The sequence below is a fragment of the Gossypium raimondii genome, chromosome 13 (genome assembly GCF_025698545.1).
Source record: "Gossypium raimondii isolate GPD5lz chromosome 13, ASM2569854v1, whole genome shotgun sequence".
Lineage (NCBI taxonomy): Eukaryota > Viridiplantae > Streptophyta > Magnoliopsida > Malvales > Malvaceae > Gossypium > Gossypium raimondii.
The window spans coordinates 39,275,208-39,347,296 of NC_068577.1; the positions used below are offsets into that span (position 1 = coordinate 39,275,208).

A 72,089-nucleotide genomic window follows, 5' to 3' on the forward strand; every position below is an offset into this window, starting at 1 on the left:
GAAGAGTTTAATTGAGGTGTAATTCAAGTACGGTGATATACACAACTGTGACAACTCTCTATATATTGAAGATTTATTTATTGATTTATATATGAGTTTTTGAGAGCATTTATTCGTTCAATAGAAGAACTTGTTTTGAGTGCATTTTAGATTGTAAACAAACTATTTTATAATTGTACTAATTTGTGGGAATATTTTGGTGCCGTAGTGTTAGCTGAGATCAATAGTGTAACTCCGGTGACAACTTTCATTTGTATGTGGTTTCCAAATCTGATGATTAAGTGTTTGATAAAATGTTTGTTTTGTGGAAGTTGTGGATGTGATTTCGGCTCTATTATTAATTTTAAAGCCTTTCTAATTCGTTGGTTTCCTAAAAAGCTTTTGTGAAGGTGATTAAGGTATAGCTAGCTTAGAAGATAAGAAATTTTTTGAAAGTCCTTCAAGCTTACATATATATGAAATATTTTAAAGCGATGCTTTGAGAAATGGTCATTTTCGTATTCAATTGGGAGTTACTAAATTCGTGTCAGTGGCTATTACGCCTTGCTCTAGTTCACATTCTATTCTACTTATTAACGTGTTTTTCAACAGTTAAATACTCATAATGTAACCTTGAATTTTCTTTATTGGTATTTCTTACCATCTTTGCTTTTCTCCTTGCTTCTCATTTTTCTTGCAATCCTACTGATTTTTAAATTAATTTTATTTTTTTCCTAACCTAACATATATTATATAAAATTACGTATTTGCACACGATAGTCAGCAATTAATTTAAGTACGATGATCTCATTATGTTGACTTAACATAATTGCATTTCTCATGCAAAACTAAGCAATCATTCAAACTTACTTCAGCAATATGTGCGCGCGAAACATGCATCCTTTTTCATCAATAATATTTCGCATATCACATAAAAATTTTGAAATTACCTCATAATTTTTATGCTTTCCATGCCAATATATATTATATATAATCAAATGATTTAGATATGTGTGACATTCATAAAAAAAAAAAAGTAAGTCTACTAACGAGTTTAAAGTAATATCCTATATGCATAATAATTTATTTAGCTTTCCAACTTTATAAAAGAAGTTATTTTATCTATTCACTTAATTTTTCGTCTCTTTTAACCTTTGAACTTACGTTTTTTTGTCAAATCACCCCAAAGTGAACGAAAAAGTTAACAAACTATACTTTGTTGATGTGGACACACACATGGATGTCACATCGATAATTACTTAAAATTTTAAAAATATAGAAAATTATTTAAATTATTTAAATATTTTGTAAAATATTAAAAATTAATTAATAGTTCATATGTCATCCACGTGATAGTCCACATGTATGTCCACGTTAACAAAGTTAACTTTTCTATTTACTTTGGGGTGATTTGACAAAAAAGCGCAAGTGTAAGGATTAAAAGAGGCTAAAAAATAATGGAGAGCTAAAATAACTTTAAAAAAAAGGGTTAAATGGCTAAATAAGTCATTATGCCTATCCTATATCATATTTTTTTAAAAATATATTCCTATATCGACTCATTTATAAAATCTTAAAATTCCGGTAGTGATAATGAAATTGTTTTTCAAATACATATTTCAAATTAAAACCACATGGTTATATTTTATGGATTTATATTTAATAGATTGATAATATATAATTTAATGCGAAAGAAATAATCACACATTATCAAAAATATTTAAAACTAAATTCTCTTAAATTTATGTTTAGTGATATATTATAATAGCAGATAATGTATTGGTTGGGATGTTATCCTCTAATTTTGGTAGCTTTGTGCATTGGGGTAGCGTGATGAAAATGGCACTCCATTAGTGAACAATGCCTATAAGGGCGAATGACAAAAATAGTTGTAATTAGTTTTAGGTGGTTGATTATCCACTTTAAATTATTAGTTGACAATGACCTACCAAAGTTGTTCACATTGTATTTCTTTGCTTGCGGCCTTATCCACTAATATTGTTTCTTCAAATGGTTATATATGATGATATACACGTATAATTGTTATATATATTCTAGTGCAACCAAAAAAAAAACTTAATTCAGTTAATGAGTATTTTCCTTACCAATTAAGATCAGTCGTTGAGAAGGAAAAAAACAAATTGAATCGTATGCATGAGCTTAATTTGAAGGAGTGTGTACATCATTGAAATAGGTTTAGCCCCAATAATTAACTTATCACCTTTCAAGAGTAGGATTTAAACTATTGAAAACTTTAGTAGATGACACTTTTCGCAACTTCAATTCTTGAATAATTCCTACATTTATCTTTACAAAATAAATTTAAAATATTTTGTTATAAGCTGTGACAAAAACATGAAATGTTTGTTAATTTATTTGTACAAGAAAATTTTGTTTACGAGTCAAATCATATCATTCTCTATTTCACTCTCCCAATATTATATTATATAACATATTTTGTCTTAACCAGTATGCATGGTTGATAATTAAACTTGTTTTATGCTTATTATAATTTATTTTATAGTGTTATCTTTAAAAACTATATGTTCAAGTGTTAAAAAACAAAGCTCTATGTGGAGGACTCTACAATGGCGACAGGAGAAGAGATATCTAGGGCAACCAAACAAGTTTGTATGAAAGATGATAATTCGATTAAGGATGCAATCATGAAAGGGTTGAGCTCTGGTAATCACAATGTTGTCAAAATTGTGAAAAATGATGGGATTAAAGTGATCGAAAATCAGTCGTTGTGAACAGTAACAAGTTGAGTTACAAGGAAGGAGAAAGAGTAGGGAATTAAATGGCTCTAGTCAATTCTTTTGAGTTGCAAGCCTCAATTAAAAATAAGGAACGACTCGACTTTAAGAATGCCAATGAGGGAGAAGATAAAATGATGTCAATAGAAGGTTATGAGAGAGATGTAATTTTTTGTATGTGCAAATAATGATGATGATCTTGAGGAGGAAAAGGGTCTTCCTTTTTTTATGTAGGATTAACTGGTTGCTATTTCCTCTAAGCTCTCTTGTTTTTTTTTTTTTAAATTATGAATTGTAATCTATTTATTTGGAACTGCCAAAAGCAATGGGTCTATGGTTTATTAGAGTGTTTTACTCTTTTATTAAAGAGAAAAAAGCACATATTGTTTTTTTTGCTTGATACGAGAATAAGTGGCACTAAGGAGAATAATGTTATTAAGAAAGTTGGTTTTAAATCCTCATTTAAAGTAGAAGCTTGCGGTTTTTCAGGGGAAATTTGGTTGCAATGGGATCAAAAAGTAATAATGACTATTCTTGATTATAACTATAGTTTATTCATGCAGAAGTTGATGTTGTTGATAATGCAAAAGAAAGTAACAATTCCACATTGGTCAGGAAATGGCTTATAAGAGGGTTTAAATATAGTCTTACTTCCTATCTTTATTGAGTAATTGAGGCTAAGTCCCAACACACGTATGTTGTTGCCACTCACCCAGCTTGATTAGTGTTAACATGTACCACATATATTTCTTTTTGGATATTTTTGTTGTTTTTCTTCTTTTACAAAAATTATATCATTTTTGTTTCTAAACTATTATAATTTTTGACTTCATCAACCAGACTTTGCGTTTTTTTAGGAAACTAGATTTTGGCCGTTGTGTTTTTTAGGAAACTGATTCTTCAAATTTATCATTTTGCCCTTCAAAAAATCTTATAAATAGCTAGGTCATTCTCCTCGTTAAACACACAACAATACAAAATTCACTTCTTTCTCAAAGCTTCTTTGTTCTCGTTTCTGAAAACTTTTCCGATCAATTTTTTCGACCAAGTTTTCAATCTTTTTTTGTCGAACTATTTTTCTAGATCCTTTTTCGAGAAGAGCAATACCAATTGTGTTCCACCTTCTTTATTTGAGTGTAAGAATATTGAGGTTTGGTGTTAATCGTGGGGGCGACATCCACTACACGATTACATCGATTAAGAAGGATTTGCTTCTAAGGAAATGGTTCTTCCATGACACAGTAATTATTTCGTTTATTTACGCACAATTTATTCTTTCCTGTCAGTGCTAACGGTTTGTTTTGCCGTAGTATATTTCCAGCAATATAGAAGCAAAACTCATACTACTATTTAAACATGCCTGTCATGATGAACAAGTTAATTCCTGATCTATCAAAGCTCGAGCCTCTTAACTTAAAAAACTATCATCGCTAGTCTCAAAGGATGGTCATATTTTTCAAACAACTTGGAGTTGACTACGTCCTCTTCAATCCACCTGTCACCGAGAAAGTTGAAGATTCTACCACTGTTATTGGAGACTTGTATGTTGATACCACAACAAAAGCCAAGTATGACAAGAACAACAAAATAGTAAGAGGTTACATGTTAAGCCACATAGCTAACAACCTCTTTAACCTGTTTGTCAAATATAAGTCAGCTAAGTCCATTTGAGATGCCTTAGAGATGAAGTATGGAGCTGATGATGCTAGAATCATGAATTACGTTATTGGAGAGTGGCTCAAATTCCAAATGACCGATGATAAGTCGATAATGGATCAAGTGCATGCCTACGAAAAAATAGTTTCTAACATCCTAGATGAAAGGATGAAGATGTGTGAAATACTCTAACCAAATGTTTCAATTGAAAAATTGGCAAAATCCTGGTCTGACTATTGCAATCTCTTAAAGCATAAGAAGCAGGATATTTCTTTAAAGGAACTGATTTCCTAAATAAAGATTGAGGAAGCCAATTGTCTTAAAGATAAGACTTTAGGTACTTTAAATGAATTTCATTTAAAAGCTAACATTGTGTAATCTAGTTCTGGTCTCAAGTTTAACAAGTTAAAAGGCACTAAAAATTTAAAGAATGCAAAACTCCAAAATAAAAAAGCTGGCAACAGTTCAGAAGTACTCGGTAAAGGAATGGTCTTACTCAAACTTACTTCTTGCAAAACATTATCATTAATAATATTCTTTATGTACCTACCCTACATAGAAATTTGATCAGTGGTGGATTACTAAATAATGAAGGCATTCAATTAGTCTTTGAATTCAATAAACTTGTACTTTATCATAATGAAAATTATGTTGGGAAAGGTTATCTGAGCGAAGGTTTATTTGTGATTGAGACTATGCTTAATAATAACAATAAAGCCACCATTTCTGCATATATTGTTGAATCCCTTGATATGTGATATGCTAGATTAGGTCATATGAATATTCATTCTCTAAATAAAGCTCAGAAAAATGAATTTACTCCCTAATCTAGATGATAGTAGCTTTAATAAATGCAAAATTTATGTTGAATCCAAGCATGCTAGACCTTCATTAAAAACTCTTATTAATAGGAAGATTGAACTTTTAGAGTTAGTTCATACTGATCTAGCAGACTTTAAAAACACAGAGAGTAATGGTGGAAAACGCTACAATAACGCATTTGTAGATAACTACTCTAGATATACAAAGGTTTATCTTCTAAGATCAAAAGATGACGCTGATAAAACGTTTCTTCTTTATAAAGTAGAAGAAAAAAACCAATTTGATAAGAGAATAAAACTTCTTAGATATGATAGAGGTGGTGAATATGACACTAATTTTCTTAAACAGGTCTGTGAGAAAAACGACATAATACATGAGTTTTATTATCCTTATTTCCCACAACAGAATGGCATAGTTGAAAGGAAAAACAAAACTCTAAAAGAAATTATGAATGCTTTACTACTAAGTTCTGGTTTACCTGATAGTATGTAGGGAGCATACTTTTTGCAAACTATATTCTTAATAAAGTGCCTCAAAAAATTAGATTGTACCCTACATGAATTATGGAAAGGTTATGAATGTAATATGCAACACTTGAAGGTGTTAGAGTGCTTAGAAAAATTAGGCTTGCTTGCTTTTAAAAATAGCATTATCGGATCTAAAATTGTTGATGTTGTATTTATTGGGTGTGCTCTAAATAGTGTTTCATATAGATTAATGTATTTGCATGATTATTCCATATGCGAATCTAAAGATGTTATTTTCTTTGAAAATATTTTTCCTTTAAAACAATCTAGTATAAGTACTAATATACAATTAGACGAGCATGTTTCTTCTAATGGTACATATAATAGAGATGTTTTTAACAATGATGTTGAACTTAGGAGGAGTAAAAGATGAAGGACTATCACTAGTTTCAAACCTAATTTCCTCACTTCCTTTGTAATTGAGACTAGTGATTTAGGCCTGATAATTGATTCTATTACTCATGCATTTTGATAGATGGGGATCCAAAAACCTGTGATTAAGCTATAAAAGCAATAGATACTAGTTTTTAGAGAGATGTCATTAATGATAAGTTAGAGTCTATTATGCTTAATCACACTTGGGAACTAGTAGACTTGCCAAAAGGTTTTAGACCTATTAGAAATAACTGGGTCTTTAGAAAGAAACTTAAGACCAGATGGGTCAATAGATAGGTATAAGGCAAGACTAGTTGTAAGAGGGTTCACTCAGAAATTTGGAGTAGATTATTTTGATACATATTCTCCTATAACTAAGGTCTCAATCATTCGTGTTTTGTTTGTTTTAGCTTCTATTCATAATTTATTGGTTCATCAGATGGATATGAAGACAACTTTCTTGAATGGTGATTTAGGTAAGAAGATCTACATGGAGCAACCTCCAGGATTTGTGGCAGCTGGTATGGAAGATAAAGTTTACAAACTTAAAAAATCTCTATACGGTTTCGAACAAGCTCCAAAATAATGCTATGAGAAATTTCATAAGACTACTCTCACTTTTGATTTTATAATTAATGGTTCAGATGCATGTGTATATTCTAAAATGCTTGGTTCTGATTGTATCATCATAAGTTTGTATATAGATGACATGTTAATTTTCACTTTAATATAGAAGCCATTAATAAAACCAATAATTTCTTATTTAATAGAATTGAAAACTGATTTGGGAAAGTTATATGTAATATTAGGAGTTAAGGTTACAAAATAAAAAGAGATTTTCATTAAACCAATCTCACTATATAGAGAAAGTATTAAAAAGGTTTAAAAGTTTGGACGTGATCCCTGCGAGAACTCCTTATTATTCAAGCATACAACTATTAAAGAACAGGGGAAATATTATTTTTCAATTAGGGTATGCTAAGATTATTAGAAGTCTTATGTTCTTGATGAACTACACTCAGCCTAATATTGCTTATGTGGTTAGTAAACTAAGTAGATATACCCATAATCCAAGCAATAAGCATTGGAATGCTCTAAAGTATTTGTTTAAATACCTTAAAGGTACTATAACTTGGGAGTTAGAATTTTTCAGGTACCTTGTAGTCTTTGAAGGCTATTGTGATGACAACTGGGTAATTGACAATGAAGAGGTAAGCTATACAAGTGGGTATGTCTTTACTTTGTGTGGAGCAGCCATTACGTGAAAGTTTGTTAAACATACTTATATTGCTCGCTCCATGATGGAGTCAGAGTTTATAGCTCTTGACTTAGTTTGGCAAGAGGCTCAGTGGCATAGGAATCTATTTGCAGATATTCCTATATAGGGAAAACTAGTTTGTAGACTCAAAAAATCTTTATATGGTCTCAAACAAGCTTCAAAATAATGGTGTGAGAAATTTTATAAAACTATTCTCAATTTTGGTTTTATTGTTAATGGTGCAGATGCATGAGTGTATTCTAAGATGTTTGGTATTGATTATGTCATATAAGTCTGTATGTAGATGACATGTTAATTTTCAACACTAATATAGAAGCCATTAACAAAACCAAAATTTTCTTATGTACCAAGTTTGATATGACTAATTTGGGAGAGGTATATGTAATATTAGTGGTTAAGGTTACTAAATCAAAAAAGGGATTTGCTTTAAACCAATCTCACTATATGTAAAAAGTGTTAAAGAAGTTTAATAGCTTTGATGTAATCCCTATGAAAATCCTTTTGACTCTAGCATACAACTAATAAAGAATAAATGAAATAGTGTTTCTCAATTAGAGTGTGCTAAAATTATTGGAAGCCTTATGTTCTTGATGAACTATACTCAGTCTAATATTACTTATGCAATCAGCAGACTAAGTAGATATACCCACAATCCTAACAATAAGCATTTGAATGCTCTAAAGCATTTGCTTAAATACCTTAAAGGTATTATAACTTGGAAGTTAGAATTTTTCAGATAGTCCTAGAGAGATATTATGATGCAAACTGGATAACTGATAATGATGAAGTTAGCTCTACAAGTAGGTATGTCTTTACTTTGGGTGGAGCAGTTATTTCTTAGAAGTTTGCTAAACAGGCGTGTATTGCTCGCTCCACAATGGAATCAAAGTTTATAGTTCTGGACTTAATCGGGAAAGAGGCCGAGTAGCTTAGGAATCTACTTGCAGAGATTCCTTTATGGGGAAAACCGACAACTTCCTTATCTCTATTATGTGACTTACAAGCTACAATATGCGTTGTTAAGAGCCAAGCTTACAATGGTAAGAATATGCATATTCGAATAAGACATGAATCTGTGAGACATTTAATAAAGAATAGAGTACTTGCTTTAAAGTACGTGAGGTTTGAAAGGAACCTAGCTGATCCACTAACCAAAGGGTAAGTAGAAAAATGGCTCTCGATTCATCGAGGGGGATGGGTTTTAAGCCTAGTAGTTGAGGAGTTCATGGTGGATATCCAACTTAGTTTTCTAAGTTTAATGTGGTCAAATGAAACCATGGAAAGACGCATAGTGTACATTTTACCTATCTCTATGGCAAATGATATACATGCATAAGGTTAAGTTCTTACTCTTAATGAATTCATATCCCAGGTTTTGGGTGGTCCTATTGAGATGGATATAATGAATTCACCGACATGTGAGGTTGAGTTTCTTACTCTTAATGAGTTCATGTGGTCCTATTGAGACGGACTTGATAAATTCACTGAATTTAAATTCGAGAGGTTGAGTTTAATAAATGTTCTTAATAATTTCATAGTCCTGATTCAGGCAATCTATATATTCAGGTAGTCTATATTGAGATAGGCTTGATGAAATCACCTATGAAAGACATTGGACAGTCTTTGTATAACACTTACCAGCACCCTGAAGTGTATTGGCTAAAACTTGTTGATCTATCACGGAACATCAACTGGATCTAAGATTAGTCGTGTGTCATGAGTTAACCCACTATACCAAAATAGTCTTTTAGCGGCATTTTTTGTGGCGTTTGATTAACAAACGCTGCTAAAAATCGATCCTTAGCGGCGCTAAACCTAAAACGCCGCTAAAACCTGAAGAACTAGTGGCGTTTCTAAAAAAACGCCGTAAAAGAACATAATTAGTGGCGTTTATTGTAAGCGCCGCAAAATACCTTAACCAAAACGCAGCGTTTGGTTCAATTGTATATTAGAATTCATGGCGTTTTTTATAAAAAAACACCGCTAAAGAATAGTATTAGCGGCGTTTAACAAAAAGCGCCGCAAATATCTTAAGGAAAACGCACCGTTTTGTCTTAAGGTAGATTAATATTAGTGGCGTTTTTAAAAAAACACCGTAAAAGAACATAATTAGTGGCGTTTATCTGGAGGCGCCGCAAAATACCTTAACCAAAACGCAGCGTTTGGTTCAATTGTATATTAGACTTTGTGGCGTTTTCTATAAAACGCCGCAAAAGAATAGTATTAGCGGTGTTTTCGTTAAAGCGCCGCAAATATCTTAATGAAAACACACCGTTTCATCTTGAGGTAGATTAGTATTAGTGGCATTTTTAGAAAAACGCCGTAAAAGAACATAATTAGTGGCGTTTATTTTTATGCGCCGCAAAATACCTTAACCAAAACGCAGCGTTTGGTTTTGAGGTATATTAGAATTAGTGGCGTTTACGATAAAACGCCGCAAATATCTTAAAGAAAACGCACCGTTTGGTCTTGAGGTAGATTAATATTAGTGGCGTTTTTAAAAAAACGCCGTAAAAGAACATAATTAGTGACGTTTATTTGGAAGCGCCGCAAAATGCCTTAACCAAAATGCAGCGTTTGGTTTTGATGTATATTAGAATTAGTGGCGTTTATGGTAAAACGGCGCTAAAGAATAGTATTAGCGGCGTTTTCGGTAAAGTGTCATAAAACTACTTCAAATTTCAACGACGCTGCTTTTTGGCTTTTGGGGATTTAGTGGCGTTTTATGAAGCGCCACTAATACTCGAGATTTAAAATAATTTAAAATAATTGTTAAAATGGATAAATTAAAATACTATTGATTTTTAATTTATGTGGTAAATTATTTCAAATAGAATTGTAAGAGATAAGATAGTATTGATTTTAAAATATTTAATTTAATTATCATTATAGTTTAGGGTTTAATAAATATGGTTAGGGTATATATATGGTTAATTAATTTAGGATTTAAGACCGGTTTGGGAGTTACAATTTTAAGTTTTATAGATTATGGAATTAGAGATTATCGATTAGGGATTCTGGTTTAAGGGTTAATGTGATTTAAGGTTTATGGATTAGGGGTTAGGGGTGTTGGGTTAGGGGTTAGGGGTTAGGGGTTAGGTTAGGGGTTAGATGTTAAGAGTTAGGGTTTAGGGTTTATAAAATCGGTGTTAGGTTAGAGTTTCGGGTTTAGATTAATTAGTGTGTTTTAAGTATATATTAAATAAGTTTTAGGGGTTAAGGGTTAGAGGACATGGGTTAAGGGTTTAAGGTTAAGGGTTAAGGGTTAAGGGTTAAGGGTTAGGGGATAAGGGTTAGGGGTTAGGGGTTAGGGATTGGGTTATGGTTTAAGGTTTAGATTAATTAGTGTTTTTTAATTTATATATTAAATAAAGTTTAGGGGTTAGGGGTTAGGGTTATGGATTTGGAGTCAGGTTAGGGATTAAGATTTGGATTAATTAGTACTTATTTAATTAACATATTAAATAAGTTCTTTATATAAATGTAAAGGAGATAATAATAAATTGTAAAGATTATTAATTTAAAATTGATATGCAATATATAATAATTTGAATATAATAATTTGGAATTGTAAAATTGTAAAAAATTGTCAAAATTACAAAAATAAAATGAAAATAAAAATAAAAGAAATAAAAAACTAAAATTTTATTTTACCTAATTTTATAAATATTACTTAAAAAGCTGAGATTGATAATTTTATCTAATTTTTTTTAATATTACCGAAATTAACAAAACTATTCATTAAAATCGCAAAAAGCACTGTTTCAATAGAAAATTTAATGTAGTAGTGGAGTTTTTATTACAAACGCCGCTATAAAATAGACATTAGCGGCGTTTTATAACAAACGCCGCGAAATATTCTTAATATTGGAGATAAAACGGTGCAGTTTTTGGCTAAGATTCATACCATTTGATAAAAAACTGCGCCATTTTATTATTTGCTTTTAGTGGCGCTTTAAAAAAATGCCGCAAATTAATTTAACTATGTTTTAAGATTTACTCAAACGCTGCCGTTTTATGTATATTATTAGTGGCGATTGGGTTAAAACGCCAGGAGTTCGAGTTAATCGACTGCATTTGGCCTAATATTTAGTGGCGTTTATGTATAAACGCCGTAATTTACAGAAATTGTTTACGAAAACGGCTCCGTTTTCTTATTTATCTTTAGTGGCGCTTTTAGTAAACGCCGCAAAATTGTTTTAATTTTTATGGAGACGATGCCGTTTTGTCTAAAACGCCATGAGTTTTAGTTTACTAATCGAGAAACGGCGTTTGATCATATTACTAGTGGCGCTAGTATATAAACGCCATAAAGTCTGAAATTGTTTAGGAAAACGGCTTCGTTTTCTTATTTACTTTTGGTGGCGCTTTTAGTAAACGCCGCAAAAATGTTTTAATTTTTATGGAGACGATGCCGTTTTCTCTAAAACGCAATGACTTTGAGTTAACTGATCGGGAAACGACAGCGTTTGATCATATTACTAGTGGCGCTGGTGTGTAAACGCCGCAAATGGGTTAATTATTTTGATGAAAACGACGTCGTTTTTTTCCCATCGTTTTGACTGAAGCTAAAACCCGATTCTCCCCATCCCCAACCTCTCATTCTCCCAAACCCCTAAAATTTCCCTAATCCCTTACTGCATCACAACCTCTCATTCTCTTAACCCGTCTGCTTCACTGCATCAACGCCTCCATCCGTGTCTGGTGCCGCAACCGTTCGGTAAGTTCAACTACTTCCTTCATCTTCTTCATGCGCGAATGTTTCTGGATAATCTTTGCTATTTGAACAAATATGGGTCTTTCGAATATATCTGGAATTTGGGGCTTTGAACAAATATTTACTAGCTAATTGCGTACAGTAAAATGGGTCTTTCGAATATATATGGAATTTGGGGCTTTTGAGCATTTCGATTTTCTCATTTCAAATTGAATCATTTACTGCTGTTCTGTCGAAAATTAGTTTCCATTGCTACCATGTTGAATCATTTACTGCTGTTCTGTCGAAAATTGCAAAATTGTTCAAAATTGTTCAAAACCATGTCGAAAATTCCATTGCTACCATGTTGAATCATTTGCTATGGCAGGGCTACTATACTAATATTAGGAAAAATCCAATAGTGGCAAGGAATTGAACACTACAGCACTGTTCAAAACTTGTAAGTTCAAATTTATCCGGAGCAAAGTAATATTTTTGTTTGAAATCTGAGATTCAATCTTATTTTTTTATTTTTTTCTTTGATAATATATTTAAAATTTATATACATGTTTAATATATAATATATATAGTTTTAATTGCTACCATGTTGAATCATTTACTGCATGTTGTTCTGTCGAAAATTGCAAACTAGTGTTCAAAACCTATTGAATGATATCTATTATTATTTGCTATGGCAGGGCTACTATACTACTATTAGAAAAAATCCAATAGTGGCAAGGAACTGAACACTACAGCACTGTTCAAAACTTGTAAGTTCAAACTTCTAAACAGCAAAGTAATATTTTTGGTTATCGAAATGGGAGATTCAATCTTATTTATTTTTTGATTTTTTTATTTTATAATATACTAATATACATTTTTTGATTCATTCTCTTTATTATATATAGTTTTCTTTTTCTTTATTTAGGAGCGAAACTATAAAGCGATGAGGATTATAATTTAGACTTTGCTTAAATCATCAAATGTATTTATTTGTTCGGATTTCTTTCATGAAAATCAATTCTTTTACTTGGTAACAAATCTTATAGCTTTGAAAGGAATATGGTCACGAAATTTCATTTCTCTAGCATGTTATGTTTCGTACCATTTTATGTTTCTTTATTTTCATTTTCATTTTCATTTTTCGCATTACATTTTCATTTTTCTATTTTTGTTTTCTGTTTTGCTATTTTCATTGAATGAAGTGTTTATCAAGTGGAAACAAAACCGAGTGGTTCCCCACTGCTCCATCTTGAGGAGGTTGTCCATTTAGATTAATTTGTATCGTAGATTTGCTAAACATTGAGAAAAATATTATTTGTCAAAATCATCAATTACAAGTTTTTCTTTTGATGTGGTTATGAGTTTTGTGATGACAAAAGGATGTTAGAGAGGATTGGTTCAATTTGATGATTCTATCGATCAAGTAACAACATTATCCACTTCTCTACTTGTATAGTTCGTGTGTTGTGTGAAATAGCAAAGATAATACATAGGCAACAATGATTTTGACACATTTTAGTTTTATTTAACTTATTAATATTAAAAAGTATATATTCATATATTTTATCATAACTTATTAATATTAAATATATATATATATATGTTAATATTTTTACAATTTAATTTAACTTATTACTAATACATATATTGTTCGAATATAATTTTTAAAATTTATATATTACATTACTTAAATATATATATGTTAATATTTTTACAATTTAATTTAACTTATTACTAATACATATATTGTTCGAATATAATTTTTAAAATTATATATTACATTACTTAAATATATATTTTAAGTATATTTTAGATGTCTTACAATATTAATAAATAAAACATATTTTTACTAAATTTTACTCTTAATATATTACATGAATATATTACTTAAATAAATTACTTAAATACATTACTTACTAAAATTTAGTTAAATTTTTACTTAAATATGTTACTCAGATACATTAATTACTAAAATTTGGTTAAATTTTTACTTAAATATGTTACTTGAATACATTACCCACTATAAATTTAAGTATATATTACATTACTTACGAACTTGTTAAAATATATTATAGTTTTAAATCGGTTATAAATCGATACGTAATCTTGATATACTTACATCATACATATCTTACATAACCAAAATTTGTATGTACAAGAACTTACATAATTTACACAACTTACATAACCTACATAACTTACATAATACAAAGCTTACATAACTAAAATAGCTTACACAACTTACATAACTTACATAACTTATGAAGTTATATAATACATAATAACTTACAACTTACATAACATACATTACTTTGATAACTTACATAAGTTACATAATACAAAACTTACATAGTTTACTTAATACAAAACTTACATAACTTATACACGTACATAACTTACATAATTTACTTAATACATAAATATATATTATATGATATACTTACATAACTCATTTATACTTACCACTGAACAACTTACCCTTGTAATTTCTGGTGACAATCAGACTTCAAGAAATAAGAAATGGACCGTTCTTGGATGAATTTGTCAAGGGTAAGCGACGGTTATCGAAATGGAGTACAGACTTTTCTAAATTTTGCATTTCAATATGCAAGCCAGGAGAACATGATTCTTTGCCCGTGTAAGAAGTGTGTCAACATAAACTGGCATTATCGTGAAGTTGTATATGAGCATCTAATTGTTGATGGGTTTGTTCGGGGTTATAAACAATGGTTTTTCATGGAGAATGCCCGCCTAGTACTTCCTCTTCAAGGATGGATGTGTCTTATGATGATACTACTTACCACCAGTCTAATAGAGGGGATGACATGGAAGGTATGTTGCGGGATGCATTTAATATGCACAATCATGGTGTCCAGTCGTTCCAAGCGGACTTTGTGGCTTCGATGATTGTAATATTGGGAGAAATGCTTTACCGACCGGAAGTAGTGTACGTCATGAAGAGCCGAACGAAGAAGCGGCGAAGTTTTCTGCGCTACTTAATGACATGAACGACGAACCGTATGAGGGATCAAAATTTTCAAAAATGTCTTTCGTGTTTGTCTTTTCAATTAAAATGTTTGGGAGGGTGGACCGGAAACTCTTTGACAATCTTGTTAGAGTTCTTGAGAGAAATGTTTCCTTTGCAAAATCCTCGGTCATGCAAAGATATGAAGAAATTGATAAAAGATTTAGGCCTTGGGTACAACAAAATCCATAGTTGCCCAAATGATCGCATGTTGTATTAGGGCGATAGGAGAAATCAACAGTGCTGTCATGTATGCGGCCACTCCCGTTGGATAAGTAAAAACGCAGAAGGTGGGAACGACGATGAAAATGATGCACAATCAAGAAAGAAGCCAGTCAAGGTTTTACGGTATTTTCCGCTGATACCGAGGCTTCAAAGGCTTTTCATGTCGTCGAAGACTGCGGAGTCTATGACGTGGCACCATGATGGACGAACCGATGATGGATTATTAAGGCATCCGGCAGATTCTTTAGCTTGGAAATCATTTGACAATAAATTTCCAGGCTTTGCAAGCGATCCTAGGAGTGTGAGGCTTGGGCTAGCATCTGACGGATTTAATCCTTTCAAGATCATGAGCACTGCGTAAAGGTACTTGGCCATTAGTGCTTGTTCCTTACAATCTGCCTCCGTGGATTTGCATGAAACAATCTTCCTTATCTTATCTATGATTATCCACGGAAAGAAAGGGCCCGGAATGATATCGACATTTATTTACAGCCACTTATTGAAGAGTTAAAACAATTGTGGGCTGGTGTCGAGACATAGGTTGGAGTACCAAGGGTCGTTATGCGTGTCCTTGTTGTGCTGCAGAAACATGTTCGCAATGGTTGTACAATGGGAAGAAGCTCTCTTACATGGGGCATCGTCGGTGGTTACCAGAAAATCATAGATTTAGATTTGAGTTCGTATTTGATGGTCTTGAAGAGTTTAGAAGCTCCGCAGACCGGTGGCTCAAATCTTATTCATGTTGGAAGATATGAATTTCATTTATGGGAAGATGAACCAACCGCCAAACACGCAAAGAAATAGAAGATCAAATGATGAAGCTGATGATGACTCTGATGTAGATGACGATCCTAATGAGGCGGACTTGTGGAAAAAAAGAAGTATTTTTTTGAGTTGCCTTATTGGGAGCATCACCTGTTACGACACAATCTTGATGTTATGCACGTTGAGAAAAATGTCCGTGAGAACATTGTGGATACAATTTTGAATGTCGAGGGAAAATCAAAAGACAATCTTCAGAGTCGACTTGATTTACTCCAAATGGGAATCCGACCTGATCTTCATCCCAATCCACTTCCAAATAGGAAATATCGGTTGCTGCCTTCTATTTTTTCAATGTCGAAGACGGAAAAAGAAGTGTTCTGCACAGTGTTGAAGGATATAAAGGTTCCAGATACGTATGCATCAAATATATCTCGATGTATTAGTGTTAAAGATCGAAGATTATATTCGCTAAAATCACATGACTATCCATCTTGATGCAAGATTTATTGCCAGTGGCTCTACGATGTTGTATGTCTAGGAAGGTGACGTCTTGTATAATTGAACTATCCAACATAATGAAAGCCATTTGTGGCAAAGTTTTGGATGTTCAGGAACTTCAGAAGGTACAGGATCGAACCGCTTTGACTTTATGCAACATGGAGAAAATCTTCCCACCTTCCTTCTTCACCATTATGGTTCACTTGATAATCCATTTCCCGCGCGAAGTAATTCTTGGCGGACCCGTTTTCTATCGATGGATGTATCCCATAGAAAGGTGTTAATTAAAATTTTTAAAATTTTCCTTCATTCACCTATATGCCTTTAGTTTCAATAATTAAGAAATGTTGTTATTGTGTTTAGGTTCCTATCCAAATTAAAGTCTTACTGCCGCAACAAGCGATATCCAGAAGGATCAATTGCTGAAGGCTACTTGGCAGAGGAACGTATGACCTTCTGCTCAAGATATTTGGAAGATGTTGAAACAAGGTTAAACAGACCAAATAGGAATGCTGGACTCACAGACCATAACTTAACCGATACTTATTTGTTCCAAAGTTTTGGAGAACCAATCGGCAAAGTTGAAATTGTAGAATTAGATCATTTATCGTGGGTACAAGCACATCGATATGTTCTGTTTCACCACGAATCATTGGAACCTTTACGGAAGTAAGTTCTACAAATTTGATAAAATTTATCAAACTAATAACTATTTATCTTCTAACAAGGTGAACATTTTTTTAACATAGTGAGTACAAACAAATATTGAGATCTCGTTCGCGCTCCCGAAGAACACAACATCGAGATATCAATAAGATGTTTCTGAATCTTTTATGAATGGTTAAGCCAAGCGGTATGCGTTGGAGCTTAACTTACAAATAATAATGTTTTCTCATAACATTTTAATTACTTAGTTTACTTTCCGTTCAATAGGTTTGGAGTGGGAAAACGTAAGCAGCGAAGTTAAATGGCTCTCCCAAGGTCCAAATCGAGTGGTTAAAAGATATAGTGCGTTCCTCATCAACGGATTGATTTCATACAAAATATCGCGAGAGGTTGAGGAGAAGCAAAATTGTGGAATAGTTGTCAATTCGCAATCACAAGTTATGCTAGTGCTAGGGACAATAATCCTGTCGAGGGAAATGTGGAATATTTCGGACATCTTACTGACATAATTGAGTTGGATTACTACGGCAAATGGAAAGTTGTCTTATTTCGAGGTGATTGGGCCGATGTTAATACAGCTCGTGGAATTAAGCAAGATCAATTTGGTTTTACAATGGTGAATTTTGACCGATTGATTCACACAGGACAACAACTGATAGATGAGCCGTATGTATTCTCATCTCAAGTCAAACAAGTTTTTTACTCAAAAGATCCAACTGATGAGGGTTGGTACGTTGTACTCCGTAACATCCCTAGAGACTTGTTTAACATGGGCAGTGGAAGTAGATATAACATCGATGACAGATCAGAAACTTTGCCCTTTCCAGAACAAAACTTAAACGACAATATCCCTAGTACTAGTGCACAATTTCAATGGGTTCGTCAGGATACCGATGAAGATATTTACGAATAATGATGTAGTAAGATTTTACGATTCTTTATTTATATATAATATATTATAATTTAAATATTGGTCTTATTATATATTTCAACTGTTTTATATGTGCTGATATTGTTGTAATTAGTTATTAAGTTGTCAACTATTTTATGTGTATTGCAGATAAAATGCCTAGAAGAAAAGTTCTAAGGGGAAGCATTACGAGGAATGATCCTAACTCGACAGAGACAAATAGTACTGAACAGCAGACAACAATTGGATCTTCGAATGTTCCGATTACAGCTGAGGATCCTACAGAAGTTCAAAGTAATTTTACGTTTAATTTACATGCGTGTTTCTGTTATAGTTGATTTATTTTTCAAATTCTTATATTATAATATACCATTTGTAGCTGAAAATGGTGGGACGCGCAGAGGTCGAGGACGTACGCTACTTAGAGAGTTATACGAGTTAGATCTAGTCGAGCGTGTCAAAGTTGGACGAAACAGTTTTGGTCAGCCTGTTGGATCAGAAGCTCGACTTTTAGCAGGATACATGGGCATTTTAGCACGAAATGTGAATATGTTGCCTATCAACTACGAGTCATGGCATCAAATGCCCGAAAGCAACAAAAACCAAGCCCTCGATAATATTAAGGTAACAAAATGTTAATGCCATCTGTAATGCTTGGGAAATAGTTTCATTTATATTTACTTTATTAACTTGTGTTTTTTGTTTTTTGTAGGCGAGGTTTGCTTTAGAGGTCTCGGATGCTTACGTAAAGAAAGCATTGGGAAAAAGATGGAGAGACAATAAAAGTACTTTGAAGAAAAATTATTATAAAACAAAAACAACCCTAGATGAGAAATTGCAAAATGTCCCGCCGAGTATGTTGAGGTACCAATGGGAAGATGTGGTTAGATTTTGGCATTCGAAGAAAGGCGAGGTATGATGTACTTCCAAACTATTGTAATTATTTTGGTTTATAGTATTTTCTATTTACGTACTAAAAATTTCATAACGTAGGATCGTGAACAAGTTGGAAAAAAAGCAGTGTGAAACAAAATTCACCCACACAGTAAGTCGAGAAGTTTTGCATGTGTACCTGAGGCGGAGGTATTTTTCATTTTTTAATATTGTCAAATATGTATAACTTTCTGTTAAATAATATTTATACTACCATACTGTAGGAACTGTCGTCCGGTCAAAAAATTGGATGCCTTCAACTTTTTGAAATTACACATAGGAAGAAAGATGGATCTCCCATGACTCCTGAAGCTGGTGAAATAATGGTACGTTTACTTAATAAGATTTGACTTATTTTAGTTATTTTTAGTGTTTATTTTCTAATGGTATAATTCATTGCTTGTAATGCAACTATTGTTATGTTGCATATGTTTTTTAATATATAATATTGCGTTCCTAACTATGTGATTTATTTATTAGGAAAAACTAAATGATAAAAAGGCGGAGTACGAAGCGATTGCTTCTAGTGATAGTTTTGTTCATCTTGAAGACATTGATAATAACCGGATTATTACTGAAGTTTTGGGTCCTGAAAGGTATGGTCGGGTTCGATTTCAAGGATCTTTTGTTAGCCCAACCCAATATTTTGGATCCAGCTCCCACCAATACATGGCTTCGGGGAGTCAGGCTCAAGCTGAAGTTCAGAGGTTGAAAGACCAAATGGCTGAGATGCAAGCGACCACAGTTGAGGTTCAAAGGAAATATGAAGAACTCCAGCTACAACTTAAAGCAGAGGCGGCAGTGAGGGAAGCAAAAGCTGCAGCGAGAGAAGCAGAGCAGGCCAAAAAGTACGACGAACTCCAGCAACAGCTTCAGGCTGTGATAAAGATGTTTCAGTCGCAACTTCCGCCCTCATAGTGTATGACATAAATATTTTTATCATTTTAACATTTAACATTTTTGCAAAAATATTATGAATTCACTTCTATTTATTGATATTAATATTTTTTTATTCGTTTAATTTGAAATACTATATAAATTTATTGCTTTTGGCTGGTTTAAATCTAGTTCCTTTTGATTTGTTGCTACAGGAGGCTGAAAAAATGAAAAATTTAATATAAAAAATCCCAAAAATAGTGGCGTTTTTGTATAAAAACGCCGCTAAAGATCATGTTCTTTAGCGACGTTTTTTTCTTAGCGCCGCTAAAGAACATGGTCTTCAGAGGCTTTTTTTCTAAGCGCCGCTAAAGAACATGGTCTTCAGAGGCTTTTTTTCTAAGCGCCGCTAAAGAACATGGTCTTTAGCGGCGTTTTTTTCTAAGCGCCGCTAAAGAACATGTTCTTTAGCGGCGTTTTTTTCAAAGCGCCGCAAAAGAACATGTTCTTTAGTGGCGTTTTTTTCTAAGCGCCGCTAAAGAACATGGTCTTTAGCGACCTTTTTTTTTGTAAACGCTGCAAACGTTTGCGATGTTTTCGTTAGCGGCCTTTTTTGCAGCGCTTCTGGAAGCGCCGCAAATACCTTTAGTGGCATTAAAAAGTGCCGCTAAAGGCCTAAAAAAACGCCGCTAAAGACCTATTTTGGTGTAGTGACCCCTATCTTAACAGGTTCAAGATTTATTCACTTGTTAAAGAGAATGATCACTCATTTCACTATGTACTAGTTCAAATCCACAAGATACTAGTACTTAAGCGACTAATTTTGTTATTACACTTCTCACGTTTTACCTTTTCTCCTGTTTACAAAAAAAAATTTTCTAATTCTTTTGCATTAATAGGGGAATGTTGGTAATACAAAAGAAAATGGAAATCCCATATTGGTTGGGAAAAAGCTTCTAAGAGGGTTTAAATATAGTCTTACTTCCTACTTTCATTGAGTAATTGAGGCTATCTATGTCCGTGTTAACACGTACTTCGCATGTTTCTTTTTAGATAATTTTTTTATTTTTATTTTGCAAAAATTATATCATTTACGTTTCTAAATTGTTGCAATTTTGACTCATCAGCCAGACTATTGCATTTTTTAAGAAACTAGATTCTAACTGTTGTGTTTTTTTAGGAAATTGAATCTTTGAATTTATTGTTTTACCCCTTCAAAAAATCTTATAAATAGTTGGGCCATTGTCCTCATTAAACATACAACAATACATAATTCACTTCCTTCTCAAAGCTTCTCTGTTCTCATTTCTGAAAACTTTTTCGGTAAATTTTTTCAACCAAGTTTTTAATCTTGTTTTCTGAGCCTATTTTTCTAGATCCTTTTTTGAGAAGAGCAATACCAATTGTGTTCCACCTTCTTTATTTAGGTGTACAGATATTGAAGTTTTGTGTTAATCCTAGGTAGCGACGTCCACTACATGATTACACCGATTAGGGCAAATTTGTTTCTATGGCAGTGATATTTCCACGTCAAAGTAACTATTTAATTTATTTACGCACAATTTATTCTTTCCTGCCATTGCTAACAATTTGTTTTGCAGTAGTATATTTTCAACAGATATTTACTAATTCGAGAAGTTCTTATTTTCATCTATATATGATAGTCCTGATAGTATGAATAAAAAGCATTTAAGGGATGGTCTTCTTAGTATAAAGTGCCTAGTTGATGGCCCTTATCTCTTGGAGGGATACTTTAGCCCTACTATGGAAGAAAAAGAAAGGAAAGATAGTTTATAGGGTAGAAAAGGGAGTAGTCTTTTGTTTCATGATTTCTTTTTAGTGTTGGATTGCTACATTTAGGTTACTCAGGTCCCATATATATTTTCTTTTTAAAAGAGAAGGTCCGAAAAAGTAAAAAAGCTATATTATTAAAAAAAAAGAAATATCATTCAACACCTATCAGTGGATGGGATCTAGATAATCCAAATTGAACTCAAAAGCATCATTCTCATCCATAAACCAATGTGTCAAACAATGAGTGACACAATTGGCTTACCTATGGGCATAAGAAAAACTAACAACATCACAAGAGTCACAAACATGTAAGGGCTCACTAAAAATACTGTCATAAAAAGATAAATCTAGAGTCTAACTATTAAACTTATTAACAAAAAAAGCATAATATGATTTTAGAAAAACCCTTCTCAAGGGCCTTTTGAACAGCACAAGATAAAACAAGAGCTTCGACAGAAGGAAAGTACTTAACATATGCGTGGGGATAACTTGCAGAACAAACTTGGTTTTGGAGAAAACTTATCCTCAAAGCATGGAATCTAGGTTTTGGTCACTAAGTTTTGATGTTTAATTTAAACAAAATATGGAGCAGAATATTGTGGTGCATAATTTGGCTTGGAGTTCTGTTTTAAATATACTTCTTTTGTACATTTGGAAGAAGCGTGATACTTTTATTTTGAAGGATCAATAATACATTGTTGACCAAGTTGTTTTGAAAAGTCTAAACACAAAAAATGGTATTTCTAGTGCAACCAGAATTGGTAGATGTCACAAGATTTAGCCTAGACATATGGTGGAGATCTCCTAAGAAAAGTCATCATTTAGGTGGATTAAGGTGAATACAAACAAGTCCATGAATCATAGCACTACATGTCATTTACTGGTGGTTTAATTTATGATAGTAATGGAAGATGGATCTAAGGTTTTTTTTAGGAACATGAGTTGCACGTCAATCATTCAAGTGAGACTATGGAGAGCTTATGAAGGTTTAGATATGGCTTAGGAGGCTGGTTTTCACAATGTTATCTTAGAAATGGACAACCAAGCAACTGTTAAAATGCCTAAGAACAATAAAGTGATGGGTTATCATATGTATAGATCACCTTGTAAAGTTGGTTTCTAATATTCCATTTGGAGTTCATGATATTAATGTTACTCCACCTAGCTTGTACCAAAAATTGTTGGTTGGTATGGTAGGGATTCCATTGCCCCAATTTGTATCCTATTAGGACCTAGGCTTTGCCTACTTTTATCTACCAAATAAAGGCTTTGATTATACATACTCTATATGCTTTTTAGCAATGTATTTAAAATTTATTTACATATTGATATTTATATATTCTATAATGAACTTTTTAAAAAGTAATTTTATTAACAATGTGTTTGGACACCACAAAGTAACTGGATAAAAGCTGTAGTTTAAAATATAGTAATTACACCCTCTTGTAATTACAAGGAATTCTAGTTCTCTAGATGTATTTGGCTAATAGTGTAATTACATAGTAACTTTCTATATCATGTTTAGTAGTATAAATTATAATTACACAACTACATAATTTTAAATTCTAAAACAATATTAATTATTATAAAATGACTCATTCTCTACACAAATAATAGAACCTAGAATCAAATCATCATATGTAATATGTTAGTCTAAGAAAGTTTTCAACTATACAATTACTAATTAAGTTACCAAGAAACATAAACATCCTATACAATTTTATCTAATTATTTTAGCATTCCACATTTTTTGTTATCCGCTCACTTACATTAAACATATACTGTTAACTTCAGTTGTTCATTAGCCAATTATAAATAATTAATAATAAATACTATATAATTTAGTTAAAATTAGTATAAATAATTTATAGTAAATACTATGTAATTCAATTAAATATTTAGTAGAGCAAAATGTATGGAAAATTATATAATGTCAATACAATTTTAAATTATTTAAATGAGATTGATAAAATAGCATATAATTATATTTTAAAAATAAAATATTACTATATATAATAATTCCTTAAATTTAAACCATATATTATATTTGAAAAATCGGAGGTGAAATGACTTAAATGTAATTATTTGTAATTATTCATATAATTACTATAATTTTCACTTTTAATAAAGCTCAATTTAATAGTCGATTGAGTTTTAACTTGATTGGCATAAGTATTGTTATTAGTGTAGGAGAATATGAGTTTAAGTCTTTTGAAGTTCATTATCCTCCTATTTAAAGGTTGGGAGAGACTATAAGTAATTTTAAGTATTGTATAAAAAAAGACATGATAAGAATCTATAATGAAATTAATGTTTAAAACAAACTTAATTTAATAATTATAATAGTTATGAAAACATAATTATAAATAATTACAACAAAAGTAAATAATAGTAATTAGGGCCACATAAAGTTATCCTTGGTGACAAATCTTTGCGCACTAAGTTCATTTTCACATTTATAAGGAAAACTGTAGAATTTGATTTGACATAAAAATAAAGACATATGGATCTCATCGTCACCTTTTAAAGAAGATTAAAAAAAGTAAGGGTTACGACTCATATACTAACATAATCCACATCAAGGGTTACTTTTAATGATTATAGCAATTATAATTCATTTACATTTGATGGTTAGTTCATTACTATTACACCGTAAATAAATTTTAAAACTTTTGTTTTTAAGTTAATAAACTAAAAATATCATAATATCACGATATTTATATTTTTCAATTTAATTTTATTTTAAAAATAAATAAATAAATTATTTATATAAATAACATATATAATATATCAAGGTGTAAAACATAATCTTACACGCATCTCTATTTTTCATTTTAATTTTTATAATTTTCCTTTTAAAAGGGAATTATATAAATTAAATTCAATGAATAAATTAGTTTTATTAATTAAATATTTATCTTAAACATAAAATATTATAATATAAATGTGTATATCCATTTAATTTAACTATTAGTTAAGGTAATATTATAAACATTAAATCATATGTACATTATATCATAAATCATGTATATTTGCCACTTGTCACAATTTTAATGTGTACCTTGTTATATTATATATATATGTGATATATGATTTGTTAAATTAATATTTTAAAATTGTATATTCAAAATAAATAGTTAACTAGATAAATGTAAAGAAGTTAATTTATCTATTTAAATTGAAAAAGGATGTGTTTGAACGAGGGATTTTGTTTGTATTAAGGCTTTTAAAATTCTAAAAGTGAATTTACATGTTTGGAGAAATTCAAAATTCCAAAGTAATTTCAAGAGACGATTTTAATATCCAATTTTCCCTTCCAAATTCCACTTAAAGAGATGATTTTTCGAAATTCCTTGTAATTTTATTGTAAGAGGCCCAATTTGCCCAAGCCTGATACAGATATTAAAAACCAATAATAAGCAATCCAATCCAATAATGTCAGTCCAATTACAAAAGCCTAATACACACTAGCCCGGATACCCCTGGCCCAAGTCACCATAGCCCACTTCGTTTTAGGAAACAGAAACCCAAGGGTTTCTAACTAGCCTCGAGCGCCGCAACCAACAGTAGCCTCCCTCTCGTGCGTCTTGCGAGCCTTCAGACGAGCCACGCCAAGACGCCACGTCCGCACTAATCAGACGACCTCGACTTGCAAAAACTGCGATAAACACAACAAGCGAACGGAGGCAAACAAAAGCAAAGAATAACAGAGAATAACAGCAAAAAAGGATGAAAATATGAAAAAAAAAAAGAGGAGATTTTTGTTTTATTTTCTTTTATTTCCGGCTATATGAGGCTGATTCTAATATTGTAAGAGGAGATCCCCTTCTTTTTTACGCTTACTGTATCAAAGAAAAAATAATATCAATACAAAGAAGAGAAGGTTTTTTTCATGTTTTCTTTTATTTTTATTTTCTGCGTTTCTCTATTATTTTCCTTTGCAGTTTTCTTGATTCTTTCTATTTTCTACACGAAAAATAGAAGATAGAGGAGTTTACCTGCGTACTTTGCCATGAAATGCCTGCCTGCTTTGCCATGATCGGGGTTTGAAAGGGGTTTCAAGGCTGAAAATCGACCGAGCGCAAGAACGGCGAAAGGGGGGAGATTTAGCTTTTTTTTCTAGAAGTTTAAGGGGGCTTTGAGGCATTTTGCTTTTAGGGTTTTGAAGGGCACTTATATTGGGGATAAAACGGCACCGTTTAGAGCCAGATCAGTAGCTCTAAAATGGCACCGTATTGTGCTTACCCGATGACCCAACCCAGACGTGACTCGACCCGCGCGTTCTGGCATGGAGAGGGATATTAGCGCAAATGGTCCCTCGGTTAATATAGCGTGTTTAAATAGATCTTTTATTTCCTTTAAATTTTGCCCCGCATTTTAATATTTTGTTTTAATTAGGTCCGCATAAAACGCTGCGTTTTGGGAGGGAGGGAATATTTCCCACCTGGTCCCCATATAATCCGCGCGTTGCAATTTAGACCCCCTCCACTTTGTTTTAATTCTATTAATTTCGTGTAATTTAGACCTTTTTGTGATTTAACCCCCTTTTTTATTCGTTTTTATTTATTTATTTATTTTATTTCTATTACTAGTACATGCGTATGTCATTTATTTATTTTATTTTTTATTTTTATGGGACTTATCTAAATTAATATATGTATATGACTTTATGTATTTTGATATAATACTTATTTTTTTAATTTAATAGGATACTATTATCTTATGAAGTATTTTTATTATTCTTTTATTATTAATTTCAAATTTACACATATGTATATACTATTTATTTGAAATTTACTTTATTATAATTTCCTTCTTTCATATTTCTTAAGTTATTTTAAATTTGTATAATTTCATGTGTATTGATTTGTTTGGTGTTTGATTGATTCTATATTCACTAGCCTTTGAATGTTTGCACAATATAGGATATAAAATTGTGGTTCTTATGTATGCAATATTGTTTATTCGTATTTTGAATCTAGGTTATGTATTAGCATATGTATTAATTTACGAATTATCATTTCGCGTCGTACAATCGTTTTTTTATCATTCACTCAAGAGATTACACATGCCAAAGTCATTTCATTCAAAAAAACTTTCAAAATAAAAGCAACACTCGGTATTCGGGATCTTCGAGAGAATCGAGCCCTAACGTATTGGGTTCCGATTTTCTTTGTTGAATCTAAATAATCGAGATTACTCTTTTTATAAAAAAACATAAATAAAAATTCATTATCGAGAATTCAATACGTTGTGTCCTAATGCATTGGATATGACGTATTGTATTCTCGAGACGAGGATTTTTCTAACAAAGGCAATATTCGATGTTTAGGGATATTGTGAAATTGAGCCCTAACTTACTGGGTCTTGATTTTTTCATTTAATTCAAATAATCGGATAACCTTCTCAAAACGCATGGGTTTTAAAAGTCAAGAGATAAATTTAATTTTGAAGATTTAAAATGTTGCACTCTAACTTACTGAGTGTGACGATTTATTTCTTTGAAATAAGTGAATCTCATCGTCTAATTCATTTTATTCAAAAGAAAAGGATCGTATTTTAAAATCTTTTCAAAATTTCGACATTAAGACATTAAACAATTAATTCGGTACCAATTTTGGGCGTCACGAGGGCGCTAACCCTTCCTCGTGCGTAACCGACTCCCGGACCTATTTTTCTCAAATCTCGCAGACCTAAAATTTTTAATGGTGAACTGATCACACCTTCATGAAAGATCAGTGGCGACTCCCATTTTTATTTTTAAAGTCGATCCCTTTTTTTCAAAAACTTCAAAAAATGGTTTCGACAGCTTGGCGACTCCACTGGGGTCATTTAGTGAGTCAGGCCGTAAAATTGATTGTTTCTGTCTTATTGTCGAAAACTGAAAATTTGGATTGAAAAAATTACGATCTTTCTTTGCGCTTGTTTGCATGTTTATTGTAAATTAAGTTGTATATTTTGGCATCATTTTGCATAAGACTGTTTAGTCTTGTCCTTTTAAGTGGGAGTGAGAAACTAGCCCTTCGTGAGGTTTTCCCCTTCGTGCAGGATAGTGGATCACTTCCGGATACATCCGTACCTATGTCTTCGTGAGATTTTCATCTCCGTGCAGCCATAGGGAAATGTATTCCCCTGAATCGAACTCGGTCTGTATGAGCCTATAATGGGTGAAGATCGAGGAATGTGCTGGTTCGGGTACCTTGACTTTAGAACCAACCCTCATATAGTGGACTTAGGAACTTAACCTAGGTAGAGCCACTCCAAATCCCTAGTGGTTACCTGATTAGGTACTTTCTATTTTCCTTGTTTGTTTCTATTTTGTACTAACCCCTCTTGTTGTGCTTTGATTATGATTGCATTGCATTTGCATCTTAGGAAAGAGATATTGATTCAAGTCCGATTACTAAATTAGAAAGCTTGTCATGGAATACGAATTCCTTGATAAAGTGGAAAATAATACGACTTCCCGAATATATTCTGAGAAACACAAGAATAGCGATGGAAGAGTTCGTGACCCTGCTTCGTGGCCTGAAGATTCAAGGTGATTGTCTAAGAGCCTTCAACTTTCCAACCCCTTAAAGAGGCGGACGAGCCTTATGAGGACGGGCAGGTGATGGATTGCAACCAAGATCAAGAGAAGGAGCTAGCAATGGCATCTATTGGCGAGATTATCTCCAACATGTGCATGAAGAAGAAGATAGATGTTGTTTCTTGGAATATGAGGGTGAAGTCGTACATGTATCCGTTTTATATAAAGAAATTTGCTTTCTAGAAAAGTTTCCTAAATGTAATTGAATCAAAATCAATGTCTCTTTAGCCATACATTTCATGCATTCGCATTACATGTATTAAAGTCCGTTGAAAGGGGTCTAATTGAGAAATTTTATTTCAACTAATTTGGAAACCGACAAAAGCTCACACATTAAGCATCAATATAGTACTCGTCGAAAGACTAAAGAAATGGACCAAAGATTAGAGAAAATAGAGCAAATGCAAAAGGATATGGAAGAACAGTTACAAGTACAAATGCAAGAGCGGCTAGATAAAATTCAGGAAGACATAACGGAAGAATTGATCAAGGCTCAAAAAGATGCGATGGCTGAATTGACCCACCTACTGACTAAGGGTGAAACTAATGGGAAGGGTCCTATGGTTAAAGATGGAGGAGAAGACAAGGATAAACCTATCTATCCTCTAGGCTTTACGCCTCTGCATGCGCAGATTCAGACCGAGGCTGGATCAGGTTCTAATCCCAGGGATAACCCAGAGAATCTTGTTATTCCTGATTTCGATGAAATGGCTGAAAAAGAGAAGGCAAACGTCGAACTGTCAAAACAATGGGAGGATAGGTGTAAATGGCTGGAGGAAAAATTCAAAGCCCTGGAAAGCGCTGATATTCACCGTGGAATCGATGCAAAAGATCTAAGCTTAGTTCCAGACTTAGTACTCCCTCACAAGTTTAAGATGTCTGAATTTGAGAAATATAGTGGGACCAGTTCCCAGAAGCCCATATCACCATGTTCTGTAGGAGATTGACTGGGTATATTAACAATGATCAACTATTGATACATTGTTTTCAGGATAGCCTCATTGGAGCTGCGGCGAAATGGTACAATCATTTGAGCCGCACCGAGGTTGGTTCATGGAGGGACCTAGCACAGGCATTCATGAAACAATACGGTCATGTAACGGATGTAGTTCCCGATAGAATCACCTTGCAAAGCATGGAAAAGAAATCGAGCGAAAGTTTTAAGCAGTATGCACAGAGGTGGAAGGAAGTTGCAGTCCAGGTTCAGCCACCCCTCTTGGAAAAAGAGACGACAATGCTCTTCATCAATACCCTGAAGGCCCCATTCATTACGCATATGTTAGGAAGCACAACAAAAAGATTTTCTGACATAGTTATGAATGGTGAAATGATTGAGAATACTATAAAAGTCGAAAAAATTGAGGCGGAAGAGAGTGATAAGAGGTCAGCCCCAAGGAGAAGAGAAAATGAGGTGAACAACACAGGTTACTCAAGGTCAGGGGTCGCTAGCCAACAAGGTCCATCAAGACAAGAATCTTATGTGAAACAAGGCACTGAGAACCTCCAATTCACGCCAATTCCGATGTCGTTTAAGGAGTTGTATCAAAGCTTATTCAACGCGCGCATTGTTGCCCCCTCTACACGAAACCTCCACAGCCTCCGTACCCCAGATGGCACGACGCAAATGCACAATGCGAATATCATGCGGGAAATACGGGGCATTCCATAGAAAACTGCATTGCCTTTAAAAAATTGATTGAAAGGCTTATCAGTATGGGCGTCGTTAAATTCGATGATTCCTCCAGTGCGGCGAATCCATTACCCAATCATAATTGATAAATGGAGTGAATGCAAAGCACAAGCAACTGAAGAAGGGACCTTGCTAGATATTCGTCCTTATAAATTTGGAAGTGTTCTAAGCAATTCGACTGTGGAAGAAAACCCTATAGTCTCTAGAGCTTTTTAAAATAATGTTCAGAACATTTTTGTTGTTTTTAGCCTAAAAATGATAGAAATTTCCTTTGTGAAATAGGCTCATGTCTGAACATTATTATTTTAATGAAATACATCTTTGCAATTATTGCTGAGCCAATATTTTCATTCTTTACAAACAATTCCAGATTCTTTCATTCTTTGAATTCTCTTCTCAATTGTTATTCATTCATAATTATATGATACAAATAATTATTCATCAATTTATACATTCTTTTGCATATTCTTCGGTGCTTATTATGGGTCCCTGGATATCAATTACATGAATGACGTTGCTACAGACTCAGATTTTCCTCTTGAGCGAGGCATGTGTTTAGGCGGATCTCATGGCTTTAGAAATGACATAGATCGTAGCTTATCTCCGAACTTGTCAAGGATGGTAGCACGCGAGGATAGACAGATCTTACCTCACAAGGAATTGTCGACTTGGTGAAGATTAGAATTAACCTGACCGCAAAGACAAAGCAACACCTTGTTGAGTGACCTTTAGGGTCCAAAGATGTCTTCGTATGATCATACCAGGATATGCCCAGGTTAAGCGTCGATAATGAAATCTACATAATAGTACGATGTCAAAAATTCGCAGTATGAACGATGTAATTCTTTGCCGGGGCAATGCCTTTCTCGTGGAGTCAGCATAGCTTTGCCCATTTGAAGTCGAATTTCCATCTCTTCAAGTTTTGTTGGATTTTATCCTGATTGAAGAGGAGGATCCAAAATTCTCTATCGTAGTTTAGCCCCAGAAGGCTCTATGAAAGAAACCTGATACCAAAGAGGGTTTTTCGCATACAAGATGAAAGTGAGAAATCTTATCTATAGAAACATTGATTCTGATCGAAAGGGATATCATGGACTTGCCCAATCCTAAGGGTTCAGATTAAAAAAAATCAAAATCAAAATCAAAATCAAAATCAAAATCAAAAAAGAAAAGAAAAATCAAAAGCAAAAAAGAGAAATCAATCAAAGTCAAATAAAAATATGAAAAAGAGAAAAAAGAAAAGAAAAGAAAAGGAGAGGCCAAGGTGAAAACCCAAAAAGGGCGATTTGTGACCAAAGGCGGTTTCGAGTTGAAAACCTAAAAAGGGCGACTCAAATTTTGAGCAAAATGGGGCATGGACATCACCATTATCGAAGACTTCTAATGGGCATTGCTTCACTGTTGAGATCATTAATTACTTCATCAAATGGATAGAGGCAACTGCATGTGTCAATGTCATCATTTGCCGATATAGAATTCCAGAGAGAATGGTATTGGAAAATGTATTGAACTGGAATGACAGTACGATAGCTGAGGGCTGTAATCAGTTCAAAATCAGACACCACGGTTTGTCACCGTACTGCAAGACAATGAAATTCAAAAAAACAAAAAAAAATGAAAAATGAAAATGAAAAAATGAAAGAGTAAAATGGAGAGGCTAAGGGGAAAACTCGCAAAGGGCACCTTAGACCAAAGGGGATTTGAGTTGAAAACCCGAAAAGGACGGCTCAAATATTGATAAAAGTGGGGCATGAAGTAATCAAAGTAACTCGAATATTGACCAAATTAGGCATGTGGTGATCTTGCTATGCCTGAATCAACCAGAAAGGATAGGCGACATCTTGGGGCATCGACAGAGCACTGTAGATCTTCTAAACACAAGTCCAACTCAAAATGGTCTTCAGAAAGTTTGTACAGAGAAGTTCAAGCTGCGATATCTGGGCACCCAATTCTCATATTATTTGTTGTTCTTAGATTACCTTTTTCTTTTCCAAGATATACATTCTCAATTAATTTCTTTATCATCCTTCTTTACTATTTTTGATAATTTGTTCTTTCGAGCTATGCTCAGAACCAACTTTATTCTTATCCATTGTTATGACCCTTTTTTTTTTGCAAACATGTTGCATTAGAATAATGATTAATGGACTAATAAAACTTTCACAAAGGAAGTTTTGCATATTACTCTGAAAAGTTTCTAAATAATATAAGAGCCTGAAACAGAACTATTGTTTAGAACACACAAATTTTAAAGGTACGAAATTTGAGAAGGAAGAGTCTGAATTTAGACTTTCTCTTTGAATTTTGTTGTCGAATGCATTGATTGAACAAAATGATAAGATGATGGGTTAATGACAAAGCTTAAATAAACAAGCAAGCAATGATCATCAGGCAATAGGAAGAGGTTACCTCGGAGAAGAGAGCCTTCATTTGCGCATAATTCTTAGGTACGACACCTTAGGAATGGTGTAAGGAACTAGAACGACTCGGATCCTGTATCCTTGAATTGTGATAAGGAAGGATTGAGGAAAGGCCACATATTTCTACGCTTGGATTACAGTGGGAGAATGATGGTACAAATTTTGCGCCCCAATGGATTAAACTTTGAGGTCTACAGTGGGGGCAATCTGACTAGGTGATTCTTTGAAGAAGCTGGTCAAGCGAGAAGACGTTGTAACACGTTAGTGTTAAAGCTTTAATAAAGTTCGAGTGATGACAACCTAAGCGGGATCATTCTCAAAAAAATAAAATTCTGTATTCATGCAAACACCATTCACACAGGTCTAGTTAGGAGCATTTGATTCATTTTGATCATGTCATCCTAATCATTAGGCATAATTAGGTTCATTATACAGGTCATGTTCCCCAGAGAACAGATTAGTGAAGATCCAAAACAAAGCTTTGCCTCCATCGGTTGCAGTGGAGCTGGTTGAAGATAACAGGTCTTGCCTTCCTGCATTAACAGTGAAGTAGATCGAAAACAAAGCCTTGCCTCTATCGGATGTAGTGGAGCTGGTTGAAGATAGCAGATCTTGCCTTCTTGCATTAACAGTGAAGTAGATCGAAAACAAAGCCTTGCCTCCATCGGATGTAGTGGAGCTGGTTAAAGATAACAGATCTTGCCTTCCTGCATTAACAGCAAAGCAGATCGAAAACAAAGCCTTGCCTCCATCGGATGTAGTGGAGTTGGTTAAAGATAGCAAATCTTGCCTTCCTGCGTTAACAGTGGAGCAGATCGAAGACGGCAAATCTTATCTCCCTGAGGTTGCAGTGGAGCAGACTGAGAAGACAAGTCTTATTCCCCTGAAGTCACAGTGGGGCAGACCAAACAAGCAAATCTTATCTCCCTGAGGTTGCAGTGGAGCAGATTGAAGTCGATAATCCTATCTCCCCGACGTTGTGGTAGAGTGGATCGAAGTACCAATCCCTATACTTCTGAAGATGCAGTAGGATGGAATGAGGCAACTCGAAGAAGAAGAGCACCAAGGTCTAGCACGACCGGGCAAAATTGGTCTTCTTTGGTCTTTGCTCTATTCTCGTTACACGATAATGAGCAAAGAGGGGCACCTGTAAGAGGCCCAATTTGCCCGGACCCAATACAGATATTAAAAACCAATAATAAGCAATCCAATCCAATAATGTCAGTCCAATTACAAAAGCCTAATACACACTAGCCCGGATACCCTTGGCCCAAGTCACCATAGCCCACTACGTTTTAGGAAACAGAAACCCTAGGGTTTCTAGCTAGCCTCAGTAGCTGCGATAACAAGTAGCCTCCCTCTGCGTGCTTGCGCGAGCCTTCAGACGAGCCACGCCAGACGCCACGTCAGCACCACAAGACGGCCAAGACTTTGCAAAAACTTGCAGCAAACACAACAAGCGAACGGAGGCAAACAAAAGCAAAGAATAACAGAGAATAACAGCAAAAAAGGACGAAAATATGAAAAAAAAAGAGAGGAGATTTTTGTTTTATTTTCTTTTATTTCCGGCTATATGAGGACGATTCTAATATTGTAAGAGGGGATCCCCCTTTTTTTTTACGCTTCCTGTATCAAAGAAAAAATAATATCAATACAAATAAGAGAAGGTTTTTTTCCTGTTTTCTTTTATTTTTATTTTCTGCGTTTCTCTATTATTTTCCTTTGCGGTTTTCTTGATTCTTTCTATTTTCTACACGAAAAATAGAAGATAGAGGAGTTTACCTTCGTGCTTTGCCATGAAATCCCTGCCTGCTTTGCCATTATCGGGGTTTGGAAGGGGTTTCAAGGCTGAAAATTGGCCGAGCGCAAGAACGGCGAAAGGGGGGATTTAGCTTCTTTTTTTTCTGGTAGTTTAAGGGGGCTTTGAGGCATTTTGCTTTTAGGGTTTTGAAGGGCACTTATATTGGGGATAAAACGGCACCGTTTAGAGCTAGATCAGTAGCTCTAAAACGGCACCATATTGTGCTTACCCGATGACCCGACCCAGACGTGACTCAACCCGCGCTTTCTGGCATGGAGAGGGATATTAGCGCAAATGGTCCCTCGATTAATATAGCGTGTTTAAATAGATCTTTTATTTCCTTTAAATTTTGCACCGCATTTTAATATTTTGTTTTAATTTGGTCCGCATAAAACGCTGCGTTTTGGGAGAGAGGGAATATTTCCCACCTGGTCCCCATATAATCCGCGCGTTGCAATTTAGACCCCCCACTTTGTTTTAATTCTATTAATTTCGTGTAATTTAGACCTTTTTGTGATTTACCCCCTTTTTTATTCGTTTTTATTAATTTATTTATTTTATTTCTATTATTAGTACATGCGTATGACATTTATTTATTTTATTTTTTATTTTTATGGTACTTATCTAAATTAATATATGTATATGACTTTATGTATTTTGATATAATACTTATTTTTTAAATTTAATAGGATACTATTATCTTATGAAGTATTTTTTTATTATTCTTTTATTATTAATTTCAAATTTACACATATGTATATACTATTTATTTGAAATTTACTTTATTATAATTTCCTTCTTTCATATTTCTTAAGTTATTTTAAATTTGTATAATTTCATGTGTGTTGATTTGTTTGGTGTTTGATTGATTCTATATTCACTAGCCTTTGAATGTTTGCACAATATAGGATATAAAATTGTGGTTCTTATGTATGCAATATTGTTTATTCGTATTTTGAATCTAGGTTATGTATTAGCATATGTATTAATTTACGAATTATCATTTCGCGTCGTACAATTATTTTTTTATCATTCATTCAAGAGATTACAAATGCCAAAGTCATTTCATTCAAAAAAACTTTCAAAATAAAAGCAACACTCGGTATTCGGGATCTTCGAGAGAATCGAGCCCTAACGTATTGGGTTCCGATTTTCTTTGTTGAATCTAAATAATCGAGATTACTCTTTCTATAAAAAACATAAATAAAAACTCATTATCGAGAATTCAATACGTTGTGTCCTAACGCATTGGATATGACGTATTGTATTCTCGAGACGAGGATTTTTCTAACAAAGGCAATATTCGATGTTTAGGGATATTGTGAAATTGAGCCCTAACTTACTGGGTCTTGATTTTCTCATTTAATTCAAATAATCGGGTAACCTTCTCAAAACGCATGGGTTTTAAAAGTCCAGAGATAAATTTAATTTTGAAGATTTAAAATGTTGCACACTAACTTACTGAGTGTGACGATTTATTTCTTTGAAATAAGTGAATCTCGTCGTCTAATTCATTTTATTCAAAAGAAAAGGATCGTATTTTAAAATCTTTTCAAAATTTCGACATTAAGACATTAAACAATTAATTCGGTACCAATTTTGGGCATCATGAGGGCGCTAACCCTTCCTCGTGCTTAATCGACTCCTGGACCTATTTTTCTCAAATCTCGCAGACCTAAAATTTTTAATGGTGAACCGGTCACACCTTAATAAAAGATCGGTGGCGACTCCCATTTCCATTTTTAAAGTCGATCCCTATTTTTCGAAAAACTTCAAAAAATTGTTTCGACATTTATCTCATTTAATACGCATGATCCCACTATAAAAAAATATTAAAGTTTAAAAATTTGTTTTATTTAATTCTAATATATATCTTTAAATTTTTATTTTATTAAAATATTTATAAAATTTTACAAATATAATGATATTCTTCAATTCATAAAAATATAATAACCTAATTTTTCTTTAAAAGAATTATTTATCCAGATAAAATAATTATAATCGCTAGCTTTTGGCTTTTTGGATAACATTTTAAACATCTCCAAGTTTTCATCCAAACAACTCTTAAAAAATTTAAAAAATTAAAAGAAGAATTTATAAAGAATTTTAAAATGGTTTTAAATTAAAAAAGTTTATAAACATTTTAAATATGAAATTAAACAATGTTTTGAAACTAATTGATAACACGATAGAGAACCTTCAAAACAGTCAACTTTTTTAAAATTAAAAAATTAAACATGTATTTTTAGAAAAAACATTGAAACCAATACAAATATTTTAGAACTTTAAAAGCATGATAAAAATAATTAAAATATTTTTGTACATTAAATATTTTAAAATGTAATTTAAAAACATGTACTTAATATAATTAAAATAACCCGTTTTAAAAAACATATTTAATTAATTATTTTAATATATTATACACAATAATTGAATTTTAAAATAAATTTTAAACACTTAAAAATAACATGATTCTTAAACATTTTTAAATATAAAATTAATCTAATTAAAAATAGTGTGATAGAGTAAAAGAATTAAAAATTAAAAGTTTAAATATGTAATTACATATTAAAACAAAAGATTTACATACATATGAAGAGAAGGATGAGGGTTATAGATTTTTCAATGTATTATATATTAAGATACATAAAATAATTTTAAATATTTAATTGTTAAGTTAAAGGTATGAAAACAATTTCAAGTTTATCATTTATAAATTATTTCTATTTTCTAAGGTGTGGTATATGTCTACACATTTAATTTCTTTACTATATCTAAACAAACAAATACCAAGAGGGTTTTGTCATTAGGTTTAAAATTATTATTATACTTTTGAAAACAATTTTCAAATTCTCATAAAATCTCTAAAATCTTTAAAAGCTTTTTATTAGAATTTAAAAGTTAAGAGAAAAAACCCTAAAAATTCATTGTCTTTAGCCAAAAGAGAAGGGTGACCACAAATGTGAAAGTGCCGTGGGATTTCATCAACTTGCCAATTCATTTATCAATCTTAATATTTTTAATTTATATTTCAATATAAAATAACCACGTAGAAAGTGGCCACGTTGGCGAAACACAAAAGGGAAATCACGGAACTGTACTGCTACGGATTCCCGAAAAGAGAGCATTCTTCTCGTTATTAGGAGGGAGATGGATGAATGAAATTTTCATATCATTTCCATTACCGCTTAATTCAAGCTCTTTTTTTTAAAAGAAAGAAATCCCAAGTCTCCACAATACAACATTTTGTCTTAATCAAACATTTTAATTAATTAAATTTTATAAAATATATCATTCAAAGTGAAAGTTTTATTACGGATGTGAATTTGAACGCATTAAAATTATATTTATTTTTTATTTAAAAAAACTTTCTTTTTATTAGTAATAATAACAACTTAATATTTATATTAACTGAGTTGATTTACTTATATTGGTGATGGGTATATAACGCAGTTTGAGTAGTAAAGTCTTGTGCTATGAACGTTTATGCAGGTAAAGAGTACATGTGTTGAGCTACCAAGGACATAATAACCCCTAAAGAAGCTAGAGCAAGGCCTAATTGAAAATGAATTGAATTATTGATTGTGTCATAAAGACCCTTGTGCCCCTGCCCCAATCATCCTCCCAAAGGAATATGTGCTTCGAAAAGATCTTTTATACTGTGACCAATTCCGAAGTTAGTTCTATACATGTGACCCGCTATTAGGAAAAGAATTACAATAGCTAAATGATGGTGTGCAATATCAGTCAGCCATAAACTTTGCTTTTGTGGATGGAATCCCCCGAGAAGGGTTAGAATGGTAGTTCCTGATCCTTGGGAGGTACCAAATAAATGACTACTTGAACCGGGGTTTTGAGCATAAAGATTCCACTGACCTAAAAAAATGGGCCTAACCCTTGGGGATGCGGTAATACATCTAAGAAAGTACTCCATCAAACATATTCCCATCTGGATCCAGGAATAGCGACATGGACTAAGTGCCTTGTCCAAGCTAAAGAAATTACTCCAAATAGTCCTGACAAATGATGATTGAGACGAGATTCGACGTTCTTGAACCACGAAACGTTCGGTTTCCATTTTGTTTGTAGGTGTAACCAAGCCGCTATTAAGGATAAATCAAAAAGAAATAATAAAAAAATGGCTCCAGTATAAAGATCTTCATTAGTACGTAACCCGATTGTATACCACCACTGATAAACACCAGAGTAAGCGATATTCACTAGACCAGGAGCGCCACCTCTAGTAAAAGCTTCCACCATCGGTCGACCAAAATGAGGATCCCAAATTACATGAGCAATCAGCCTTACATGTAAAGGATCCTGTACCCATGCCTCAAAATTTCCCTGCCAAGCTACATGAAACAGATTTCCGGAAGTCTATAGAAAAATTATTGCTAATTGCCCGAAGTGAGAAGCAAAAATATTCTGATAAAGACGTTCCTCAATAACATCATCATGACTCTCGAAGTCATGCGCGATAGCAATACCAAACCAAATACGACGAGTAGTGGGTTCCTGAGCTAATCCTTGGCTAAACCTTGGAAATATTAATGCTATAATGCCTTTCAAATCCTTATAGCCATTATCTTACTACAATAATTCTTGCTAAAAAGAATACCCATGTTGTGGCAATTCCACCCAGAAGGTAATGGGTTATCCCTACAATACGTCATTGTACAATGCTTAAAGCTCTAGGCTGAGAAACAAGAGCAACTTTTAATTTATTATGATCCCAAACGATGGATTCAATAAGTTCTTGCCAATAACCACGTCCGCTGAATAGAAACATTAAACTAAAATCCCATACAAAAAATGAGCACCTAATAAAATAAGGTCATATGCAGATAATGAAGAACCATAAGACTGAATTACCTAGGATGCTTGTGCCTATAAGAAATCGCGTAGCCACCCATTAATAGAAATAGAACTCTACGCAAAATTCCCTCTTGTGATATGAGTTACCACCCATTGATCACTTATAGTACCCCAAACATCTGACTGCATTTTCTAACTGAAATAGAATATTACTACCGAAATTGAATTGTACATCCAGAATAGTCCTAAGAAGACATGATCCCAAGTGGAAACTTGGCATGTCCCCCCTCTTCTAAGCCTGTCACAAGGGAAATGAAAATCGAGATTTGCTTTATCCGGTATCAAATGCGAGCTACGAGCAAATAGAACACCTTTCAGGTGTATCAATACTGTCACATGAATCGTAAATGCATGAATGTGATGGACAAAAAAATCTACAGTTCCTAATGAAATAGGTAACAAAGCAACTTTGCCCCCCACTGCCACTAAATCACCGCCTCCCCAGGTAAAACTGGTGCTCGCTATTGCACCAGGAGCCGTTGCACCGGGTGCTAAAGTATGGGTGTTACATATGCAAAGTAATAAATTTTAATAAAATAATTATATGATGAGATTTGGACTTGTATCAAAATTTTAATTTATAAGTGAATTTTTGGCATGCATATCAAATTTCTTTTACATAAAGTAGTCGTTAATAATTTTCTTTCTTATGTTTTAGGGTCAGTTTAATATTTTTGGTTAAAACTTTTATTATTATGAAAAGATGAAAAACATTTTTCAAAAGGCAAACATTCATAGTAGATCACCATCATGGTTTCTATAAGCAAACTTAAAAATATATAAATTTAATATAAGATAAAAAGTAAATTCAAATAAAAAATGAAAGAAAATAAAATAATGAGAGTAATAGTACCTGGCAAGTACTCCTACTTGTACCCTTCTTTCTCTCTCATCATCATATCATCACTATCCTTTGTTTAATTCCCTCTTTCCTCCTCTTTATATATTGCGCCCCTCACTCTCCTTCCTCCCTACTCTCTCCCTTCTCTTCTCTTCTCTTCTTCAACCAAAACTAAACAGGGACGAGGACTCCACAACCACGATTGGTACTAACTAATTGCTTCACCTTCACACTCGAAGATTTCACTTCTTTTCTTTTCTTTTCTTTTTAATAAAACGCCAAATGAAACAACTCATCCGCCGTCTCTCCCGCGTTGCCGATTCTTCCTCCCAATACAGGCTCCTCCGTTCCGATGCCTCCAACAGAGAACGCGCCACCCCCACGCGTTCAGCCGAATCATTCCTCATCGCCGTCTCCTCGGTGAAAAAGCCGGGACGGCGGTCGGTTCCCCAAGGCCATGTGCCGGTGTATGTGGGGGAGGAAATGGAACGATTCGTTGTGAACGCCGAGTTGCTGAACCATCCGGTTTTCGTTGGGTTGCTTAATAAGTCGGCTCAGGAGTATGGGTATGAGCAAAAAGGGGTGCTTCGTATTCCCTGTCACGTGCTAGTTTTCGAACGGGTAATGGAAGCCTTGAGACTTGGGGTTGAGTCACGTGACCTCCAAGATCTCCTTCGTTCTTTCTCCGACGACTGTTGTTTTCTCGATTTCTAAGAGGAAGAGAAAGGACATTTAAAACGCTGTCGTTTGCGCTTGTGTAAATATAGAAAGGTTAAAAGGAAGAAAACTGAAGAAATTTTTAGGGTTTTCTTTTTCTTTCTTTCTTTTTTTTTTGTATAGTCCTTCCCTGTAAAGAGGACTGCACAGAAATGGAGAAATTGCTTTTTTCCCCTATATATTTGATTTAATTTCTTTTTCTTTGTTTAGAAATTCATTCTGAAAGGAAAGCCGAATGCGAGACAAGGTAAAGTTGGAGATTCTGACAGCTATCACTCATGTGTTTAGCGGTTTTATAATGCATAAAATTTTCTGTTTGTTTTGAAGGAAAACTGGAAGGGAAAATTAGCAAATTTGAAATGCAAAAGCTATATTTATAATTTCCTTTGATGCTTAGAAAATCACGAATAACCCCAAAAGAGGTTCTTGGTTCCATTCATTGTGAGGTTTTCCTGCACTTCACAAAACATAAATTATAGTCTTTCTTTTCTTTTATTTTCTTCAAAGAATTATACTCTTTATAGACTGAGTATAAATCAAAGAGTAAAATTGGGATAATAAGATAATTAAATTAGTATTATTAAAAAATCACAAACCAGAACAAAACAATAGGGGGCAGATCTCAAATTTGGGGAAACATTAGGTGATTATCCTGTGACGGTGGCTTGGGATCACAATGGAGGGAGGGTAAAGAATTTTCCTTTTTTCCTTAATTAGGTACAGCGGTAGAAGAGATAAAAGGAGTGATTATAAACTATAAAAGATAAACTAAACAATCATCGTAGCACTTGTAATTAAGGAGCAGGGAATTGTTTTATTATATTAAAAATAGTGCTCCATGTCATTTTATTTCCATTTTTTTCGTTTAATAGTTTGATATAATTATGTGATATTAAATTTCGCAATTACTTTCACATTCATCAATCTTATAATTATTTAATTTAATATTATAAAAGGAAATATCTATAGTTTTGTTCATCAACATTAACTCGGTATACAACATATATAAGTTATTCATACATAATTTTATTCTTTAAATATACAACATATTCATACATATATGATGTTAGTATATAAATTTAGTACATATTAGAAATTAGCAGAGTCACCATCTGGAGATATTTTATAAAATTATTAATATAAAATATATGAGTTATTTTGGTGGTTTAAAATTTTAATTTAAAAGATACGTGTAAGTTTTTTTAAATAAATTCATTTTTAAAATTTAACTAAATTTGATAGATAAAGATTTTTTTGCCAGTTAAAAGTTTTGGTTAAAATATATAATTATTTTTAAAAGACAAAAATTGATAAAAGACTAAATTATTTGTATATGCTTTCATTTTATAAATATTTATTATTATTGTTGAGTTAACTCATGATACTAAGTCAATCAAATATTTTATTGTAGTGTAGATATTAAGCAGGGGTGTTAATTAGGGAATAGAGGTATCCATGGGCCGGCCTCAACCAAAATCTTAGGCCATTTGTTAGGCTCGGCCCAAAAAATGAGCTTAAAATTTCACTCAAGTCCGGCAGAATAAAAATGCTAAAACCCGGGCCTAACCCGTATTAATTTTTTTATATAATTTCTTTTTAAAATATAATACATCAAAATACTAAGCAACATTAAAATAAATGTTTCCCAACAACTTGAAAATAAATTTAAAAAATATGTATACTTAAACAACACTAAGATAGATGTAACTTAACAAACAAATGCCTCTAAAATAGTAACAAAATTAATAATAAAACAAGAGTTATACAATGTCTAAACAATAACAATAAAATAGTAGTAACATAATAGTGAAATTGTAGCAAAATAGTAATAACACAATAAAATAGCAGCAAATATAGTAAAAAAAGAGTAAGCAAACAATAACAAAAAAAATAGCAGTTCTTCGGCAAATTCGGGAAAAAAAACTTACCTAAGGTCCAGCCCCTTTTCAAAACGAGACTTTTTTTTTATCCAAACCCATTTTTTGAATTTATATTTTTACCTAAATTTTTCCATTTTTTGAGTGGGCCTTCAAACCAAGGTGTATAGATATGTAAGGATAGACAAGAAGCCAAAATTATTTATGGTTACTTTTAGTCAAATCTAAAAATTAACTCATTCAAATAATTTTTTTTTAGCTCTTGATTAAATGGTGAAATTCATTTTTCGTTTTTTTTAAATATTAATAATTCAATTTAAACTATTTTAACATAAATTAGCTTTAATATCTTAAAATTTTATAATTTATTTGAAGCATACATAAAATATTATAAATGATAAAATAATTTTTTACTCAAGGGTGATAAGGGTTTCGTTGGATCAAATTTTTTAAAAATAAATTTGAAGTTGTTTTTGTTAATTTAAATATAAAATAATTAAAAAAAGAATAATTATAAAATAAATGAAAATGAATTATGAAATGAGCGGAATAACTACTTAACCATTTTTATTTGAATCGATTTTGTGAGTAGTGATATTCCAAGAAACGTAAGAATTTGGGGATGGAGGCGTCACTAATTAAGTTATTTGAGGGCAATTACCTTGTTTGAACAATGAATTCCTTTTCCTTTTCACCAATTTCACACATTTTGATCAAAACTTGTTATTTCTCTCTCTCTCTCTCTTTTATTTTAAATTATCTTTATAAAATTGAAGTTAATACTTTAAATTTTGAACCTATTTTTCATATATATTGGAGGCTGGTTATTTGTTTGGATACGATAGATCCCTCAACAAATCGATATTGTTTTGATTGGAGTTTTGTCTCTTGATTCTATAGAGCATTCGAGTGTCTAAGATTGATTAAAGAAGTGATGAGTTCAACAAAATAAGAGCATTTTGTCATATCAGATTGTGTGTGGCGCACAATCACAAAATTTAAAAATGTGGGCATTTCCAGTTCGTAAAGTTTGAACTCATACCCTTATTTAGCATATTATTGAGCATCTATGTTACCACTTGATCGAGGACAACACTTAAATTACTTTTTCAAAAGGAGTAGACTTTACCTCTAACATATATTAATTTAATTATTTAAAGTATTTAAAATTTTAAATGTAATTTTAATTATTTACTTGTTTTAAAATTTAATTAATTAAAAATATTTAGAAGTCATTTAGGATAACTTAGTTAAACGAGAGTAATTTTTATCATTTAATTATTTATTCATTTTCATTTAAAATAATTTAATGAATATTATTTTAAAAGGCATAATGACTTATTTGGCCTTCTAACTTTATAAAAAAATTTAGCCCTCTATTTTATTTTTTTTATCTTTTTAGCCTTTAAACTTGCAATTTTTGTCAAATCAGTCCAAAATAGATGAAAAAGTCAACTTTTAACTTTGCTTAGTGGTATATACGTGGATTGTCATGGGGATGATATGTCAAGATTTAATTAATTTATTTAAAATTTTAAAAACTATAACAAGTTATTTTAAAAAATTAAAATCATTAAAATTATTTTAAAAATAATAAAATTATATTATTTTTTATTTTAAAATTGACAAAAATTCAAGTTCAAGGGCTAAAAGAGGCGAAAAATTAAATGAAGAGCTAAAATGACTTTTTTTATAAAATCGAGGGCCAAAAGGTTATTAAGCTTTTAAAAGTAAATAGATTTAGTGACATGTTTTGTTAAATATAAATTATGTTACATTAATAATAATAATAATAATAATAATAATAATATTATTATTATTATTATTATTATTATTTGAACTCAAGTTGTGGCGTATTGATTAGGTATTCACCTTCCCCAAATATTACCTGAGTTCAAATCACAAATATAGAAACCATTTTTTTGAGAAAACGGGGTCGACTTGGATTTTGAAAATGAAAACGAAAATGGGAGTTGCCACCGATCTTTTATTAAGGTGTGACCGGTTCACTGTTAAAAAATGAATTTGGTCAGCGAAATTTCGAGAAAATAGATTCGGGAATTGATTACACACGAGGAAGGGTTAGCACCCTCGTACGCCCTAAATTGGTACCGAATTGATTGTTTGATATCTTAATGTCAAAACTTTGAAAAGATTTTAAAATACAATCATTTGGTGAGAAAACTTGAATAAACTAAATTGAATGATAAGACGCACTTATCTCGCAGAAATAAATTGCCACACTCAGTGAGCTAGGGTGCAACAATTCAATCTTCGAAATTAAATTCGTCCCCTTTTTTAAGAAAATCATGTGTTTTAAGAAGGTTATTCAATTATTTAAGTCAATCGAGAAATTAAAATCCAGAAAGTTAGGGTTCAATTTCTCGAAATTCCTAAACATCAAACATTACCTTTATTTTAAAATCGAGATAACAAAATATGGTATCCAGTAAGTTAGGATCCATCACTTTAAAGTCTCAAAAGCTTTATTTTAAAGTTGTATGGTTTTACCAAAATAAACACTGGGCTATTCAAATTTGTAGAGAAGAATTGAAGCCCCTTAAGTTAGGGCACAATTCTCTCGAGAGCTATGAACACCAGGAATTTTTGAAAATCATGAAATAAAATGGTTTTGGTACTCTAATGAATCCGGATACTAAAAAAATGCGACGGGATGTTAATGTACGACACGAAACAATAATTAATAGGCTAAAGTATACTAATAATCATCAATAATCAAGAAATACGAATAAATAATATAAAATCTATGCGGGCAATAATATCCAACACACATCATGCAAATACAAATATCAGCATTCAACAACTAAATGAATTAATAGTCAATTTTAAAAGAAATGCCAAGTGAAATAACATAAATAAAATATAATAAATTTTCAACTAAAGAAAAATGAATATTGAAGTACATTAAAAGGGTTAAAATTGAATACTATATGAAATGATAATATAAAATGAATTTTAAAATAAGTATTGTACGAAAAGAAACTCAAAATAATATATAAACTAAATTAAATAAATGATACATACAAAATGAAAAAACTTCATAATGGCCTATGTATGGTAATATATGTACATAGAGCAATATATAAAACTTGAAAATAGTGAAATATACAAAGTAGGTCTTCCAAAAGAAATAAATCATATAGGTATATAAAAGGAAAATATTGGTTTTAAAACATATAAATATATTTTAAAAAACAATTTTAAGGTAAATGATTATAATTACAGGGATCAATTATGTGTATGTGAGGCAAAAATGATTTTAATGAAGTTATATATGTATAGAAAATATATATATGTATAGTTTAAAATTAAATAACATATATTACATATGTATAAATATATACAATAAAAACAGTCTAAAAATAATAGTAAATAATAAAGTAACATATATATATATATATATATATAGGTAAATAGAAATATAATTAAATATAATAATAATAACAATAACAAATGGTAAAAAAATAATGATGGTAAATTAATTAACAAAACAAAATTATTAATCAGGACTAAATTAGAATGAAAACAGAAATTTTGGGGCCAATCCGCAATAAATAAAATGAAGAGGGGTCCGAATTAGGTGCGCGAGAAACAAGGAGGGAGTAAAGCGGAAAATATCCCCGCCCTCCAAAACGCTGCGCTATGAGAAGGACTAAAGTGAAACAACAATAAAATATACGGGGCAAGTTTAGCAAATAAAGGAAAATTGGATTAAAACACCGAAACAAATCAGGAGGACCGATGGTGCAAATATTCCCTCCGAGACCAAAGAGCGCGAGTCTGCCCATGCGCGGGTCGGGTCATTGGGTCAGTGCCAATACGGAACCGTTTTGGAGCCACTGAGGCAAGGCCCAAACGGTACCGTTTTATGCCTAGCATGAATGCCTTATTAACCTATTCAGCAGCCCCTTTTCATTTTAAAGCATGTTGCAAAAAAAAGAAAAAAAAAAGAAACCCTAGGCCCTCTCATGGCTGCGCCGCTCTGCTCATCGATCCATCAAACGGATCTCCGAACCCCTGCTCAAGCTCCGACGGCGACAGAGAGAACAGGGGATTCGACGACGGCTTTAATCAGGTATGGGTTCTAATCACCCCCTTTTTCTCTTTTATTTTATATATGTACTTATATTACGATTAATAACGAAACAGAAAAGAAAGAAAAGCAATAAGAACAGAATGGAAAAGGGAAAAAAGAAAACCTTTTTCTTTTTTGTATTGATTTCGTTTCTTTGATACAGTATGCGTTTTTTTTACAAAGGGTTTCGCTTTTTTTTTATAGCCCCCCATTCGAAATAAAAAAAAAAACAAAATGGAAAAATGCAATCCATTTTTCTTTTATTTTCTCTGCTGCGTTTTTTCATGTGTGTTTTTCGCAGGTACAGAGGCTAGCAGGTGGTGTACGGAGGCGTGGATGTGGCACAGTGTATGTGGAGAGAGGCGTGCTCGTACGGAGGCTCGCGCACGTGTACGAGGGCTCGTCACGTACGGAGGGAGAGCGAAGGGGCTTCACTGCTGCGGCGTTGGGAAGGGCTGCTGCTAGGGTTTTTTTTGATGCCGTGTGTTTTGGTGTTAGGCCGCTTCGTGGTTAGGCTAGGGTCTGGGCAAATTGGGTTTAGATTTTAATGGGCCTTAGTGGGTTAGCATTTAAGCATTTGGGCCACAGTATTGGGTATAAGTTTGGTAGGTTAAAACAATTTGGGCCACGTTGGGCCTATGTATTTGGACTTTAAATATTGAATTTTATTTATTCAACTGAGCCCGGGCAATAATTGGGCATTACAACAAATATAAAAAAATATTTAAAATACATTGTAATGTTATTCTAGTTTCTTTATATATTTCTAATATATTGTTATACCCCTATCTATCGTAAACACGTGGTACCATTACAAGGCACCTGCGACAGGCCCATGGATGACCTTTTGCCTTGCATCACTTGGATAAATCCCCATCTAAAGATCACTTAGATAGTCTCCCATCTTACATCACTTGGTTGGTCACAAGGTGACCGACTCCGGATGTGATCTTGTCCTCCAAGCTACCTGCTTTTAACGGGAACACACTCATCTCCAAGAGGGGATTACCAAGAGACTACTGAGGCATAACAACATTGTACTAACTCAACAAGAAAAATGTTAGAGCAGTACCACATTCAATGACAACTCACATACAACAACCTTACCACTTGGTCACCGCACGGTCACCATGCCTTGAATTTGTGGATGACATGGCATTACTAAACATGAGACCTCCCTCCCTATAAATACCCTGTAGAATGATGAAGAAAGGATCTTTTACCCTTTTAACAACCCTAAGCACTTTGTCTACTTCATCCAACTTCCATTATCCTCAAACCACCTTACTCTTCTCCTATTTCTGTCCTTTTCTGTCTTTAGCTATCAAAGTGAATTGACCTCTTTAATTCTACCACCTTCTCCTCTTTTCTTCACCCTTGTTGATACTTTTATATATATATATATATATATATATATATATATATATACATTTTTTGTCAAAATTCTAATGAATATAAAAGGTTTGTTGTCTACATTAATCAATCCAAACGCTAGCTAAACAGGATGTTTAAATTTTAAATTTTAATGAGAATGTTTTAATCTTAGATATTAATCTCAAATACGAAAATGACTTAACAAATTCAAATATTATAGAGAATCTCAAACCCATTCAATCTCATTTTAAAATTCATGTTTAATCATTTTAAATTAATAATCTCAGTCTTTAAACCGTTCTAACTGCAATTAAGAAGAAAATTAAAAAAAATTCCTTTCCTACTCTCAATTTCGATATTAACTAAATAATTTTTCTAAATAAAATCAATTTAATCTTTGTCAATTTTAAAAGTGAACAATCAAGAATAATTAATCATAATATTGATGCGCTCTATCAAATTTACATAATTTTGATTGGTATAATAACAAATTTACCATTAACTTTTATACATTTTGTTAATTTAGAAAAATAAAAAATTAACCTCATTATTTACACAATCATCAATCTGGTTCTAATTCTAAAAATATATGTAATTGTTAAAAAAAAGAAGAAGGTAAAAGTCCTTTATGGTCTCTCTCAAATTTGATATTGAACAAATTGACAACTCTTAAAAAATGAAATAATCTAATCCTGTCAATTTTAATATTGAGCAACCAAAGACAATTAATCATGATATTAATATTTTCTATCAAATTTACATAAATCTTAAAAAATTCAACAAATTTAACTCTTAATATTTACACATTCTATCAATTTAATCTTGATTTTAAAATCTCCTTGGAAAAAAAACTATAAAAAGTCCAAAAGATAAAAGTATATTGGTGTGGACCGATAAAACCATGGCATGTGGCACAATGTTTATAAAAAAAAATATCAGTTAAAATATCAAAATTTAAATATATATATTAAAAATAAAAAAAATTATTCTTAATTTTAAATATATAAAATTCTAAGAAATAAAATTTAATGAAAAACTAAATTCTAATTTAATTTTCCTTATTTACTCCGAAAGCCATCAGCTTCAACCCAAAATCGATAATCATTTACCTTCAACAACCCTCAATCACCTCACCATCCATCACTAGAATCACGTACAAGGTTTACGATTTTTGGATAAACTACATTCAAAGTAATTAAATTATTAATAAATTTACGTTTTGATCACTTAATTTAAAAAGTTATAAAATTGTCATTGAACTATTCTAAATTTTTTATTTAAGTCAGTCAGTTATTAAAATCATTATTGTATCATATGTGGCATTCTCTATTCGTATTGCATGCATCAATCGAAAGCCTCCTTCCCTTTTTCTTTTACAATTCAACTTTTATTTTCATGAAATAACTTTAAATGTCACGAATTTGTGAACTAAAATCCAAATAGTTTTCTTCTTTGATTTTTGACACTGATTGTGAGATTAACTTGGATCTAAGATATATTTTTCTACTCGTCGATAGGTATTGATCCACCTTACTGATCGTCGAATCGTCGCTTAGAGCTCGCTAGCCGAACTTAAAAAAAAAAAAAACAGCCTAATGCCTTGAACAAAAACTTCTGAATAGTTCAATAACCATTTTGTAACCTTTTAAAGTTAAGTAACTAAACATAAACATATTAATAGTTTAATGACTTCGAATGTATTTTACCTTTTTTATTTGTTTTGTGCATTGTAAATGAGGAACTCCAAAATGTAGAGCTTCATTGCCAAAACAATCCTAAAGACCCATAATATTTTTCTATTTTTATACAGGTTCATTAGTCAAATGGAATTTATAACAGGACTTTTCAAACATACTATTTTGTGTGTCAAATACCATATAATTTGTAGTTTATTATAGTAGTGGATAAAGCGAAAGATGACTCAAAAGTTAATGTAAACATAAAAAACCCTCATGATTCATGCCAGCAACCCAAATCAACGCACAAGGGTTTCATGGTTTACATGAACACCCAAACACACAGTTTCTAATTCTACAAACATTACAACGCACAGATCAAATTTCTTTATCTTTCTGGAAAAATCAATATGCTCAAAATTGAGAATTATGGGAAGGTTTTTGTACATAAAAATGAGGAAATGGAGAAGAGTGAAAGAGGCGTATAATGAGACAAGGTAAAAGGAAAATCTAAAAAGAAGGAAGGATTATAGTCAAACTTAAACTCAATAGATTATGATAAGAAGGATGTTAAATCAGATTACATTAAATGCTAATTAATAATTAATCATAACAAAATGGGGACCATATTAGTGATCAATTAATGCCTTTAAGTTAGGCCGTCAATTTCAACAATTTTAATGGATAAAAATTTATTTGGTTAATTTTGATCACGTAGTAATTTATGTGTATATCACGTCAGAATTTTAATTTAAAAAATAAAAAGTTTTTTAAGTTTTTAAAATTTTAAATTTTTAATAATTTTAATAATTTTAAATTTTAAATTTTAAATTTTTGAATTTTTAAATTTTTAAAAATTAATTATTGACATGACATTTACGTGTATTTCATATCAAAATTTAATAGATGTTAACCTTTTCATCCATTTTGGGAAATTTAACAAAAAATCAAGTTTAAGGGCTAAAAGAGGTGAAAAATTAAATGAGGCTAAAATGTCTTTATTTATAAAGTTGGAGGGCCAAATAAGTCATTACACCTAAAAAATAAGTAATATTTAGACATTGAATTTTGTAATTTTTTGAAGGGTGAGTATTTGGATTGGCAGTGTATTTTTTATGAGTAAATTACACCAACAATCACTCAACTTTGATGCAGCTGACAAAACAGTCACTTTGATTTCAATTCAGTCACTCAACTTTTGAAAAATAACAAATCAGTCCTTTTAACCATTTTTCGTTACAGACTGAAAAGTGACATGACATCCTACTGTGTAAATGGCCCAACTTTAAAACCCTAGCTGTGAAGAAGAGGATAAGAAGAGAAAATTCTAGAGTGGTTCAATAGTAGCATGAGGTTGTGGAAGAACCATGCTCCCAAGGTAACGCAAAACGAGTTGTCACTGAGTTCAACGACTTCTAACCGAGTTCACATGAGAAAGTTGACTTCAAGCATACCCAGGTAAATAATTTACTTTTAAAGAAGTTCCAATAAGTTAAACGGCAGTTTCAGTAGAAACCCAGTGAGTTTGTTGTAACTTAAGTCAAGTCTCTTTAAACTCGTAAGCGAGTTAAGCGATTTAGGTAATTTCCCAGACAAAGAATTATGAGAAAGGTCTAAGGTTTCAAGCGATTTGAGAGTCGTGACTGAGTCAGGAATGGTTGTGAATTGCAGTGACGATGGTGAGGTAAGCTTCATAAAGATCAGTTCCGGTGACGAGAATGGTTGAGAGCTTTTCTTCATAGTATCTGGCCAAATGCACCATCTCATCTCTTCTTAGGTAATATCTATTCGTACCAAATATTTTGGACTTAGAATCTGCCATGGTTTAGAGATAAAACGTTGTGGTTGTTGTTGCTTCCATTTTATTTTTCTGTATGGGGATTTTGTTTTCTTTATTACCTTTTGTCTTAAAATTTTTTTATCAGTTTACTACCATGGTGATGTTTGGTAGGTATCTAATTATGAGTGTTTTTTTGGGTACATATGGTTTGTGTTGAGTATGACTTCTATTTCACTCAAATTTGAGAAATAATCTTTTAGTTAAACTCTATTTATTTGTTTCAATCAAACTCGATTAGTCTAGAATATTTTATTATTATTTGACCTATGGATTTACCCTATAAATAGGCTCTTTTACAACCTTATAAAATATAACCATTATAGATTAGAACTCTTAACACATTTAGAGAATTTTGTGTTTACGTTTTGAGGGTTCTTTATTTTCGGGGTTTAGTTTTTATCTCCATCTTTTGTACTCTTCGTTCTTTTTCCATTATAATAAAATTATCTTTGCTCATGGTTTTTTTATCCTCTTTGGAGGGTTTTTCCACGTTAAATTTGTGTGTTCAATTTCTCAATTTATTTCGCTATTTTTTTACTTTTTGCTTAATTGGGTCGATTCCAACAGTTTGTGTTGAAATGGAAATTCATTTGTCAGTTAATGCATCTTGTTGGTTATACCCATGTGAGGTTTAGACCCATAGTAGTTAATGGATGATGATGATGTTAAAGTTGACCATCATCTCTCTTTCATGGAAAATGAAAAATGGAAATTGCATTTTTTTTAAATAAGCATATTCGTGTTAGGAAAAAAGAAGAAGAAACAGATCACCAAATTTGAAAACAGAGATTGTTGGGATGGAGAAGAATAAGCATAAGCATATTAGGCCATTTACGCAAAAAGTAAAAATATTGGGCCATTTATTTAAAAAAAAAGAAAAAAAGGAGGAAGAAAATAGTCACTCAACATTGCCTCGTCCAACGTGAGAAGTAAACTGGTTACATCAGTTAGTTAATTGGCCAAGTCAACGGTCCTGTTAAGCCTGTGACAGAAAATGTTAATGGGTGATTGATTTGTCACTTTTCGATAACGTTAGAGACTAATTTGTTATTTTTCGAAAGTTGAGTGACTGAATTGAAATCAAAATGATTGTTTTGTCAACTACATCAAAGTTGAGTGACTGTTAGTGTAATATACCCTTTTCTTATTCCTCAAGTAGCTTTAGAATTTTGATGTGTCTCTTTTTTTTTAAATATTTATTTTTTTAATATTTTACTATAACTCTGTAGGACACTTGTCAACCTCTTGACCTTACTTGTGGAGTTTAGAAACTTCACTAGCAGTGTACGAAATAATTTTCTTTTTTTTTTCAAAATTGGCATTTGAATTTTTTTGTCCATATTAGTCTTGAAATTTAACAATTTTTTTCAATTTGATCCTTAAATTTGAATTCAATTATGGTATTATCTATATTTAAAAAATATAAAATCTAGAAAATACAAAATTATTAAAACTTATAAAAGAAAATTTTAAAATGTCAAAATGTTTCATGTCATGATGTGACACAATCTCGAAGTATCATGTCATCACATTTTAACAGAATCTAAGTTTAGATACCAAATTGAGAAAAATTGCCAAGTTCTTAGACTAATGTGGATGAAAAAACCTCTAAAGACCAAGGTCAAAAAAAGTTTCCAAATTCAAGGATTAGGTAACACCCCTCTCTCGTCCTAGCATACGATACAATAGGAGGTGCTACTAAAGCACTTTCGTGATAAGAATATTTGATTTATTTAAGAAATTAAACTTTAAATTTTTTTATAAAATTATAGAAAATAGATAAATTCAATTTTAGAATTTTAAAAACCATATTGAAATCTTTTAGAATAAATTTGTATGTGTCCAAGACCAAATATGAGCTTCACAGGGCTCAAAATCATCAAAGTAATGCAAAGGCCATAATCTGACACCGTGGTATCGGTCCAAGAGGAGAAGTATCAATATTTCTCCTTGTTATTATAGGTTTTTGGAAATCTGTCTCACTTGTTGCAGTACTACAAGGGTCAAGTATTGAAACCACGACCCCTAGAGCTAAAAAATTGACTTAAAACTTAATTGTTTCAAGTTGAACTTAGAGGACTCAAAAATCAAGTTTAAAACATCAAAAACTACTCTCGAAATGCCTCCAAACATAGTAAACAGAAACCATGCTTAAAGAACGACCATAAACATGCATAACACATTCATAACCATGCTTAGATTAAATCGTTATTTGTCAAAACATTCATAAAACAAGGCTAGCATATCAAGCAATTTATAGTACCATTCAAAATGAGTTTTATGCTAAAAAAATCAAAGCTCATAATAAGTGAGAGATATGGGCATGCATGCAAGAGAATATTCAAACATCTCGTAGTTAAAAGTATCAAGTGAGCCTCCTAGCTTAACAAAACATGGACAAATTCTCAAATACCATATAACATATGAAATCAACATATTTATACATGTAGACACCCTAGTACATGCCACAAACTATAAATATGCTACTTTCGTACTTTAGATGGTATTGATGATTGTGTAATGTACGGTTCGAGTAGGGCTTCGGAATCCATGAGTCGATAATATTTCATAAAAACAACAACATAGAAGCATTAAACATATAATGTTAAGTAAGTTCAAATGGAATTCACTATACTTACCTTATCTAGAAGTGAGCTTACCAAATACCATAAGAACATTAATAATAACCTTAATAACATTAAAAGATACAAGGCAAGTTAGGCATGGAGGTGCAACCATATCAAATGTTGTAAACTATATTTCACATGTGACTTATTATACATAATTGACCTCATTTAAAACATATTACAAGTACTTTCATGGAAATGAAAAATACATGTAAAGGAAACAATTTCACATTAAAGTTCATATCGCAACCAATTCATATACATTTTTATTAATAAATTTTTTATCAGTATAAAGCTTTTTCACCCAATTCAACCTCGATAAAATGAACTCGGACACACGAGAAACCACCACCACACTAAGAGCACATAAGTTTAGGGCTCGAAAGCGTCATATACATCCCTTAATCGCACCAAAGTATTCTTCAAAAATACGATGTACATCTGATGATTTGCAAAAAATGTCAAATTATCAAATGACATGATAAATGTTTAACTCTATATCAAACTCGTACAAAAATGTCCATATGACCCTAAGTGACATTTTAACCGTATCCTAACCTTTCTATCAAGTTCATCAGGGCACATATATTGAGTGAAATTTTATGTTCCTTTTTTTTTTTCATTTGTTTATATGCAATAAATCTCACATTGCTACCACATATAATTTGATTTTTATGTCACATAGCTAATACCAAGGAGATGAGAGACCACAAGGCAAAATAGAAGCAAATGTTGCTCACTGGTTGTCTAATGTTTAAACTAATACTAAATAGTATTATGTGGTCGGACCGTAATATGAAAAGACAACTTATATTAGTAGACGAACCTAAACATGTCCTTAGTCTAATAAAAAATGAACAAACCGATTGAAAGACTAATATACTGTCTATCAAGTCCAATTGCGAAAATGCTTTATCTTGGGCATCAAAGTGGCTGACTCCCACAAGATAGAAACATAGATGTGACTGATTGGACTGATAGTACATCGAACAGGACCCAAAAAGAGTACATCTTGAATTCATTTATGGATTTATTCACTTGTGACATTCAAAATGTGACATACCTAAATCCTGAGTGAATTATGGACTATGTATGCGTGACTCGTATACTTTGATGTAAGTAAAAGACTAAGTTCAAATAGATAAGGAATCGAAAGTTGGTACATTGGGTATACGACTTCTTCAGTATGTAGCGTCATTCTTAACAGTGGAATTCATAGCCCAAAACATGGGTAAATGATATCCTCTCATAAGAATTACATGGTTAATCAAAATTAAACATGGTCACGATTCGTTTGTCTTTGTGATGAATGATTTGATTACTATTTGATAGTAATTGAATTTTTATGATGGAAGATGTAATGGTTACCATGAGATAAAATAGGATCATTTTGGGAGAACGGATATTATCTCAAAGAGATTAAGGATATTCTATGAGGGTAACACACTTATGACAAGGTCATTAGACGAATACTTATTAAGTTGCTTTCGTAATGGTATGTCATTGGGGAGATCTTATCTTGATAGTATAGTGGAATGACTTCGTGACTAAATAAGTTATAACTAATAGATGAAAAGTTGGAAGTTAATTAAGAATCATTTGAGCCCTAATCGCATATGTCCAATCTGTCCCTCCATAAGCTCATTGAAACAAAAAATGAATTGCATGTTGAATCAAATTAACAAAAAATGGATAGAAATGGTGAAAATGAAGAAATGAGAAACGTATGGAAATGATTATGATTTTCTCCAAAATGAAAATGAAAATGAAAATGGAGAAATGAAATAATTTAGAAATGAATGTGGTTTTCTCCAAAATGAAAATGAAAAATACCTGAAAACCAATTTATGTTTTTCGAATTAAATGAAGTTCAAAAATGAAAATAAATCATTTGGTCATAGTGAATCGTTGAATGAAAAAATATTAAACATATTTTATTATAGACTTTTTATGGTAAAGTCATCATAATTTTAACGGAGTTAGAATTTGGTTAAGAAGATTATTTAATTGGAGAAATATTGAGATGTTTATTTTGGAAAATAGAAAAATATATATCGGGTTGGATCGAATTATAAAAGTACCGGGTTAAAACTCTAGGAAGTACTTGTAATTGGACTCGATATGGGGGAGGCCCAAAAGCCCCTCATGTTAATGAGGGGGCGACAACCCTAGTATTATTAACTACGGTTGTTGCCCCTTATACTCCTAGATAGATTAGGAGTTTGTTTTTATAGTTGAAATAAACTTCTACGATTCAACAACGATTCTACTTCTTCTCTCTATAAATAAGGTGGCACCGGTAGCACTATTAATATAACTTTAAGATATTGTTACTTTGCCCTAAAATAAAGAGAATTTATTTTCAACTATTAAATATATTTTCTGAAATAACAATTCTATCATTTTTTTTGAGAAGAGATTTTTCATTTTCACACTTACATAAAGAAAACTATTTTTGGTTTTGTGTTTGATTAGAATCGTAAGTTCACACTTGAACCAGTTTGTGGTACAAGAGTAAAGGAGAAGGCTGTTTGGTTGAAAGTTAGGAACAACAATGATCTGTCTAGCCGAAAACACATATTTGAATCCAGTAATTCGTTTATTGCTATAAATATCACAAACTGACTTAGTTTTCAAATTTTTTATTTTTCACTGTGTAAGAAAACCATTTTCGAACAGAAGTTTTTCCAACACCCTTAGGATTCAAATTCCTAAAACAAAATTAGCTTCTCCCAAGTCTTTCATGCTAAACTGTTGGGCTAACCATAGTTTAATTGATAACAATGTCCCTACATCATTTTCATTGAGTAGAATGTCATAGAAATAGAGAACAAGAAAGACCACATTTTCATCCCCAATACGTTTATAAACACAAAGTTTAAATGTATTGCTCAAATCCAAAAGTTTTGATCACTTGATCAAATCTTTGATTCCATGAATGGGATGCTTGCTTAAGTCCATATATGGATCTAAGCAGTTTGTAAACTGAGCAAGAGAAGTCAACATTTGCAGCTATTCATAAAGAGGTTATTTCATGGGATTTAGCATGATTTTTATAAATATTTGTTAGGGTAATTTTATGTTCATTGTAAAATGCTGTTTTGAATATGTTTTATTCACTATTGAGTGATTAGTTAATGACTTTTAGTAGGAAAGGTTGTTTAGGAAAGTTCATATTAAATGTATTAGGGTGAGACCTTAATTATCTGAGGGTTAAGATAGATAAATTTTAAATTATTATTTGTACTGTTAGTTTAGTAGTAGATTTTTTCTTTAGGCAAAGACTCAACAGAGGTAGGTGGTACATCGAATTGCATTACCAATTTTCTTGTGTTTATTCTAGCGTTTTCTACTTCATTTGTATTGTTGTCCAGTACTTTTTCCAAATCTTATGGCCACATCGTATACCACAACATAACTAGACATACTTTCATACTATTCAAGAATTAATCCTAACCGACCACTTGTCATAGAGCCATCAGTCCTTCTATATTTGACTCATTTCACCATCAACTATACTCTACCAAAAGCCCTTTTTGAGTTTCTCTTTTGTTGTATGGTATGGATGCTCTACCAAATGAAAGATGGTTCATCCCCCACCTAACATAAAGAACATCACTATTTGGGAAGTATTTAACATTATGGACCCAAAACTAAAATGTGTTTCAAGCGTATAGAAGCCTCCATACTTACCTAACTGAGCCATGATAAATAATTTGATATCACACCTAACCTCTAATACTTTTTGGTAAAGACATCATGCCTCTTCCAAACATTACCAATCCTTTCGCCTTATCCTTGTCTGACAAACCAATATCTCCTAACTACTGAAGGTAATGTATCTATAACAAATTAGGAAGGAGAAATCAACTCATAGCTGGTATTGCTTGCAAAACAACTTTAGCAAAAACTAATTTTCCACAATTTGGTAACACCTTTTTCACTCAACAATGTATACATTGTCATCCAGTAACCCTTTGAAAGCCATAGTTTGTTTTCACCACACAATCATTACTAAGGTTAAGTCTTTATCAATGTTCATCTCCTCTTTTATACCTAATATGTCTTGTACCACATTCCTCTTATTCATCAAGGTCTTTAGACTAAAAGTAAATTAAGAACTTGTCCAAATTAACTTTCTAGCACGAGCTACTCTCTTAAATTTGTAGCAAACACTTCACCTTTTTTGCTTCCCATTTTTCATTCTCGAGGAGTAGAAGACTATCATCCACAAAGAAGAGGTAGTTCACTTAAGACCAATTTATTCCACAATCTGCTTTGCCACATAGACACCACTTAATTGTCACATATTTTAAATTCCTAAAAATAAATTGAAAATTAAAATTGTTAAAAGAACTCTCTAAAAGTTTGTCTTCTCTAATTTCATCTCCTTCCTTCCTTCCTCATTTTTTTTATTTCTCGTATGGAAAATGAAAAGAAATGTATATAAATGACAATTTATTCCAAAGTTCCATCAATCTCATAACCTCATCATCTTTAATATTCTCACACTACCAAACCCTAACTAATCCCATTTTATATAGAACCCCATCACTAAAAAAGTCCCCACCTCATGCATTCATGATTCATCAATCCCTCATCATCACATCAAAAACCACCAACTAAATCAAAACCTCAACAAATCCAAATAATAATAAAAGCCTCAACAAACTCAAATACAAAAAAATGTAAGAACCAACTCACACATTCCCTTTTCATCAATTTATAAATCCTTCTGAATCCTATGTTAGACAAAACATGTTAGCGAACAAATATAAATATAAATATAAATATAAATATTTATGTTATATACAATATCTGAACATATAATATAAAAAATATTTATTTTTTATGTAAAAAATCAGATTTAATAAAAACAAATTAAATAAATATATTTATATCTATTTAAAACATCAAAACTAGAAAAAAAATTTAAATAAATAAGATCTTTCAAAACGAAAAATAAAATAAGTGAATCGAGTTCCACTAGATGTCGAGGCCTATTTTCACAGTTTCCTTAACACAGATTCGGCCGCTCCTACGGTACTTGAAGAAACGTTGGTCGTCTATCTCCCAAGATACAATAACAAAATGATTACGGCACTAGTACCTCTACAGTGATCAACGAACAAACCTTGCATTCTTCTATCACCGAAATATTTGAAAATTTGGAAAGAAATGAGAAGAATTTTTGAATGAGAAAAATTCGTTGTATGTCTGTAAAGAATTCTGTAGTATTCTTTAGGCTTTTATAGGCATTCAATATGGAGGAATTATGGAAATTTCCTTGAATACAAATCCGCATTAAAGGAGTCTTTAAATCAATTTGAATAAAATGAGAATCCAATCAAATAGAGTTATTTGTCCTTTTAAAACTGATGGGCATCAAAACCACAAAAAATAATTCCTACAAAATAACTCTATATAGTAGTAAAGAGTGGTAGTAGGGTCGAGTCCACAGGGATTGGTATTATAATCAACTTTTGCATTTAACTTGTGATCAAAATTTCTTTCATATCGATAGTCGTGACAATAGTCGTGCCCACAATTCCAAATGGACCTACTGAAAAAAAATAAACAAATAAATCAGGCGAGTTTAGAAATGTTTAGAAATTAAATAATTGAAATAACATAAATAAGCAATTAAATAAATTGGAAATAAAATTAAATTGGAAAGTAAATTTGGATTTTGTAAACAAAGATAATAAGCCTTAGCGCTAGACTCAGTGGATTCCGAATTTAGAATCGATTCTCGAAAATTAATTTTTCTCATCCAAACAATAATTTGGTTATAGCAGTTAAGAACGTCATAACCGCCAATTCTTCCTCTCATAGTTGGTCCTGGTAAGACCTGCGAACCAACCGTTACCGATTATCTAACCGAGATACACGTGTTCCCGATTCAAGTTCCGGTAACCTTGCGCTTTGAAGAACCCAACTCGGATTAACGATGCCAACCGCGTGGGTTGTTTAAACTTGATCACTTCTCATTTTATTTGTTCTTGGAGATCCGAATGCAGCACGATCGACTCATTTCCCCAACTGTCCGCAAACACGACTCCAACTCAACGTGCACTTTTTGACTTGAAATCGAGTTACCTTTAAGGGATGAGTTGTCAATCCCGATACTTAGGAAAAATGCGAATATCGATTGGAAGGATTTTTAGTACGGACAAATATCTCACGATTCTTGACCAGAAAGAATACCGGCCTAAAGCTAAGTTGGTATTTAATGAAGCATAAATTTAATCATGCTTTGGTTGGCTATGGATTGGATTTGAATGAAAATGATGGAAATTGGGAAGGGACTTGGAAAGCAATTAAACAAATTTTGCAAAGAACAAGGAAATGAAAATGGAATTGCAGTAGCTATTGATGCATGAATAAAAGAAATAAAAATAATTCTTATTTAATCCAAGTGAAATCAAGTGTCAAGTGTGTCTTCCAAGCTACCTTAAAGCCCTATTTATATACATATCACTTACTAAATGTGGCTTAACCACCAAATTAAAATTTAATAAAAAATAAAAAATAAAAATAGAGTTTTTTTCTATTTTTGGCTTTTACAAAGCCAAAAGAAATCTGATGAGTCTTGGCTATTTTCACGTTTTTGATTCGGCCCCACTTTATTGAATGCGCTATAAATTGATCCTTTTTTGCTTGTTTTTAGCTCATAGCATCCCAATTACATCCTTTACAAGATTAAAACATAAAATCACTAGTATAGCAGGGAGTAATACAAGAATTAACCGAATTAAACACAAAAATCATGCAAATTTAACATGTTATCAAATCTCCCTACTTATCTTATGCTTGCCCTCAAGCATATTGTACTTTCAAACATTAGAAATTATTTAATAATTTATTAAAATTCAAGCCTCTTTTTCTCATCCGTAATCAATGTAAGAAACATAGGCAAAAATAAATAAATGCTCAGAATACCTAGTTTGATTAACAAGTGTCGTAAAACTAAAACATGTGAACTAAATCATTTTACTAAATTGAGTTTGAACCAAAACTTGCAAGGTTTTATTAATTAATTATGTAGTAAATTTTTTTATATTTTAGACATGGTCAAACCTTTTTATGCGAACTTGGATGACAACCCAAGAACCCTATCCTGGTTAGTCAGTTCAAACAATCTTTTCTTTTTTATTTTATTTTGGAAGGTTCGGTTAGTGGAATGTTTGTAAGTTTTCGGTTTGTCACTCAAAGCTTTTTACCCGAGATGAGATGAAAATACAAGCATGTTATCCCGGTTACTAAATTTGGTCACTTTTTCAAAACTTTCACTCATAACTCGAGCCTTTATTAATTTATTCATTTCATTTATTTATTTACAAGCAAATATTTTTTCAAACATTCAATTTTCATAAAAAATCTTGTTACATATATCAACTTTAAAACACACATGTCGATTAATTTAGTTATTAAAACACTTTAATTCAAAAATTACCCAATTGTCCAAATTGACTAAGTAATAAGATTAAAAGCTCATTGTCAAATAAACCATCGAATAAATCTAGCATAAGATTGAACATAAGCAAAAGAGAAACATGTAGCGAAAATTGATCAATCACATACTTACCATTTCATGCTTGCCCCCTACTTAATCTATGCTTGTCCTCAAGCATGTTTTATTTGCAATAAAGTTCAGTATCTTAAACAGCAAGCAAAGGTAAAGGTTAAGAACACTCCTAATGTGTTTCTAATGTTTTCAGCGTGGAAAATAATTATCAGCATTTAGCACGGCGTGCCCATGCCACTATTAGTATCTGATTTTGGGAAAATTGAATACCTCCATTACGTACCTTAAATGTTATTCGTTTGGCTCATTAAGAATTAATTTTTCCATCTTGTGCACTTGGAGGTTCTCGCAGAAAGGTTTTGACCTTTGCCCATTGTCCTTAAAGCCCTTCCCGGATTCCCCTTATCATTAGTGGATTGAGGTGTCTTGGAGCTTTTCCGTTCATTTTAGCATTTTTTCTATTGGAATCCTTGTACGTTCTGGAAGCAGTTTGAGCTCTAATTTCAAGGCTTTCATGACAGCTTCACGTATTTATTTTTTGATCATCAATAATTCCTGTTGGTCAACATTGAGATCTACATTCTTGCAAGGCACAATTTGTAATTTATCATTGGGATGTCCCATATCGTCATAAACATTAAACCTAACCACTTCATCATCTAATTTCATGGTGAGTGTTCCACTCCAAACATCAATTTTCGTTCACACAGTACTTAAGAATGGTCTCCTAAGAAGTATGTCACACGGTACTTAAGAATAGTGAGTTGTCATCCTCCATGTTGATAATGTAGAAGTCTATAAAAAAAAATTAGTTTACCTTAACAAGAAAATCCTTCAGCACTCCTTCTAGATGCACTATAGATCTATCTACAAGCTGAATAGTTACACCTGTTTCCTTCAAAGGACCCACATTAAGTTTATAAATAGACAAAGGCATAACATTAATTTATGCGCCTAAGTCACACATGACTTTTTAATACTGACACTACCTATTTTGCAAGATATGGAAAATATACTTTGCTCCTTACATTTAGGTAGTATTTTCTTTTGTAAAATAGCGAAGACATTTTCTCCGACACTCACCTTTTCATTTCCCAAAAGCTGCCTCTTATTCGTGCATAATTCTTTTAAGAACTTTGCATACCGTGGAATTTGTTTAATTGCATCAAGAAGAGATATGTTGATTTCTACCTTTCGAAAGGTGTCGAGGATCTTATTCTCTTCTCTCTTCTTCTTATATTGGACAAGTCTTCCAAGAAATGAAGGTGGTAGTGTAAATGATTTTTGTGGTGTTGACTCCACTAGAGCCTCTGTGTCAAGTTTCTTCTCATCTTGACTAGCGTCGTGGGTACAACTCGTGCCAGATATGGGTTCCAAAATCTTCCCACTCCTTAATCTCATAACACTTACATTGTGTTGAGGATTAGGCTCAGTTTGAGATGATAGCTTACTTTTGGACTCTAAACGACTAACCGTGAGTGCAAGATTACTCTCTTGCTTATCTAACTCCTGCAAATGCATGTCAGTTTTTTACTGGAACTTCTCAGTACTATTGGCTAGCCTTTCCACTATGTCTTCTAAAGATCACTTTTGGGGTGGTAATTGTTGATTCGGAGGCGGTCTTTTTTGGTAAGGTTGATTAAACTAAGAATTCAACCCATAACTTAGATTTGGGTGATCTTTTCACCCCACATTATATGAGTTAGAGTAAGGGTCATATCACCTTTGGGGCGGTCGTAGAAAGTTCTCGATAACATTTTCTTGTTCTGTCGAATCCTCATGTAAAATTGGACATGAATCCGTTGAGTGGTCTAGCTTAGCGCAGATTTCACACAATTGTGCTGGGCTCATTTTATCTATAAGAAATTTTGCACAATGTTAGTCAGCTTATCAATTTTATCTTCTAAAGATAGATAACTTAACCTATGAACCCGTCTCGTGGGTTCTGTGGCTGGTCGAAATTGTTGAGAGTTAGCAGCCATTTTCCAAATTAACTCTCGTGCTCTCTGAGGCGTCATATTAACAAGTGCCTCTCCACTTGCAGCATCTATCATTTTCATTTCCATCAGGAGCAACCCCTTATAGAAATACTGTAAGAGTGACTGTTCAGTTAGTCATGTTGTGGGAAACTTACACATAACTTTTTGTATTAATCCCAATAATCGTAGAGCGATTCAGTCTCCTTTTGACGGATTCCGAAAATGTCCCTCCTTAGTTCGGCCGCTCGAGCTGCAAGGAAGAACCTGTCAAAAAAAAATGTGACACGTCAGACCATGTGTTGACAGATCTCGGAGGTAAATAAAATAACCACTCTCTAGCAGAGTCAGCTAATGAGAAAGAAAAAGTACGAAATTTAATTTGGTATTCGGTTACTCCCCGAGGCTTCATGCTTGTGCACACCATATGAAATTCTTTGAGATGGGTGTGTGAAATTTCGTTTTGTAATCCAAGGAAGGTGGGTAGTAAATGAATCAAACTCGACTTTAACTTGAACGACTTTCATCCCGCCAGATAGGTTATACATAAAGGCTATTGTTCATTCGGTGCTGTTGCGAGTTGGCATATAGTTTGTTTGGCCATCTTATTTGGTTCGTCGAACGAGAAAATTTCCTCAGTGTAAGATATGGTTTTGAATTTGGGATTTGGTCGTTTGCCGTTTTGTATATCTTCTCTTCGCAGTTGTCGAACCAATTTTTAAATTTTTGGTTCAAACTCTAGAGTTCCTGGTTCTGATCTGATCATAAGGTAAAAAGAAAACAATTAGAAAAAAATATCTCAAATCCCGGCAACGGTGCCAAAATTTGATGGCGTCGAAACCACCAAAAATAATTCTTACAAAATAACTCTAAATAGAAGTAAAGAGTGGTAGTAGGGTCGAGTCCATTGGGATTGGTATTATAATCAACTTTTGTGTTTAACTTGTGATCAGAACTTCTGTCCTATTGATAGTCGTGGCAATAGTCGTGCCCACGACTCCAAATGAACCTGCTAAAAAAATAAACAAATAAATCAAAGGAGTTTTGAAATGTTTAGAAATTAAATAATTGAAACATCATAAATAAACAATTAAATAAATTAGAAATAAAATTAAATTGGGAAGTAAATTCAGATTTTGTAAACAGAGATAATAAGCCTTAGCCCTAGACTCGGTGGATTCTAGATTTAGAATTGATCCTCAAAAATTAATTTTCTCCTCCAAATAATAAGCTGGTTTTAGCAGTTAAGAACGTCCTAACTGCCAATTCTTCCTCTCATAGTTGGTCCAGATACGACCTGCAAACCAACCATTACCGATTATCTAACCGAGATACACTCATTCTCGATTCAAGATTCCGGCAACCTTGCGCTCTGACGAACCCAACTCGGATTAACAGCCTCAACCGCGTGGGTTGTTTAAACTCGATCACTTCTCCCTTGATTTGTTCTCAAAGATTTGAATGTCGCACGGTCGACTCGTTTCCCCAACTGTCCACAAACACGACTCCAACTCAATGTACACTTTTTTATTTGAAATCGAGTTAACTTTAAGGGATGAGTTGTCAATCCCGATACATAGGAAAAATGGGAATACCGATTGGAAGGATTTTTAGCACGGATACATATCTCACGATTCTTGATCGAAAAGAATACCAGCCTAAAGCTAAGTTACTATTTAGTGAAGCATGTATTAATCATGCTTTGGTTGGCTATGGATTGAATTTGAATGAAAATGGTGGAAATTGGGAAGGGAAGGGACTTGGAAAGCAATTAAAATTTTTTTGCAAAGAACATGGAAATGAAAATGGAATTGCAATAGCTATTGATGCATGAATTTGGAAAGGAAATAAAAATAATTCTTATTTAATCCAAGTGAAATCAAGTGTCAAGTGTGTCTTCCAAGCTACCTTAAATCCCTATTTATATACATATCACTTACTAAATGTGGCTTAACCACCAAATTAAAATTTAATAAAAAATAAAAAATAATTTTTTTTCTTCTAATTTTGGCTTTTACAAAGTCAAAAGAAATCTGATTAGTCCTTGGCTATTTCCACATTTTTATTCGATCCCACTTTATTGACTGTGCTATAAATTGGTCCTTTTTTGCTCGTTTTTAACTCATAGCATCCCAGTTGCATTCCTAATAAGATTAAAACATAAAATCACTAATTTAGCAATGAACAATTCAAGAATTAACTGAATTAAACATAAAAAATCATCCAAATTTAAAAAGTTATCAAAAACATATTCTGTATAACATCTGTTGAGAGAAAAAAAATTACATATTTTGCTAAAATATTCGTAGGCCTTTTTTAGGCTCGACATTTCGCATCGCCTACGTTGTGTGGGTGCACCCGAACCCCGATGGGTTTGGATATGCACCTCCTGCGCATGAGGCAGGATTTCAAGTTTAGTCATTCAATAACCCTCAAGTGGGTTCTTATATATATATACATATCTCACACTTGGTATTTAACCAATGTGGGATCTAAGTTTTTATTTTCCTCAACAAATATTCACAAGTGGCTTACTTTGAGCATCAATTTCTCATTCATCACTTAACCATTTTGAGCATATGATATACCGTTGTAAAGGTCTCATCGAGTAGAATATAAAACCATAATTTTATGATTCAACTCTCCACATTTATCAATCAAGAATATGCCTTAAAGTTTCCAAAAATTACAAATTTTCCAATAATCCCCCACATGAATGAAAATTGATAGTTTTAACTGAAAAACATTGACTCGATGTGGTGATAGAATCTACGATTGATAGTTGTATAGGATAGGTAGATATCCACCCTTGAACCTTCCCTTGTGAAAGTATATTTACTTTACTAACTGACTAGTAGATGCGATGTCCTTAAATTGTTCTGTTGTTTGTTTAAATGATGATATACCTCACACAACTACCCCATTGGTAAGGGTTTTAGTTCTCATGGGTATGTTCATATGGCCGTGAAGATCTTCTTGTTTCTACAAGAATTTGAGAGAACTATGCCCCAATAGTCTCCTTGAAGCGGCCCCACTTCACTCTCACATAGGTGACTTATGTTGCTTGGCTCATCGAAACACACAATGATCATTAAAAGCATTGCTTAACCTATCCCATTTTTAGTCACTGTTTATATCATAGGAATGGACTTGGGATAATAACTCAATAGTGACCTCACTGGTCTATGCAAGTAGGTTGTCCCTTTGAACCTAGATCTTGGGATCTCTAGTCAGCTAGGTAGGGTTTTCCTTCACATAGCACCTTTTATTTAGCCTCATTCCTTTCGATGTTTTATTAACATGATCTAGATTTAATCCTTTAGTTAGCAGATCAACAATGTCATCTTTTGATTTTAAAAAATCAATAGAGATAATTTTGTTTGAGATCTATTGTTTAACGATACTGTGTCGACAACACATATGTTTCGACTTACCATTATGCATTACATTAGCAAGGCATTCATCATTTCCTTTAGAGTCCGATTTTTCCATTCGGCTACTCCATTTAATTAAGGAGAGTATGGTGGTGTTACTTCATGAATAATGCCATGTTGTGTACAATATTCATCAAATGGTTCAACATATTCACCACAACGATCTCTTCTTACCATCTTAATCTTTTTATTAAGTTGGTTTTCAACTTTCTGCTTATAGAGAATAAATTTCTTAATATCTGACAATCCATTCAGGATGTAGTTTCGGCATAAGAAATCATAATGTTTCCAAGCTTCAACAACAGTGAAAGCAGTAACATCATCTCCCTCACCCTCTTTAACCATAAGAGGGTCATCTTTAAAAAATTTGGCCAAGTTCAACATGCTTAAATAAAATAGCATTTTCTGTTGCTAAGTCTTGAAATTCTGTCCCGAGAATTTTGTAGGTTTCTAGTTATGGCTTACAGCAATTTCCACCGGCAACACTGAGTTTTAAATCTAAAATTGCATTTGAACTAAAGCTTCAGATTGACAAAATGGTTGAATTGGTGGGAGTTTCCATTTTTCTGTTAAGATTTTAGAAACAAAACCAGAATTAGAAAAATTATCAACTTTTGTTAGCCGACAAGAATTTAATAAAACCCAAAACAAAAGTTTATATGGTCTAATAAAAAAACACAATAAAACAATGCACCAGGTAGGTAACCCTGAAAGAGAGGTGGTGCACTTGGCATGCTTAAATACCAAGTCTTTCAAATATCCAATCCTGGACATGCACTCTCATATTTTCTTTTTAATTCACTGTTTATAAATTTCTTTGTTGTCACAGTTTTGAAACTACAACTTAAGCTTTCACAATTTAAAGCCACAATTAAGGCCATAATAAATAGAAAATTTAATTTCCAGTTTATATTTCCCTTTTATTTTGTTAAATAGAAGAATTAAAATTCTAAAACAAAATCAAAATCAATTCTGTTGGCCGGCAGGATTAAATCCCGAAACAGAATTATTTAATTAAATCTTGTTTGGAAACAAAATCAAAATCGAATAAAATCTCTTAAATGGCAGGAATAAATCCCGAAACAGAATTATTCAATTAATTATCGTGTGGAAACAAAATCAAAATGGAATAAAATCTGTTGAACGGCGGGAATAAATCCCGAAACAGAATTATTCAATTAATTCTCATTTGGAAACAAAATCAAAATGGAATAAAATCTGTTCAATGGCGAGAATAAACCCGAAACAGAATTGTTCAATTTTAATTTTTTATTCTCAAACAGAATACATTTTTTTGCCTTGGTGTCTCGTTTGTCTCGGATTAGAGAATTGTAAAATAATAAATTGTCTTAAGATTGTTAGAGAAACAACGTTAGCGAACAAATATAAATATAAATATTTATGTTAAATACAAGATCTAAACAAATAATATAAACAAATATTTATTTTTTTATGTAAAAAACATCAAATTTTAAAAAAAAATCAAATAAATATAGTTATATCTATTTAAAACATCAAATGTAGAAAAACAATTAAATAAACAAGATCTTCCAAAACGAGAAATCGAATAAGGGAATCGTGTTCTACTAGATGTTGAGGCCTGTTTTCACAATTTTCTTAAGACAGATTCGGTCGCTCCTACAGTACTTGGAGAAACGTTGGTTGTCTATCTCACAGGATACAACAACAAAATGATCGTAGCAGTAGTACCTCTGCAGTGATCAACGAACAAACCTTTCCTTCTTCTATCACCGAAACGTTTGAAAATTTGGAGAGAAGAATTTTGGGGAGTGAAAAATTCGTTGTGTGTCTGTAAAGAATTCTATAGTATTCTTTAGGCTTTTATAGGCATTCAATATGGAGGAATTTTGGAAATTTCCATAAATAAAGATACAAATCTGCATTAAAGGAGCCTTTAAATCAATTTGAATAAAATGAAATCAGAATCAAATCTAATAGAGATATTTGTCCTTTTAAAACAGATTCTGTATAATATCTGTTGAGAGAGAAAAAATACGTATTAGGGTAAAATATCCATAGACTCAACATTTTGCGTCGCCCACATCATGCAAGTGCGCCCTAACCCCAATAGGTTTGGATCTACACCTCCCCTACGCGCGAGGCAAAGTTTCAAGCTTAGTCATTCAGTAACCCTCAAGTGGGTTCTTATATATATACATATCTCACACTTAATATTTAACTAATGTGAGATCTAAGTTTTTCTTTTCCTCAACAAATATTCACAAGTGGCTTACTTTAAGCAACAATTTCTCATTCATCACTCAACCATTTTGAGTATATAATATATCGTTGTAAAGGTCTCATGGAGTAGAATATAAAACCATAATTTTGTGATTCAACTCTCTACCTTTACCAATAAAAAATATGCCTCAAAATTTTCAAAAATTACAAATTTTCCAACATCCTAAACCAAAATCTTTTGCACTAAACAGAAATCCAAACAATGAACTCTTCAAACTCAAACCAGAAACTACAAATAAGAAGAATAAAAAGATAATTTGAAGAGGAGAAACTGGCACTACACCAGAATAGGCTTTTTGCGGCGTTTGGAACAAAAGCGCCACAAAAAATCGAGCATTAGCGGCGATTTATCCAAAGCGCCGCTAAAGGTAGAGCTTCAGCGGCGATTATCCGGAAGTGCCGCTAAAAATAGGAATTAGCGGCGTTTTACATAAAGCGCCACAAAAAACCTAAGACCAACGGCGTCGTTTTTGCGATTTTTTAAACCTTTAGCGGCGTTTTTGTGTAAGCGCCGCTAATGCTCGGATCTTTAGCGGCGTTTTTGTCTAGGCGCCGCTAATGCTCAAGTCTTTAGCGGCGTTTTCGTGTAGGCACCGCTAATGCTCGTATCTTTAGCGGCGTTTTTGTCTAGGCACCGCTAATGCTCGAGTCTTTAGCGGCGTTTTCGTATAGGTGCCGCTAATGCTCGGATCTTTAGCGGCGTTTTTGTCTATGCGCCGCTAATGCTCGGATCTTTAGCGGCGTTTTTATACAAGAGCCGCTAATACTCGGATCTTTAGCGGCGTTTTTAACTGAGCGCCACTATTTCTCTTGTCTTCAGCGGCGTTTGTATCTAAGCGCCGCTAATGTATTGACCTTTAGCGGCGTTTTTACCGAAGCGCCGCTAATAGTAGCAAAAATCTTATAAGTTGAAATATTTAATATTTTGTTCTATTTATTATATAGTGGGACAATTTACATTTAAATTATAATTAACAAATAATATTGATTAATATAAAAGTTTTATTAAAGAGAAGTCGTATATATATAACAACGAACTATTTATAACAGATTGATTTAAATTACTACTTTACAAGAGAAAATATATTAAATTATGAATAAAATAAAATATAATAAAACTTAAATTGTTGTATTAATGTAAAGAATAAATTAAGAATAGAATTAACTTTTATAAGAGTAATAAATTTTGGTAGTATATATTGTTCGACTAATTTATACAAAATATATATATTTTAACAATTAATTATTGACTATATTTTATGATTAATATATATATTAAACATTTAGGAATTTTTTTATGGACGGTATTTTAAGGAGTACGGGTATAGATTTAAGGTAATTGAGATTTAAGGTTAATTTAGGGTTAGAGGTTTAAGGGTTTGAGATTTAGGGTTAATTTCAACGGTCATGCATGTTAATTAGGGTTTAATTAATTAGATTTGTTTATTATTTTTATGGTGAATATATACATTCTTATATGTAAAATAGATATTCGAATAAATTTCAAAAATATTGAATATTATAATAGGTAGATCATGATCACTTTATGCATGTCGATTGATAATTTATAATTTGAGACTTGTTAAATGATAATTGTCTTATATATTTAAAAACATTAATTAACCGCCCTAATAACCATTTGATTTTTTGATATATATATATATGCATGGCTATATATATATGGTTAATTAGTAGCAATATACCGGATGCAAAAATATCGATACTTAAGTTCAAAATGATAAAACTTATATTTAGATCCATACGGAAATTTTTGTCATAAAGATAATATTGCTAGCATATTTCAACTAATTGCATACACAACATTATAAACTACTATATATATATATATATAATTAACTTGCATGTTTAATAGATTTTCACTATATTTTGTGATTATTAATATAAATTTAGGGAATTTTTGGGTTTGGTCGGGGTCATGATAGGGTTTCTTAAGAGGTTAATATTAGATTGATTAATTTTATGGTAAATATATATATTTTAAAATAAATCCAGATGATCAATAAATTTAATTAATATATATATTAATGAAGTTTAGTATAGTTTATATTATAATTATTAATAGATATAATAGGTGCGTGGTAGTTAGATGATCATTTTATGGATGCATGTTAATTTATAATTTGAAGATTGTTAAATGATACAATTAACTAATAATATATAGTAATGTTGTATATTTAAAACATTTAACCGAAATATTTAACGGCCATTTGATATTTTTGATATATATGGATATATATATATATATATATAGTTATTAACTATTTAATTTGTATATATAGGACCAAAATAATCTTGGTATAAATAAACAAACAAATAAATAAGTAGGTAATTATGTATTTTTAAATAAATAGGTAATTAATTATTTAAATGTAAGATCCACAAAAAAAAAGAGAAATTTAGCGTTTCTATAGAAAAATGCCATAAAAGGTAGCCTTTACGGCGTTGTAGTCAAAACGCATACAAATATTGCAATATACGACGTCGTTACGTGTTAGGGAATCAGTTTCTATTGTGGCGTTTTATAGGTAAATGCCGCTAATATTCTTGATACTCTATCAGAACGGCGTCATTTTAGTTGAATGATGTACTCTATTACTGGCGTTTTTCGGGAAAACGCCGCAAATATGCAAGCCAAGATTTGTGAAAACGTCACCGTTTGT

At 32.2% G+C, this 72,089-nt stretch overlaps 1 protein-coding gene and 1 pseudogene across 1 annotated transcript; one reads left to right on the forward strand and one right to left on the reverse strand.

The window, feature by feature from the left end:
* Positions 1 to 37,706: 37,706 nt before the first annotated feature.
* Positions 37,707 to 39,198, reverse strand: LOC128036186 (photosystem I P700 chlorophyll a apoprotein A2-like; annotated as a pseudogene).
* An 869-nt stretch (positions 39,199 to 40,067) lies between these two features.
* On the forward strand, positions 40,068 to 40,895 carry LOC105784349 (hypothetical protein). The gene has a single exon (XM_012610207.2). It carries the CDS (start codon positions 40,284 to 40,286, stop codon positions 40,713 to 40,715), a length of 432 nt encoding a protein of 143 aa, XP_012465661.1. The 5' UTR covers positions 40,068 to 40,283; the 3' UTR covers positions 40,716 to 40,895.
* Positions 40,896 to 72,089: the final 31,194 nt, after the last annotated feature.

What these genes read in the sequence shown, in the direction of transcription:
- LOC105784349 (XM_012610207.2), top strand. Translation starts at nt 40,284, where the DNA reads ATGAAACAACTCATCCGCCGTCTCTCCCGCGTTGCCGATTCTTCCTCC.